Source organism: Scomber japonicus, chromosome 14, assembly GCF_027409825.1.
Source record: "Scomber japonicus isolate fScoJap1 chromosome 14, fScoJap1.pri, whole genome shotgun sequence".
In the NCBI taxonomy this organism is placed as follows: domain Eukaryota; kingdom Metazoa; phylum Chordata; class Actinopteri; order Scombriformes; family Scombridae; genus Scomber; species Scomber japonicus.
Genome location: NC_070591.1, coordinates 2,179,500 through 2,251,588, shown reverse-complemented (window position 1 = coordinate 2,251,588; position 72,089 = coordinate 2,179,500). Strand labels below are relative to the sequence as shown.

The following is a 72,089-nucleotide window of genomic DNA, read 5'->3' as shown; positions in this document are numbered from 1 at the left end:
ATAATAATAATAATAACTATATTTTTACGGTGCTTTTTATAACAACTTACAAAGTTCTTTACAGATAATTTAAAAAGATAATAAAACAAACTACAAGTCAAACCTCAGGCTTCAACCTGCTCACAGCTTTATTTCTACCTTACTGATGAGCTGATATTAGCTAACAGACAGACGTCCATTCTGTAGCCTCTGTTGCTACGGTGACTGTGATCAAGAACAAATATAAATATATAATATTAGAGATAAATAAAAACAAATCAAAACTTGTGTGAAGTTTTTCTTGTGCTGCAGTGTTTCAGATCAACTCTTTTCTTAAACATAAAGACTTTTACACTATTTTGCTTAAAAAATTACTTAAAATATTAACTTTATACTTTATATTATTGAAATATCTACTAATTACTGTTATAATCACTTTGTATTTGGATTCATGTTAGATTTAATAAAATGTATTCCTTTGTTTATTTCAGAACACACACACACACACACACACACACACACACACACACACACACACACACACACACACACACACACACTGCTGCAACAGCTGTATGATCCATTGCTTGGCAATAAAACTCTCCTAATGATTCTCTGACCAGAATCATTTCCATATTGCACCAAAACAGTTTAACAAGGCTTCACTTCCTCTCAGCACTGCTGCTGATGCTGGACTGTCACATTAACTTGTTCATGTCTACAAAGAAAACTAAACTATCTGACCTCTGCAACTTAACCTGTATTAAATATTGGTTCAAGCTACTAATAAATATTTCAGAACAGCATCAAACACTCTTTCCACTAAATGAAAGGTATAAAGAAATAATGCAGTCAATCAAATGATATTAAACTGAATCATCTTCAGGTCAGTTTACAGTAGAAACAGTCTCTTACTTTGTGTCTGAGGGTCCAGGTTCATTACTGAAGTTTGGAGGATCATCTTTAGACCAGTCACTCTTCATAGACACACAGCTGGATATTACAGACTCTGCTCCGTCCTCCTCTTCCTCCTCTTCCTCCTCTTTCTTCATCTTCTGGAGTCTGAGAGGTAAACCAGTAACACTGGAGACACACACACATACACAGTATAATAAACCCAGTCCTGCCTCTCAACTTAGTAGCTTCTTATTAGTTGACATGACTTTAACTACAACCATGTGTGTTTTCTAGTCATCACAAAGAGAAACTTTGACTCTGGTTTAAATCCAACAAACAGACTTCAGATAAACATGTGTGTGCTTCTTAACTGTGACTTCTCTCTATTTAGAGCTCAGCAGTGAGTCACGTGACATCGCTGTGAGGACGCACAAACCAGGAAAACAACAACAGGAAACAACGTTTAACACCTCAAACTCTGTCATTTCACATTATTCTGACAAACTTTAATCAACTAAACAATTAATGTGATAAATAATCATCAGATTGATCAATAATGACAGTAATCATTATTTACAGTCCTGATATTAACACTCACCTGCCTCAGGCTTGCTGTTTCCCTCCTTCTGCTCTACTGACTGTGAAATGGCGTCTGACTGAATACTGAAAACTTTAACTTCCTGTCTGTTTCTTCCTCTTTCTTCACTGTAAGTCACGTGTGTGTGTGTGTGTGTGTGTGTGTGTGTGTGTGTGTGTGTGTGTGTGTGCGGTGTGGACCTGCCTCTCTATTATAATGTTAATTATAATAATGATAATACTTTATTTATAAAACACTTTTTTTAAGTGACAAAGTTCTTTACATAGTTAATAAAGATATTAGTTAGTGTTTTTCCTCCTGGTTCTTTTCATCTGTCTGCTGCTTTTAAAGGTGATGAGAGGAGATCACATGATTGATCATCACTGAACTTCATCCCAACTCTATCTGATGATTTTGAATTTCTAATATTAATAATGTATTCAGTGACCACCTGTAATCACCAAAATTACAATATTATGGTTTTACACATCAGGTGTTCTCAGGACAGGAAGTATGGACCCTGAATGTGATCATAAAGACGAGAGGAAGAAACTAAACTAAACTAAGATAAGACCTGACCTGAGGTGACCTCTGACCTCTCTGTGTGTCTCTGTCCTCTCAGGGATTTTGAAGCAGGTGATCCTGGAGGACAGCAGCTCTTCAGTGGACGTTTGGACTGATGTGGCCTCTCTTTGCTCTGAGCTGAACCGTTCTTATTGCACCTTTAAAACAGGCAAAACAGTGAGATAAGAAGGATGATAACACAGGACACTGCTCTCCACTTCACTAGTGTGTATTAAGTATTAAATGACATGCAGTTCAACCACATCTCTGTGAGTCTCAAATACAAATACAGGGATAACAACAGCCAAGACAACAGTAGTTTACACAGTGACCAAGTTACCATAAACCATAAACATATAAAACTCTTTCTCTCATAATGACAACCAATGACAAAAGAACAGTTATCTACAACATGTCACTACGTTTATATTGTTTTCTGTATGATAATTACCTTAAAATGGGCAAAATAGTGAGATAAGAAGGATGAAAACACAGGACACTGCTCTCCACTTCACTGGTGTATTAAATGAGAGAAGCGCTCCCCCTACTGGAGCTCTAAGGAATTACTCACTAATCTACACACAATCAACTTTGAATCTGTCAACAATCTGTCACTTATTTATAATACCTGAAATCATAACTGTCACTATAACCAAGATGAAAATGAATTGTGCTACTGTAACCCCCGCAGACTGAAGAGACCACTCAACAACCTTTCTCTCTGTTGAATAATAAAAAACTGTGACGGCCTGCTCCTGTCTGTTCATTGGCTGTGTGACTTCCCTGGGTGGAGGTGGGGACAGGTCTTCGGGCCAATTTGCCTCACCTGTGGGTGTTTGGGGGGAACTGGGGATTTAAGGACTGTCTAAACTTTTGTTCAGTCTCTCTTGCTGCCTCCAGACTGAGACTTGGGTTCAGGCTTCCACCTGCCATGTGGACCTAAGTATTACTACCTCCTGCATTCAACACTTCACACAACACCTTTCACTCATCCATACACTGCACACATGACTGACTCTTAACATAACATTTCATACATACTTTTGCTTTATTTTTATATAAGTTTATCTTATATTTGTTTGGTATAATCTGATTTCCATTTGACTAATTTACCTATAATTTAATTTCAAGTTAAAATGATTAAATAATAAATTAATTTGGATTTGGTATCTCTTGTGTGGACTCCCTTTTTGCCACTAACTGGCCCGGTTTGTGACAAAATGGGGGCTCGTCCGTTTGTTTAAATGTATTTGGGTAGACAAGTTGAAGTTTAGTTAGTTTAGTTAGGGGTCATTTGTTGAAGTTTAGCTTGATTGGTTTGGTTGATTGGTTTATTAAAAACAAAATAACATGGCCGGTGGTGACTAGCTGCTGAACAGCTCCTTGCTCACATCTGCGGTCGCCAAGGGCAACAGCGACCAACTGACACCGTTAATAAGCACTTAAAAATGTAAATTACAGTACATTAAAACACTTCTACACATTATTTACACACTATTTACAAATTGCCATAAACCCATTTTCTAGTTTTATATAAAATTACAATTAAATAACAATAATAATTCAACAATATTGCGCAAAGGCCCCTTTTGAAATTACTACCTATATTACACATTAGAAAAAATAAACTAAAACAAAGACAGAAAATAAAAACATACCTGTTGAATATTACAGAAAAACACATCAACGTGGCTGGTGGTTTTCTGCTGTACAGCTCTTTGCCCTACACATTAAAAATTAATAAAATAAACACACTGAAGGAGTCCGCATATTAGCGTTTAACATGTCAAACTGTACTGTAACGACAATAACGGTTAATAACGGTTACCGGCTAACGGACTCAGCAAGCTAGCGCAGCTTCACTCAAAGAAAAGACAGAAATAATAAACAATAAACAATAAAACGGAGACACAGAGATAGTCAAACAAACATGACAGCACAACTCAAATACTCATTTTGACCTTTGAGCGTTGGGTGTTGTCAGTGAAATGACTCAGAGGCAGAAATGTGAAACAGTGACAGCTGACGGCCAGCAGGTGGCGCCCAGATACAAAAACTGAAGCTGTGACCAAAATGGCCTTTAAAAAAAAAAGCTCTTCCAGTTATTCCTAGAAACAGAAGCATTATTGTGTCTTCTCTCACATTGCTGGACTGTGCTGTGTAGTAGTTTTGTGTATTTTATGAAGGTTGTGTGCTATGTGTGTCTCTGTCTCTGTTTTTCTCATGTATTTATTTCCCCTTGTGTGTGTTCAGGCTTTCTGGATTGTAGTTTCCTTGTATTGTCACTTGGTGGTGCTGTTTTCTTGTCTGTATTTTGCACTTGATTTCAGAAATAGAAAGTGAAAGAATAGGCCTAGAGAAAACACAGACAATCTAAAGTTAGTAAATGTCCTTGAAAGAACCAAACACTTTATCACATTTATAACTTATAGGTCAAATAAAGACACCTCTAATGAATTACTTCCAGTTGCTGAGCGAGCATAAGCTAAAGTCTTTCAGTCAGTTCACAGCAGCTCAAACATGCAAACAATTCAACATATGTGAGAATAAAGTTTCCAATAATAAATATCAGTGGAAATGGAAATCTATAAATATTAACAAATTACACAGACAATTCTTTCCTGGAAAATCTGAAGAAATTAATAATAAATTATAAGAATAATGGAGATTCACAAAGACAGAAAAACAACTACAATAAAAATAGATGTTATACATGAAGCTGAAGCTCCAATCAGGATAAAAACGCTGACTCTTCATTTATTTCCACATTTATTAGAATTTGGTCTTTGTTTATTATCAGCATGGTCCCACCAGCCTCCCTTCAGACCAGTAGAAACCTTCTCAAACCAACGTTACACAACGCTTTACACAAAACTAACATAAGATAACAGAACAGATAGCTAACAAGATGACTAACAAAAGATTCAAATGTAAGATGTACAGCATATAAAACTAATAACTGGTAGATCAGTGGATAAAAATGAGTTGAAGAAGTGATTTAAAGGAAGATAAAGACTTATCAAACATTTTGATCCAGAGCCCTGACAGCAGAGACCAGGCTCCATATTTATCTGTGCTGATAATCATGCAAGGCAAGGCAGTTTTATTTATTCTGTGTTAGTTTTATAGATATTATTTTAATATGTTTTAATGGTGAAAACAGGACTGGACCAGCTGCTGATATGATTAGGGTTGCAAAGGGGTGGAAAATTTCCAGTAAATTTCCGAAAAGTTTCTGGTAAATTTCCATGGGAAGTTAAGCTCGGGAATTTTGAAAATATTCCAAATTGGAAACTTTCCATGGGAATTATGGGAATTTATGGGAATTAAATGGGAATTTGTGGCAATTGAGGGTAATTTAGTGGAGAGAAATAATACAATTAAAACAGACTTATTTATAAGTTGAACAATCAAACAGAACAAAAACATGAACGTGGAGTTAAATATTACCCAAAAATGAACTTTGTGCAGTCCACAGGCTCAAAAGTCTGGTTTTAGTCAGGATTATGCTCAAATATTATTTTACACAACTATATTTAAGCTCCCTAATAAGAACGTACCTTCGGTTTAGTAAATTCCCGGTTTATTCCCGTTAATTCCCATGGAAAGTTTCCAAGTTTGAACATTCCCGGAATTTTACCCCAGATATGATCATCAAAACTTAGACTGGAATCAAAAAATACAAAGTTTTTCAGCACAGGCTTGATGTTGTTATGAACAGAAGCAGGATATGATTTGACCTGCATGTTCCATAACCTTGGTAAGTTACCTGCCTGGTTACCTGTCTATACACATAATATACCAAATGACCACTGTTTAATATTTCCAGCTGAGACTGTGAGAAAACTACAACACATCATCATTATTTCTACTCTGCTGCTCTGACTGTGGTAAAACAGCCACGTCTCACTCTCTCTCAGCAGTAATCCTTCTCCTGCTGAAAGTCACAGTCAATTCTCTTCTGCTTCATTCATTAGTTTTAGTCCTCGTTAACTCTCAGTGTGATTCTGAGACGCTTGATTAATATGAGCCCAGGCTCACAGTCTGACTTATAACACCTGTTTTTATCTTTTCTGCATCAAACAGCTCATGTAGAACTAATCTGTAAAGTGCTGACTTCAGCTAAATCCAGAGATAACTGTTCAGTTTGGAGTCAGTTAAGAGACTGAAGTGAAGACGACAAAATCCAGATCCAGACTCCAGATGGATCATCAGGATCCAGCTGATCCTCTCTCAACACTCCTGGATGTTCACTCTCACTCTGACAGAGATCAATCATCCCACCTCCATCTGATGAGAGAAGAAGAAAGAACAGAGGAGATAAATGAGTGTTTAGTGAGACTCACTTGATCAGCTGTCAGTCAGTGATGCAGCACATCCAGTATAAAGAGCAGCAGGGACTTCAGTCCTGTTCAGACCAGAAGTGGAACAGCTGTGCAGCGTAGCTTGCTTCCTTTCAGCTCTCATGTTAACGTGTTGGAGTGAACACACTGAGCTCCAAGCTCACACACCTGCACACACTTTTACTATCAAGTGTGTTTCCTCTGCAGATTTCACTCAAGTACACAGAGGAAATAAAGTGGTGAGAGTCATGAACACATCATTACTGCAGAAACAGAGACATTCACTCATCAGTTTACTGATGGATTTACTGCTGATACATGTCAACTCTTATCAAAGTTTAAAGCTACAGAGTCTCTGTGGGATTTGAAGATGTTTCCTGCTGTTAAATCATCACATGACAATCAGTCAGAGCTCTCAGCTAAACAGCTGCTGTGATTCCTGGACTTCAGCAGAGGTTCTGGTCTGTATAAAGACCACATGGTTACTAAACGTAATGATGCTTGTGTGAAATCAGAGCCAGTGATTTGCAGGCTGCAGTCAGACTGATCTTAGAGCTCTGACAAAGATGAACTGATCAATAGTTTAGTGTTGAAATGAGAGAACAAACACTTTGAGATCAGATTTGATGATGAGGATCACTGTCTCTATACATCTTGTAAGGCTGTCAGCTGTAATCCAGCTTTATTTCCTGCAGACATCAACACAACAACAACAGTCGTCTTCACATCAACTCAAACACATGATCACAACAAGCTTCTGGCTCATCTGATTGGCTGACTGTTCTCTCTCTCTCTCTGTCTTTCTGTCCAATCCTGAAGCCTGTCACCATTCTCCTCTCACAGCTTCACTGAGGAAAGCAGCACTGAGAAGGTTGGAGCTTCACCAGGAAATACTGGATCTTTGCTTTGATACTGACTGTGTTTAATACTAAACTGCTGAAACCAGCACAGACTGACTCCAACTCTATACTGACCTCAGAGTCACCAGTCTGCAGGCCAGACTCCGCTCAAAATCCGCCAGCTGCACCATGTCTGAACACGGTATGTTGTTTCTTCTCAGATCCAGTTCTCTCAGATGAGAGGAGTTACTATCTGACCTCAGAGCTGAGGCCAGATAATCCCATCTGATCTTTGACAAACTGCAGTTCTCCAATCTGAATAAAGAATAAATGAAGTCAGTTTAGAAACAAAGTTCATGTTTGAAATTATTAAATGTTTCACAATCTGTTCAGAGCTGAAGAAGATTTAAATGTAGAAGCTTAGAATGATTTAGAATGATGTTAAGAATAGTGTGTGTGTGTGTGTGTGTGTGTGTGTGTGTGTGTGTGTGTGTGTGTGTGTGTGTGTGTGTGTGTGTGTAATAAGTCCAGTTGAAGCTAACATGAGGCTTTGACAGTCTGGTAGACTCACACTTGATTAGTGTGACTCAAAGTTTCAGAATATTTAGAAGTAAATTCCCTCTTTGAGTTTGGATCCCTCCACTGCAGCTTAGCAAGGAAACACTGAAGAAACACAAACATACTTACTTGATATGTGGAACTCAGACTGCTGAAGCCTCATATTAGTTTACACTCTGGAAGTCATTTTTACTCACAACAAGACTGTGGATTTTGAATTCCTGAAAACATTTACATTCTACACATTTGTGTTCAGCAAATCCTGAAAATTATGAACCAAACATTTGAAACTTCACTGAAGAATTTAAATTTAATAAATACAAATAAATCTACCAAAGCTACAGTCAGTGAACTCACGTCAGAGTCTTCAGTCTACAGTTTGGACTCTCCAGTCCAGCAGACAGACGCTTCACTGATGAATCAGACAATTTGTTGTCACTCAGGTCCAGATGTGTCAGATGGGAGGAGTTGCACTTCAGAGTTGAGGCCAAAACTTCACAGTGAGTCTCTGAGAGTCCACAGTTACAAAGTCTATATTGACACAAATATTACAACATATGTTATCATGAAAGAGGACACTTTATATTTACTTCATGCATTTGATGATCAAACAGTTTGACATTCACTATTTTGATGAACATTTGATCTTCACATCAGTGGTTCAGATCATCTTTTTAATATTTGAAATCTTTGTTTTGTGAGGCATTTTATTCCTTTAATGGACAGTTGAGAGATAAACAGGAAACAAGAGGAGAGAGAGACAGAGAATGACATGCAACAAAGGTCCAGCACCAGAATCAAAGCACAGACCAGTAAGCTACCAGAACACTCCCAGTTCAGCTGATGCTGTCTCACTGTGCTGTGTGTGTGTGTGTGTGTGTGTGTGTGTGTGTGTGTGTGTGTGTGTGTGTGTGTGTGTGTGTGTGTGTGTGTGTGTGTGTGTGTGTGTGTGTGTGTGTGTGTGTGTATGTGTGTGTGTATGTGTGCATGTGTGTCAAAAAATAAAAATGTACAGACAAAAAGAAATAAAATAAATACAGTTAAATTCAGAAACAGATTAAAAATGATTCAGATCTCATTTTAAAGCCTGCTGAGTAAAATCAGGTATCTATGGAAGCCCATTTCTGCCCCCCCAAAAAAGATAAAACTAAAACTTAGCTTTGACAATAAAAAGTCGAAATGATGAGATAACAAGTCATAATTATGAGATATTTTCACACAGCAGTTCAAGTAGTAGTACTATTGTTTGTTTTTTTAGGTAAAGTAAAACCTATAGTTACCTCATTTGCATATTGTGAGCGTGGTTAGGCCAGTCTTTGTCTTGGCGGCAATGGGCTTCCATAGTTATTACCTATATGTCTGATTATATATCATGTAATAATAACTTTACTGCTTTCACTGATAACTGTAAAATACTACACTAAATAAACAACCAACTGAAACATCAACATTATTTAAACTCACAACATTTAAACAGCTCAAGAACATCTGAGACTAAATATAACTGACAAGTTATTTCATCTATAAAAAAGTAGAGCACTATTATAACTATAACAAGAATTTGAATTTAATAAATAGAAATAAATCTACCAAAGCTACAGTCTGTGAACTCACATCAGAGTCTTCAGTCTACAGTTTGGACTCTCCAGTCCAGCAGACAGACGCTTCACTGATGAATCAGATAGTTTGTTCTTATTCAGGTCCAGATGTGTCAGATGGGAGGGGTTGCACTTCAGAGCTGAGGCCAAAACTTCACAGTGAGTCTCTGAGAGTCCACATTCAGAAAGTCTGTAATGACACAAATATTACAACATATGTCATCATGAAAGAGACACTTTATATTTACTTCATGCATTTGATGATCAAACAGTTTGACATTCACTATTTTGATGAACATTTGATCTTCACATCAGTGGTTCAGATCATCTTTTTAATATTTGAAATCTTTGTTTTGTGAGGCATTTTATTCCTTTAATGGACAGTTGAGAGATAAACAGGAAACAAGAGGAGAGAGAGACAGAGAATGACATGCAACAAAGGTCCAGCACCAGAATCAAAGCACAGAACAGTAAGCTACCAGAACACTCCCAGTTCAGCTGATGCTGTCTCACTGTGCTGTGTGTGTGTGTGTGTGTGTGTGTGTGTGTGTGTGTGTGTGTGTGTGTGTGTGTGTGTGTGTGTGTGTGTGTGCATGTATGTCAAAAAATAAAAATGTACAGACAAAAAGAAATAAAATAAATACAGTTAAATTCAGAAACAGATTAAAAATGATTCAGATCTCATTTTAAAGCCTGCTGAGTAAAATCAGGTATTTATTGAAGCCCATTTCTGCCCAAAATAAAAAAGATAAAACTAAAACTTAGCTTTGACAATAAAAAGTCGAAATGATGAGATAAAAGTCATAATTATGAGATATTTTCACACAGCAGTTCAAGTAGTAGTATTATTATTTGTTTTTTAGGTAAAGTAAAACCTATAGTTACCTCATTTGCATATTGTGAGCGTGGTTAGGCCAGATGAAACACTGCCATTGAGGCGCATGCACACTTTTTATTTCAAAATTTCAACTTACTTGGAGGATATTTTTATTATCAAAGCTAAGTTTTATCTTCTTTTGTCTTGGCGGCAATGGGCTTCCATAGTTATTACCTATAAGTCTGATTATATATCATGTAATAATAACTTTACTGCTTTCACTGATAACTGTAAAATACTACACTAAATAAACAACCAACTGAAACATCAACATTATTTAAACTCACAACATTTAAACAGCTCAAGAACATCTGAGACTAAATATAACTGACAAGTTATTTCATCTATAAAAAAGTAGAGCACTATTATAACTATAACAAGAATTTGAATTTAATAAATAGAAATAAATCTACCAAAGCTCTGACCAAAGTCTGTGAACTCACATCAGAGTCTTCAGTCTACAGTTTGGACTCTCCAGTCCAGCAGACAGACGCTTCACTGATGAATCAGATAGTTTGTTCTTATTCAGGTCCAGATGTGTCAGATGAGGGTTGGACTTCAGAGCTGAGGCCAAAACTTCACAGTGAGTCTCTGAGAGTTCACAGTCCCAAAGTCTGTAATGACACAAATATTACAACATATGTTATCATGAAAGAGACACTTTATATTTACTTCATGCATTTGATGATCAAACAGTTTGACATTCACTATTTTGATAATAATAATAATAATAATAATAATAATAATAATAATAATGCATTTTATTTAAAGGCACCTTTCAAAGCACTCAAGGTCACCTTACAAGGCACATATAACACAGAAACAGTACATCAAACAATACAAATCAGGTGACATTTAGTGCAAAGATAAAGAATAAAGAAAAATAAATATGAACGTGACTTCAAAGTGCATTAATATAATAAATAAACAAGAATGAAGATTGCATAGTTAATGGGAGACAGAGTAGGCCACTCTGAATAGGTGTGTTTTCAGGCGGGATTTAAAGGTAGAGACAGAGTCTGAAGTGCGAATGTCAGGTGGGAGAGAGTTCCATAGGCGGGGGGCAGATCGGCTGAAAACTCTTGACCCCATGGTGGTTAAGTTGGCAGATGGAGCGAAGAGCTGGTTGGCAGAGGAGGACCGGAGAGTTCGAGAAGGTGTGTAGATGTGAATAAGTTCAGAGAGATATGATGGTGCCAGGTTGTGAAGGATCTTGAATGTGAGGAGTAGAATCTTAAAGTCAATGCAGGATTTGATAGGGAGCCAGTGAAGTTGCTGCAGGGCAGGAGTGATGTGTTCAATAGAGGGAGTTCTGGTTATGATACAAGCGGCTGCGTTCTGTACAAGTTGGAGTTTGTGGAGAGATTTCCGCGGAAGGCCAAAGAGGAGAGAGTTACAGTAGTCCAGACGTGATGTGATCAGGGTGTTTACCAGGATAGCGGTGCAGGTTGGTGAAAGTGAGGGACGGAGACGACTGATGTTACGTAGATGGAAGTATGCAGAACGACTAACACTATTGATGTGGGCTTCAAAAGATAGTGTGCTGTCCAGGATGACACCCAGGCTCTTTACTTGGGGGGATGGAGGAACAGTGGAATTGTCGATGGACATGGAGAATGTGTTGAGTGTTGCTAAGGTTGATCTGGTACCAATGAGGAGGACCTCAGTTTTTTCACCGTTGAGTTTAAGAAAATTTAGTGAGAGCCATGATTTAATTTCCAGTAAGCAGTCAGATAGAGCTGTGGGTGGCAGAGTGGAAGTAGGCTTAGTGGAAAGATAGAGTTGGGTATCATCAGCGTAACAGTGGAATTGTATGTCAAATTTCCTGAGAATGTGTCCAAGAGGCAGAAGGTAAATAATGAACAGGAGGGGGCCAAGGACAGAGCCCTGGGGAACACCACTAGAGACTGGAGAGGAGCCGGATCTCAGGTTTTTGATTTGAACAAACTGAGAGCCAGAGAGATATGATGTGAACCAAGCCAGAGGGATGTCAGTGATTCCAATGGAGGCTAATCTGTCCAGGAGGATGTCATGAGAGACGGTGTCAAAGGCTGCACTCAGGTCGAGGAGAACCAGAATGGATAGAAGTCTAGAGTCAGATGCCATCAGGAGGTCATTTGTGATTTTCACTAGGGCTGTCTCGGGGCTGTGGAGGGGGTGGAAGCCTGACTGAAATTGTTCATAGAGGTTGTTGTCAGACAGATGGATGTGGATCTGAGTTGCAACTGTTCTTTCAAGTATTTTGGAGAGAAATGGCAAGTTAGAGATGGGACGGAAGTTGTTCAAGTCATTTGAATCGGCGCCAGGTTTCTTGAGTGTTGGTGTTATTGCAGCAGTCTTTAGTGATGGTGGAACAACACCAGAAGTCAGTGAGGAATGAATGATGTCAGTTATTAACGTGGACAGGGCAGGTAGGCAGCTTTTGACCAGGTGGGTAGGTAGTGGGTCTAACTGGCAGGTAGATGACTTGGCTTTATGAATGAGAACACTTATTTCAGAGACAGTTGGCAGTATGAAGCTGGTGAGCGGAGAGCTGACGGAAGATGTAGGCCAAGAGTAGCAGTCAGTGTCTGGTGGATATTTTCAATTTTGGCATTGAAGAAGGTCATGAAGGTATCACACTGTGTAACTGTGAGTAGATGAGGTGGTAGAGCATCAGGTGGTTTCAGAATGTTGTTGAGAGTTGAGAATAGGGCTCTAGTGTTCCCATCAGCTGTCCTGATTAAGGTTGCGTAGTATGTGGTCTTGGTTGAGGAAAGAGCATCCTTGTATTGGAGTATGTGGTTGATGAACATTTGATCTTCACATCAGTGGTTCAGATCATCTTTTTGAATATTTTAAATCTTTGTTTTGTGAGGCATTTTATTCCTTTAATGGACAGTTGAGAGATAAACAGGAAACAAGAGGAGAGAGAGACAGAGAATGACATGCAACAAAGGTCCAGCACCAGAATCAAAGCACAGACCAGTAAGCTACCAGAACACTTCCAGTTCACCTGATGCTGTCTCACTGTGCTGTGCTGTGCTGTGCTGTGCTGTGTGTGTGTGTGTGTGCATTTATATTTTCTTTTTTTTGTCAAGCCGCTATGTTAGCAGGCACTTCCGGTGCCGCTGTCAAGCGAAAATGGCTAGCCAAAAAAAACAGAGACCAATTTCCAAATCAGCCAAATATAAAATTCCCGGGAAGGAGATTTGGAAACGAGAACGTTTGAACGATCATTACAATATAGCTGGTTTGGGAGATGGAGATGGTTACATTATGTTACCGACAAAGACTGTGTCCTTTGTTTTACCTGTAACCAAGCGGTGGCAAAGGGGTTGGTGCACCTTAACACAGACAACCACACTACATTTTCAAAGGAGGGATTTTCCAATTGGAAAAAAGCCAGGGAGAAGTTCACACAACATGAACTGTCAGACATGCACTCATCTCCATTCAAGATTGATGCCAAATTTGTAGACTGTCTTTTCCAATTTTCCATTTCAGTTTTATTTTTCTGGCTACGTTCATTGCTGTTATTATTGTTGTTTATATAAATGTTATTATTGTTATTGTTATTGACTATTGTAGGCCATACATTCAAGGTGTGGATGACGGTGGAATTTAGCGTGTTTACTTTTAAGTCTCTGAATAGGCCTACTGTTGATTTACAGGACTTATGTTTATGTTATTTTTAGTGTACCTATATAGTTTCGTAAGTTCATACAATTTTCAGGGGATCCATACGCTAAAACTCCACTGTCCATGGTGCTGGCATTTTCAGCACCATGGACAGTCCTAGAGGGACAGCGCTAACTAAAGTTATTTAACGCGGTAGGTCTGTTGCATCGAATAGATAATTTATCAAATCAATCACATGTTATAAAGTTCATATTCACTTAAACTAATTGTTAATTGTGTACATTGTGTTTCAAATGTGAGAAAGCCTATGCGTTGCGCTAAAAATACCAATTTATATGTATCGTTTTATTTAAATAAATGTAATAACGTTTGAATTTACAAGAACTGTTTCAGGTTGTGTTTGGATGTTTCAAATGGCAAGTCATGCATTTGGCATACTATAGTTTTGTGTGCGTGTGTGTGTGTGTGTGTGTGTGTGTGTGTGTGTGTGTGTGTGTGTGTGTGTGTGTGAGAGAGAGAGAGAGAGGGAGAGAGAGAGAGAACGTGTTCAAAGTGTCGCTAGTGTGTGTCCTGCTAAAATGATATTGGGTGCTGTAGTTCATCTGATTACATGAAATAATATAAATTGTAACACACTTATTTCTGCCCCCAACCCCTAAAACATATTAATAGGCTAATTAACAACAACCATCACAATGATGTGACATCATGCATTTTGATCGCAGCCCCCCCTACTGAAAATACCTTCCAGCGCGCCTGTGTGTGTGTCTGTGTTTGTGTGCGTTTATGTCAAAAAATAAAAATGTACAGACAAAAAGAAATAAAATAAATACAGTTAAATTCAGAAACGGATCAAAAATGATTCAGATCTCATTTTAAAGTCTGCTGAGTAAAATCAGGTATTTATGGAAGCCCATTTCTGCCCCCCCAAAAAAAGATATAACTTAGCTTTGATAATAAAAATATCCTCCAAGTAAGTCGAAATGATGAGATAAAAAGTCATAATTATGAGATATTTTCACACAGCAGTTTATTATTATTTGTTTTTTAGGTAAAGTAAAACCTATAGTTACCTCATTTGCATATTGTGAGCGTGGTTAGGCCAGACGAAACACTGCCATTGAGGCGCATGCACACTTTTTATCTCATAATTTCAACTTACTTGGAGGATATTTTTATTATCTAAGTTTTAGCGAAGTTTTATCTCCCTTTTTTTAGCGGAAATGGGCTACCATAGTTATTACCTATATGTCTGATTATATATCATGTAATAATAACTTTACTGCTTTCACTGATAACTGTAAAATACTGATATATGTTACGATAAAATGCTGCTGTAATAAAACCTCAACCACAACCTCTAAAGTCCTTCATATGTTTCACCAGGTTTGAATGAATCGTCCAACACACAAAGGAAGAGAAATAGAAGAAAAAACTGTCAAATCTAATAATTACTAGAAATAAATAGAATAACTGTTCATTAACTTAACAGCTATAAACAACCAACTGAAACATCAACATTATTTAAACTCACAACATTTAAACAGCTCAAGAACATCTGAGACTAAATATAACTGACGAGTTATTTCATGTATAAACAAGTAGAGCACTATTATAAGAATCATTTTACATGCTTTATATTTGAAGAACTAAACTACTAATCTACACTGATTTATAATGTTAATCACATCTGGACTTACTGAGCATTTCTGCAGTTCCTCACAGCTGGGATCAGTCTCAGTCGTCCGTCCGCTGATGTGTTGTACTTCTCCAGGTCAAACCAATCCAGAGGCTTTTCTGACATCTGCAGCATGTAGGCCAGAGCTGAGCAGTCAAACACAGACAGTTTCTTCTCTGATCTGTTCTCTGACTTCAGGAACTCTTGGATCTCCTGATGTACTGAGCGGTCGTTCGTCTCCATCAGACAGTGGAAGATGTTGATGCTTCTGTCAGGAGAGATATCACCACTGTTCATCTTCTTCAGGTTGTTGATGACTCTCTGGATGGTTTCTGGACTGTTGTCTGTCTGACCCAGCAGGCCTCCTAAGAGACTCTGGTTGGACTCCAGAGAGAGGCCATGAAGGAAGCGGACAAACAGGTCCAGGTGGCTGTTTTTACTTCTGAGAGATTTCTCCATGGCTCTCTTTAGGAAGTCATCCAGAGATGTTAAACCATGATCACTGTCAGGTGGGTTGTTTCTGAAATAAGCTGAAACTTTCTTGAGGGCAGACTTTAGTTTTGGTTCTCTCAGGAAGTCCTTCAGTACCTCTGTCTTCCTGCTGGTGTAACAGTGGTACTGGTAGACTGCAGCCAGAAACTCCTGAACGCTCAGATGAACAAAGCTGTAGACTGTTTTCTGGAAGATCACATTCTCTCTTTTGAAGATCTGTGTACAAACTCCTGATAACACCGAGGCCTCTGTGACATCAAGACCACACTGCTCCAGGTCTTCTTGGTAGAATATGATGTTTCCTTTCTCCAGTTGTTCAAACGCCAGCCTCCCCAGCTTCAGAAGAAGGTTCCTGTCAGCCTCCGTCAGCTCCTGTGGACTCGTCTCATGTCCCTCATCATACTTGTTCTTCTTCCTCTTTGTCTGAACCAGCAGGAAGTGTGAGTACATGTCAGTCAGGGTCTTGGGCAGCTCTCCTCTCTGGTCTGTAGTCAACATGTGGTCCAGAACTGTAGCAGTGATCCAGCAGAAGACTGGGATGTGACACATGATGTGGAGGCTCCTGGATGTCTTGATGTGTGAGATGATTGTGCTGGACTGCTCTTCATCACTGAATCTCCTCCTGAAGTACTCCTCCTTCTGGTCGTCAGTGAAGCCTCGTACTTCTGTTACCCTGCTAACACATGAAGGAGGGATCTGATTGGCTGCTGCAGGTCGGGAAGTTATCCAGATGAGAGCCGAGGGAAGCAGTTTCCCCTGGATGAGATTTGTCAACAGCACGCTGACTGATGACTTCTGTGTGACATCAGACACAACCTCACTGTTGTTGAAATCCAGTGAAAGTCTGCTTTCATCCAGGCCGTCAAAGATGAACAGAACTTTACAGCCAGCGAGCTTCTCTGCTGTGAGCTTCTGTAATGTTGGATAGAAAACATGGATCAGCATGAGCAGACTGTACTGCTCATCTTTGATCAAGTTCAGCGCCCTGAACGAGAACAGAATCAGCAGACTGATATCTTGGTTGTTGGAGCGCTGTGCCCAGTCCAGAGTGAACTTCAGCACTGAGAAGGTTTTTCCAACGCCAGCGACGCCGTTCATCAGAACCACTCTGATGTGTTTCTGTTGGTCAGGTAAGACTTTAAAGATGTCCTGACACTTGATTGGAGCGTCATGGAGGGTCTTCATCTTGGAAGCTGTTTCAAGCTGCCTCACCTCATGTTGGGTATTAACCTCTTCACTCTGTCCCTCTGTGATGTGGACCTCAGTGTAAATGCTGTTGAGGAGGATTACACTTCCTGCTTCATCAGTTCCTTGAGTCACACATTCATATGTGCTGCTCAGACTGATCTGATGTTCATCTAAAACCTCCTGCAGACCACTTTCTGCTGAAAAAGAAGAAAAAAGGTAGAATGAAACAGAAATCAGTGTGACTGTTAATGTTCAGTAGGATAGAGGAGGTAGATTCATGTCCTGTTTTCAGAGATGATGACATCAGCAGACAGGTCTTCAGTCTTACTTTGTACAGTGCTGGTCTGACTGTCTGTCTGCAGTCCAGGTCTGGTTCTGGATCTTTCTGCACACTGGGGACAGGAGGAGTCTCCTGATGAAGCAGACTGGTCCCAGACTGGATCCTTCAGGACGTCCTGACACAAAGAACAGCAGGACAGCTGCTCCTCCACAGAAACAGCCCTCCTCTTCCTCTCTCTGTGGACATGAACACATTCTTTATGTCACATGACATTAGTGGAGGCCAACCAACAGCTCACAAGCTGCATGCAGCTCTTTCCCCACATAAACAGTCCAGACTGTCAGTATTTACACACTCACACAGTTTCTGTTCTTCAGACTCTGAGATTCAACACATTCAATTTGAAATTAAATAATATAAAGTAAGATTACAAGAGTTCAACAGTAATTAAACAAAGAAGAAGAAGAAGACTGCAAGCTAGTAAACATGGATGTAAAGAATGCAGGATTTAAAATAGATGTTTGATGAGGAGGGAAGTGGATTCAACACATTAGTTAGACCACAAGGAGACACACAATGTGTTTTAGTGAGTAAGTCAATGTGAACATGACTTTAGTCCGTTAACAAGAAAACTCCACAGTTTCCCTGTCACATTAACTTGTTCATGTCTACAAAGAAAACTAAACTATCTGACCTCTGCAACTTAACCTGTATTAAATATTGGTTCAAGCTACTAATAAATATTTCAGAACAGCATCAAACACTCTTTCCACTAAATGAAAGATATAAAGAAATAATGCAGTCAATCAAATGATATTAAACTGAATCATCTTCAGGTCAGTTTACAGTAGAAACAGTCTCTTTTACTTTGTGTCTGAGGGTCCAGGTTCATTACTGAAGTCTGGAGTACCACCTTTAGACCAGTCACTCTTCATAGACGGACAGCTGGATATTACAGACTCTGCTCCGTCCTCCTCTTCCTCCTCTTTCTTCATCTTCTGGAGTCTGAGAGGTAAACCAGTAACACTGGAGACACACACACATACACAGTATAATAAACCCAGTCCTGCCTCTCAACTTAGTAGCTTCTTATTAGTTGACATGACTTTAACTACAACCATGTGTGTTTTCCAGTCATCACAAAGAGAAACTACATTTTCCTGTAAAACCAGTTGTAGCACAAATGCAACCCCTATAATAAATTCTTATGATAAAAATAAAGATTATGAACAGTGCTAAATCCGTACTATGATCATTTAGCACTCTTCAAACGTCTCTAAATGCTTCAACAGGCAATAAAACCACAACAGATTACATAAAAGTAAAGACAGTAAAGTTACTATTAAGGCAGAGCAGTGCTGAGGTCGATCAAGAACAAATAATATATTATTATATTACAGAGATAAATACGTGTGCAGTTGTTCTTGTGCTGTAGTGTTTCATTTAACCTTATATCTCAAACATAAACTTTTCCACAATTGTATACTTTTTTTTTTTTATGTGAGGACGCAGGAACCAGGAAAAGAAAAACAGGACACTACTTTTAAAGATCTCAAACTCTGTCATTTCAGATTATTCTGACACACTTTATTCAACTAAACAATGAATGTGATAAATAATCATCAGATTGATCAATACTGACAGTAATCATTATTTACAGCACTGATATTAACACTCACCTGCCTCCCTCAGACTTGCTGTTTTCCTCCTTCTGCTCTACTGACTGTGAAATGGCGTCTGACTGAATACTTTCACAAGTTTGTTCCTGCCTGTTTGTTCCCTTTTCTTTACTGGAAGTCATGTGAGTGTGTGTGTGTGTGTGTGTCTGTGTGTGTGTGTGTGCGTGTGTGTTGTGGAGACTCGCTTCTCTATTGGGAATAGAAAGGTTTTACATAGTTAATAAAGATATTAGTTAGTGTTTTTCCTCCTGGTTCTTTTCATCTGTCTGCTGCTTTTAAAGGTGATGAGAGGAGATCACATGATTGATCATCACTGAACTTCATCCCAACTCTATCTGATGATTTTGAATTTATAATATTAATAATGTATTCAGTGATCACCTGTAATCACCAAAATAACAATATTATGGTTTTACACATCAGTTCTTCTCAGGACAGGAACTATGGATCCTGAATGTGATCATAAAGATGAGAGGAAGAAACTAAACTAAACTAAGATAAGACCTGACCTGAGGTGACCTCTGACCTCTCTGTGTGTCTCTGACCTCTCAGGGGTTTTGAAGCAGGTGATCCTGGAGGACAGCAGCTCTTCAGTGGACGTTTGGACTGATGTGGCCTCTCTTTGCTCTGAGCTGAACCGTTCTTATTGCACCTTTAAAACAGGTAAAACAGTGAGATACACAGGACACTGCTCTCCACTTCACTAGTGTGTATTAAGTATTAAATGACATACAGTTCAACCACATCTCTGTGAGTCTCAAATACAAACACAGGGATAACAACAGTCAAGACAACAGTAGTTTACACAGTGACCAAGTTAGCTTGAAACTCTTCAGCAACATAAACATATAAAAGTCTTTCTCTCATAATGACAACCAATGACAAAAGAACACTTATCTACAACATGTCACTACGTTTATATTGTTTTCTGTATGATAATTACCTTAAAATGGGCAAAATAGTGAGATAAGAAAGATGAAAACACAGGTCACAGCTCTCCACTTCACTGGTGTATTAAATGAGAGAAGCGCCCCCCCTACTGGAGCTCTAAGGAATTACTAACTAATCTACACACAATCAACTTTGAATCTGTCAACAATCTGTCACTTATTTATAATACCTGAAATAATAACTGTCACTGTCATAACAGCACAACTCTAATAACATAACATGTTCTTAGCTTATATAAAGGCAGTTTCATAGATTAATATCTGATTAAATCACGGAGACGGAGCAGTTACAGTACATACCACAGCTGCGGTCGCCGGTCGTCAAGGCAACAGGGTCAAACGTACTTCCGGTTACCGCCACTGGCCACAGCAGGATACTGAATTTCAACAAATATAAGGAGCCTTGCATAGATTAACACAAAATATTAACTTTTTTCACAAGAAAATTTGAATGGGAAAAAAACTAAATATTGCCTGTAAATAAAATAAATAATAAAGGAATATAAAAATACATTTTGACGAACTTCACTAATCTAGCTATATAACAACCAACTGTTACACTATGAAAATGAATCACAACACATATAACTTAAGTCTGAAATGTATTAATAGTTTCCTGTAAACAACTGAACCTGAAAGTTCCTCCTACAGAAACAAAGATCAGCTGGTAAAACCTGGTTCTTCTTCTGTTTGTGTAAGAAAGACAGTTAAAAACACAGGTTCTGTTAGTTGTTGTAGAAAAGCTAAAATTGCTTTAAAGAAGTTAACAATTGTTCAAGTGGGTGTTAAACCAGCAGTCAGGTGTCCATATGAACAATAAAAGAGATTTTCCTCTCTATAATCATTCCTCCTACTGTGGATGGACAGTGTTTCCTGTTTCTCTGTGGTGGAAGTATAGTAACAAAAAGACTTTGGTACTAAAAACAGTGTAACGTTGAAACATAGAAGATGAAGATTTGACTCATTCAGACTCTGAAGCTTCAGATCAACTTTTAAATCCATGTAGAAGGAGGACTGTGGGTTTAGTCCTCCATCACTTCCTGTAACCATTATGAAGGATCTAATGGTCAGTATGAACAGGAGGAATCATTACAGCAAGATAAACACACTTAAATGTTCAGTTGGGCTCCTGACTGTTGGTTTCAGTAATAGTGAACCTGTCCTCTGAACACTATCTGTCCAGATTTAGGGCAGAAATGGTTCCCTAAAACACCCAGAGATCCTTCAATCAACCTTTTTAGATGTGAAGGTGATCCAGCAGCATCCACAGCAGGAACCTTAATATAGACGCTTCATGTTGGGATTTACCTTTAACTTGGTTCATTATGTAGAGTTAGAAGTTGTGTCCTTTCAGTCAGTAGGTTTGTGTTAAGTTCCTATGTGAGTAGATCAGTGAGTAATCTCAGTGTTTCTACATCAGTGTGTGAAGTTGACAGAGACGAGGAGGCGGGACATTTCTTCGTCTAGAAGCTTTATTGATAATTGTTTACATCTCACAATGCATTCCACAAACACGGCTCCCGGCTGGAAGCTTTTTATCGTCACAATTGAAGTATGAAGTTTTATCATTCACAATTATACTTGCATAACAAACAAATGCTTGAAGGTTTCCCAAAAGTCACATCAAGTTGCAACTTTATTAAGATATCAGCTCCACAGACAGTATGGTTATTTTTTTCTTTAAATCCCATTTCATTTTTTTTCTTTTTTTACTTTTTTTTTTAATGTTTTATCTGATGTGGATGAATGTAAACGTGTTTTCCTTCCAGAGTTTTTCATCACTAGACAGCTGCAATGACATGGAAATAACGACTTTTTATGTAATTAATGTTTTATTTGTCTGGCAAAGGTTTTCTAGATGTTTCTAGCTAGAGTTACTCAGAAGCGATGAAGTTTTTAAATGGTAGAACAACCCCCACCCCCCTTTCCCTTCCCTCCCGCACCCTCCCGCCACCGCCGCCTCATCAGGAGTCATAGACGTCATTCTCAAATCCGTCATTCGTTGCATCGAGGCGAAACCACGCAGCAGGTTACCGAGGAAACGAGCTCGAAGCTTGAGGGACATGACGGTATTTCAGTAAAACAGTAAAATCACAAAATACTTCTAAACTCAGTAATCATACCGAAAAAAAGGAAAAGAAAGATACAAATGAGGTGCTGTTTGCGGCTCGCTCGTCTTTCTCAGAAACAGCAGCGACAAGACGAAGAAACACAAAAAATGTCTCCGCTCGGCTCGACGGCGGGAAAATAAACTCGAAATGACAAAAACACCCTGAAGGCGGGCGTGGAGAGGGAGCGCTCGTTCGAAATGTGTTTCTGTGAGTTTAACAGAAACTAACATTTCAAATCTTTATTTAAAAAAAAAAAAAAAAAAGAAAAAAAAAGTTGGGGAGACGTAAATCATCGGCTCTGTGTCGTGAAGCTCGGTGCTGAACTCCGACCTGCTTCCAACTTTTCCAGAAAACATCAAAAAAAAAAAAAAAAAAAAAAAAAAGGAATTCTGAACTGGAAAAAAAGTGTTTTTATGATTTTGACAAATAAAGTTAGAAGGGCTGCGTCCACGCCAGACCCCTCCTCTCCTCCTCCTCATCCAACCCTCCCCTGCCCCTCCCCCACCCATGCACACCCCTTCCTCTCATCCAACCATCTTCCTCTCAGGACTTCCTGAATCCAAACTCTGACACGTCGTCACTTCACTCCGTCTTGCGTTTCATCCCTGGCACCTTCGCCTGGATCCTACGAGAAAGAAAAAAATGACAAGATTCATTAAAGAAAGACATTAAAGATGCAGCTCACTGTAAACTAACTCATTTTTTATATTTGACATATTTGATCTGCTTCAGTTTTCATTTACTCAACAAACATAAATCTGAAACTTATTACATGTCATATTGTTTTTTGCATCATTTTGCATGTGAGTAGATGTTAGGGATGAGTCATTAAAACAAAAATATTAAATATCAAAATAGTTGAATTGCAGGTATAAGCTTCACCTTTGTGCTGTTGAGCCGTGTTGTCTAGTATGAACGGTTCATTAACAACTACTGGAGTAATTCTCACTTTCAGCCACTAGGAGGAGCTCTAAGCTTCTTGTGTTGAGGTAAAACCTGACAGGAGTGAGTTTTCCTGCTGCTCTTGGCTACTTTGACTCGGTAGTAAGTTATCCTGCTAGCTAGTAAGTTATCCTGCTAGCTAGCTGGCTGGTAGTAAGTTAGCCTGCTAGCTAGCTGGCTGGTAGTAAGTTAGCCTGCTAGCTAGCTGACTGGAGGGAACATGATGCAGATGAAGACACACTAAAGTCCAGCGTGGTTTAAAAGCTTCCAGAAAGTAAAGGATAATGTTGTCAGGTGTGAAATATGTGGAGCAGAGTTGAGCTACGGTGGTTTCACATAGTTGTGGTTTATGACGGGGAGAAAAAAAACCTATATTTTTAGGGGTCTGTACAAATAATATACATGATCTTGGACAGTGTAGCACACATTTAATATCTTTCCCCCATGTTTTATAAATCTATAAAATGATCTACTTACTTTCCAACAACGTCTTTGACCTGGTTGTTGACCAGAGCCACGTAATGGTCGATCTGAGCCTGTACACACACACACACACACACACACACACACACACACACACACACACACACACACACACACACACACACACACACACACACACACACACACACACACACACACACACACACACAGATTAATGTCTGCAGGTGGGATAGACGCTCAACACTCAGCTTCCCTAAATACTGTAATTCTACATATGAGAAGGTGTCATCTCTCACTACAAATGTTCACATAGAATGAATCCTGATGGAAAGAAGCTGTTAAACTACATCAGTCAGAATTACACGTTATAACACTAATTATGAAAGTAAGACTCAGGATTATTTACTATTATATAGGGCTGTCAGTGTTAACGTGTTAATCGCGATTAGATTAATGCAATCCATAACGCGTACATTTTTTTTTTTATCGCATTTTAATGTTGCAAGCCTTTTTGTCCCTTCTACTCCCCCGTAGACGGCTCCTCTAGCTGTAGCGCTATGCTTTGAAGTGGCCTCCTGCAGTAAACCTACCGCGCTGATGGAAAGTAAGAGAGCTACTGGACTTTTGAACGGCTTGTTTAACTTTAAAACACTTCCAGACACTTCAGTTGACAAGTCAAAAGTAAAATGCAACCTGTGTCAAACGGAGTTTAACTACCACCGGAGTACGTGGAGTTTGAGTTAGCACCTCCACGCTAAACACCCAGGTGCAGCCAAGCCAGCCTCAGCTCCACCAAAGGACCATTTTGGAGTGTGGGAGTCGCAGCAGAGCCGTGATTGATTCCCAGTTAAGACACTCTGGTAAGAAATGCTTTACATTATGGGCTTAAAACTGCCTTCAAATGGAAAATAACAGGATTTTAAACATGCAATTCAAAACGCCATTAATCGCGATTAACTATGGAAATTCTGCGATTAATCTCGATTAAAAAAATTAATCGTTTGACAGCCCTACTATTATATTAGCTTATCTCCACAGCGTCCAAACAGTATATAAATAACTCTTTGTGATATAATTGATTACAATAAAACAAAACCTGAAACCAAGAGAAGCTGCAGAAAATACAAAAATGGATTAAACAGTTTCAGAATAATTAAATTAAAGTTTGATATTGTGATTTTATGAAGACATCTAAACTCTAACACAGAGCATGGTGCATCATGGGTACTCACCTGGTGTTTCTCATAGACGATCGGGCAGCTGAACACTCCAACCACGGCTGATGGAGAAGAGAGAAGAAGAACAATTTTACCTCCAAACGTCCACGAAAACTCAGATTACAGTTGAACTCACTTAATAATGATGCAACTGTCTCCTCTCATATTATTCTTATTATGACATCAGTTTAAATCAGGGATGTCAAACATGCGGCCCGTGGGCCAGATCCGGCCCGCCGAGGTGTCTAATCCGGCCCACTTTCCTTATTCCTCCCTTCCTTACATCTTCCCTTCCTTCCTTCCTTCCTTCTTTTTCTTCCGTCTTTCATTCCTGTCTACTCTTCCTTCTCCTCCTTCTTTTCCTCCCTTTCTTCCTTCCTTTCTTCCTTCCTGTCTACTCTTCCTTCTCCTCCTCCCTTTCTTCCTTCCATCTTTCCTTCCTTCCTTCCTTCCTTCCTTCCTACCTTTATTCCTTCCGTCTTTCATTCCTGTCTACTCTTCCTTCTATCTGTCCTTCCTCCCTTTCTTCCTTGCATCTTTCCTTCCTTCCTTCCGTCTTTCATTCCTGTCTACTCTTCCTTTTCCTCCTTTTCCTTCCATCTTTCCTTCCTTCCTGCCTGCCTGCCTGCCTGCCTTCCTTCCTTCCGTCTTTCATTTCTGTCTACTCTTCCTTTTCCTTCCATCTTTCCTTCCTTCCTTCCGTCTTTCATTCCTGTCTACTCTTCCTTCTCCTCCTTCTTTTCCTTCCTCCCTTCCTTCCTTCCTCCCTTTCTTCCTTCCTTCCTTCCTTCCATCTTTTTAATGATCCGACCCATGTGAGATTAAATTGGGAAGTATGTGGCCCTTAAATGAAAATGAATTTGACACCCCTGGTTTAAATGGTTTTATTTGAGTCGTGTCATTTCTTCATTCGACCACTAGATGGAGCCACAGCAGAATATATTAACACAGGCTTTTTACATTAACTGTTTTTTTATAATGTGAAACTATACTTTAATGCAGAGGACTTCAAAGCCATTAAAGCTCAGAGCATTACAGGAAATGAAAAACGTGTGACTCACTCAGAATAACGATGGTGAGCCCGTTGAACAAGGCACCAACGTAGGTCAGGATCCACATCAACACAGCAAACTGCAAACACACACAAAAAGAAACATTAAAAAAACATTAAAAACTGAGTATATGTTGTCAGATTTAAGGTATAAAAAGATGACAGAGGTGTTTGGCAGGAAGATATGAACTGTTATGAGATTAGAAGTTATTAAGAGGCGGTACCCAAGCAGCTCTGGATCAATACAGTGAAGAGTGAAACCCCTCTGCAGGCATGAGAGCAGCTCATTGCTTTATTCAGTCATGAATCTGTTGCAGCAGCTCGTCTCCTGCAGAGCTTCGGCTAAAAATAAACCGACGTCTCAAAGAGGAAATCTAAAAGCGAATCAGACTGTCTGTTTCTCTCTTTACGAACCATAAACACCGACATAAATATCTCAACACATCCACAGATCAGCCGGACGTAAATAAAACATCCTCAGGGCTTCGATTACACACACACACACACACACACACACACACACATTCATCTCCTCATGAGGGTTAGTTTCTCCATTAATCACTAAAATAATGCTTCTACTGTTAATCTGAGCCCACAGTGAATGATTAAACTGCTTCTTTATGTCTGATTAACAAAGAAAACATTCATTTACTGTCACATATAACACAGAAAAGCAGCTAAATATCATCTTTTATGAACTAAAAGTGGAGAAAAAACTTTTAATTAAATCAATAATCAAAATCCTCACAGACTAAATTTCCTTTAACCTTTTATTTAACCCAAATATTTTCAATTTATCGACAAATATTTTGCATTTTTGTTTTAAAAAATAAGCTAAAAGATCAATAGATTATCAAAATAGTTGCCAATTGATTTTCTGTCGGCTGACTAATTAATTAATTAATTAATTAACTCATTATTGCCTCAAACTCAAAGTTATTCAGTTTACAATGATATAAAAACCCAAAACAATTAATTATCGAAATAGTTGCTGATTAATTTTCTGTCAATTAACTCATTGATAGTTTTTGAGTCTTACTTGATTTTGATCATTTAATCTGCCTGTATGTATAAATATAAAGTTATATAAATCATTATTATTATAATATATGATCAGAACAATGGATGAAGGTTTATTATAAGCCTTCAAACTGCCCCTTTATCTAAGTTTATAAGTTTAAACCCATAAATGGGCCTTTTAAATGTTGCTACTGTTTGTTTCAGAGATAAAATAACTGACATAAAATCATAAAGTAAATGATGTAAATCAGCTCGCAGGTTATAAATCAATAAATGAGGTTATAAAAAATGTGTTCAGTGACGAGTGAACAAATGATGTGCAGCTATAACTCATTTTATTCATTTATTAAAGTATCTGTGAAACATCAGATTAATAAAGATATTCAGTTTAAATGATAGAAACTGTTTAAGCAGCTGGAACTAGAGGAATGATTCATGGGTTAAAAACATCAATCAATTATTAAAATGGTCAATAATTCATTTTCTAGTGGTTGAATAATGAATTAATCTGAAATGTGTGATTGATGATGATGATGCTCCTTCATCCTCATCATTATAATTAATATTCAGAATATAAATGAGGATAAAAATGATGATTATAATGTTCAAACTGTATCAATTATTCTCTTTAAAAGGTGATTAAAGTTCATAAATGGTAAAAAAATACTTTGATTTGTTATTTAGTGTTTTGATATGAACCTGACACTTTAATGACCTGCTGCTTGTAAATTATCTCACACACACACACACACACACACACACACACACACACACACACACACACACACACACACAGAGAGAGACACATACCAGAACACACACAGACACAGAAAGAGAGACAGACACAGACACAGACACACACACACACACACACAGAGAGAGAGAGAGAGAGACACACACAGAGAGACACACACACACACACACACACACACACACAGAGAGACACACACACACACACACACAGAGACACACACAGAGAGAGACACACACACAGAGAGAGACACACACACACACACACAGAGAGAGAGAGAGACAAACACACACACACACAGAGAGACACACACACACACACACACACACACACACACACACACACACACAGAGACAGAGACACACACACACACACTCCTGTTATCGTCTGATTTTAACATTCCTGAGGCTCAGACTTGGTCCTGATTGGATTAAATGAATCCGACTGTTTTGCCCGTCTAAGGGAGTCAGGGGTGCCGGGGGTGTCGGGGGTGTGGGGGGTGTCGGGGGTGTGGGGGGAGTCGGAGGAGTCGGGTCAGCTGGGTGCTACTCTGTATTTGGTCTGCTGGACGGAGGCGAGCGCTGCAGCGAGGTGTCGACAGCCCTCCGACAGCTGCAGCGCTCTGAATGTCTGTCATCTGCTACCAACACTGATCTACTCACACATGAACGACTGCAGGAGGGAGGGAGGGAGGGAGGGAGGAGAGAAAGGAGGGAGGGAAGGAGGGAGGGAGGAAAGGAGGGAGGGAGGGAGGGAGGAAGGAAGGAAGGAAAGGAACGAAGGAAGAAGGAAGGAAAAAAGGAAGGAAGGAAGGAAGGAAACACGGGAGGGAGGGAGGGAGGAAGGGAGGGAGTAAAGGGAATGAGGGAAGAAGGAAGGGAGGAAAGAAAGAAATAAGGGAAGGAGGAAGAAGGAAGGAAAAGAAGGAAGGGAGGAAGAAAAGGAACGAAGGAAGAAGGAAGGAAGAAGGAAGGAAGGAAGGAAGGAAGGAAGGAAGGAAGGAAGGAGGGAGGGAGGAAGGGAGGAAAGAAAGAAAGAAATGAGGGAAGAAGGAAGGACGGGAGGAAAGGAAAAAAGGAAGGAAGGAAGAAAGGAAGGAAGGAAGGAAGGAAGGAAGGAAGGAAGGAGCCGGAGTGGTTCTCACCTTGATGGAGTCGACCAGGTCCTCGACCAGGAACAGGCGCCTCAGCTCACCGATGGTCTTGTTGAGTCTGGCCAGAACGATGTCGCTGTACTTGTGGACCATGTCCTCAGAGAGCGCCACCTCGTGGTCCAGGTACTGCCTGAGAGGGTTCAAGACCAGAGGATACAAGAGTCAGGCTTCATGTTCAAAGTAACCAGAAGGAAGGAAGGAAGGAAGGAAAGAAGGAAAGAAGAGCGCCACCTCCTGGTCCAGGTACTGCCTGAGAGGGTTCAACACCAGAGCACACCAGGGTCACACTTCATGTTTAAGGGTCACTTTCTTTCCTTCCTCTTTTTGTCCTTCCTCCTTTCCTTCCTCCCTCCCTCCTTTCCTTACTCCTTTCCTTACTCCTTTCCTCCCTCCCTCCTTTCCTTACTCCTTTCCTCCCTCCCTCCTTTCCTCGCTCCCTTCCTTCCTCCCTCCCTTGACCTGAGGACAACAGGAGGGTTAATATATTAATTATATTGAAGTGGGCGTAACCTCCATGATGTCTTGCTGCGGAGATGCTGAGTTCAGTCTGAATTTATCTGCTGCTGTTTTAACCTGATGCTGCTTTTAAAACTAGTTTAACTGATTTCTGAATTCATCATCTTATTTATTACTAGTTACTCCTTTCCTCCCTCCCTCCCTCCTTTCCTCCCTCCCTTGACCTGAGGACAACAGGAGGGTTAATATATTAATTATATTGAAGTGGGTGTAACCTCCATGATGTCTTGCTGCGGAGATGCTGAGTTCAGTCTGAATTTATCTGCTGCTGTTTTAACAAACTTGATGCTGCTTTTAAAACTAGTTTAACTGATTTATGAATTCATCATCTTATTTATTACTAGTTACTCCTTTCCTCCCTCCCTCCTTTCCTCGCTCCCTTCCTTCCTCCCTCCCTTGACCTGAGGACAACAGGAGGGTTAATATATTAAATTATATTGAAGTGGGTGTAACCTCCATGATGTCTTGCTGCGGAGACGCTGAGTTCAGTCTGAATTTACCTGCTGCTGTTTTAACCTGATGCTGCTTTTAAAACTAGTTTAACTGATTTATTAATTCATCACCTTATTTATTACTAGTTACTCCTTTCCTCCCTCCCTCCCTCCCTCCTTTCCTTCCTTCCTCCTTTCCTCCCTCCCTTGACCTGAGGACAACAGGAGGGTTAATATATTAATTATATTGAAGTGGGTGTAACCTCCATGATGTCTTGCTGCGGAGATGCTGAGTTCAGTCTGAATTTATCTGCTGCTGTTTTAACCTGATGCTGCTTTTAAAAACTAGTTTAACTGATTTATGAATTCATCATCTTATTTATTACTAGTTACTCCTTTCCTCCCTCCCTCCTTCCTTTCCTTCCTTCCTCCTTTCCTCCCTCCCTTGACCTGAGGACAACAGGAGGGTTAATATATTAATTATATTGAAGTGGGTGTAACCTCCATGATGTCTTGCTGCGGAGATGCTGAGTTCAGTCTGAATTTATCTGCTGCTGTTTTAACCTGATGCTGCTTTTAAAACTAGTTTAACTGATTTATGAATTCATCATCTTATTTATTACTAGTTACTCCTTTCCTCCCTCCCTCCCTCCTTTCCTTCCTTCCTCCCTTCCTCCTTTCCTCCCTCCCTTGACCTGAGGACAACAGGAGGGTTAATATATTAATTATATTGAAGTGGGTGTAACCTCCATGATGTCTTGCTGCAGAGATGCTGAGTTCAGTCTGAATTTATCTGCTGCTGTTTTAACCTGATGCTGCTTTTAAAACTAGTTTAACTGATTTATGAATTCATCATCTTATTTATTACTAGTTTCTCCTTTCCTCCCTCCCTCCCTCCTTTCCTTCCTTCCTCCTTTCCTCCCTCCCTTGACCTGAGGACAACAGGAGGGTTAATATATTAATTATATTGAAGTGGGTGTAACCTCCATGATGTCTTGCTGCAGAGATGCTGAGTTCAGTCTGAATTTATCTGCTGCTGTTTTAACCTGATGCTGCTTTTATAACTAGTTTAACTGATTTATGAATTCATCATCTTATTTATTACTAGTTTCTCCTTTCCTCCCTCCCTCCCTCCTTTCCTTCCTTCCTCCTTTCCTCCCTCCCTTGACCTGAGGACAACAGGAGGGTTAATATATTAATTATATTGAAGTGGGTGTAACCTCCATGATGTCTTGCTGCGGAGATGCTGAGTTCAGTCTGAATTTATCTGCTGCTGTTTTAACCTGATGCTGCTTTTAAAACTAGTTTAACTGATTTATGAATTCATCATCTTACCAACATTTATTATTACTGACCCATGATCAGATACAACTGAGCTGAGGCTAAACATTCATCATATTTGTTCCTCTGCAGTAAACGAGGGAGTCCAGCTTTCTTCTCATTGTTCTTACTGAAGTTAAAAAGCTCGGGAATCTGCAGGAATCAGCTCGTAATGTGACCGAGCGGCTTACAGGAAGTTAATCTGAGCTAATTGGTCTGTAACGAGCCGCGAGGTCGAGCTCGGTAAGAAGGTTTAGTTCGGCGGCCAGGAGGACGGATGAACCATCAAACAAACAAACAAACAAACAAACAGGACGAGGAAACGTTTAAAGGGAACAAACAGCAGCAGGTTTACAAAAATATCAGACAGACACTGATCTATAATAAACCCTCTTTCCTCTCCTTCCTTCCTCTTTTCCTCCTTACTTCCTTCCTTCCTTCACCTGAGCACAACAGGAGGGTTAATGATTGATTTTATATCCTAGACTTCTCCTTTTTTTAACTTATTCTACGTTACTTGTTGAATCTGTTATTTTTTAAGTGCTTTACTCCTAAATATGTTATAATTAATAAACGTTATCACTTAAGAGCTCAAACCTGAACCCTGCAGCCTTCTCAGGAATAACAGCTGATCATTTTCTGACCCTGAAACTTTATTTCCGCTCATCTCGCTGTGACTCACTTGAATGGATGTCCCTCATCTGACTTCTGGATGGCCTGCAGGATGCCTTTGTATATCCTGAAGCAGATGGTGACGGACAGCAGAGCCAGGCCGATGTAGGAGCAGACGCTGACGATGCTGCACACCGTCAGGGAGAGCAGCAGCAGCAGGATGGCGCCGAACACCACGCCTGTGGTCTTCACATCACGCCAGTAGAGGAGATCCACCACTGCAGGAGGAGGAAGAGGAGGAAGAGGAGGGAGAAGAGGAGGAGGAAGAGGAAGAGGAAGAGGAGGAAGAAGAAGAGTTAGTGTCCATCAGACAGAGGGCAGTGAGCTCCTGTTTGGTTTTAAATGACTGTTGATCAGAATGATTTGATATATTTCATGTTTTTTTTCATGAATTGGTTTTATTGGTATTTAAATTGATTAATAGTTTAAATAATTACCTTAATTGGATTGTTACTATTATAAACACCCAATCATTGAATTAACCTGAATTAACTGATAACTACGTCCACTGGTTTCCAACAGATACATGAAGTCAACACAACTCATATCATCACCTTTTAAGTTTGATTTTAAACTTTTTAACTTTGATTTAGCTTATCAATCAGTTTCTTATATTTACATCCAACAACATAAACCTGTTAATAGACTCAATAATTACTGATGGAGTTCCTCAGGGTTTTATCTTTGGGCTCTTATAGTTTCAATCTGGTTCAAACTGCTTATATATATTTTTTTTTTACTCTAAAATATCTAAATGCTCCACTATGTTCAGCAGCTAGTCTCCAGATAACTGTGTGATTGTTTGGTGCTGAGCAGGTAGAGTACTGCGGCTTTATCTACAGCTTAAAATATAGCTTCTTAAAATGACGCTATGAGAGCACACAGCAGCCAGGAAGCTAAACTATTAATGTGAAACTCAACTATAAAGCTCTGTAAAGCCGAGCAGCAGCTTGCAGCGAGTCTCAGCTCATTGATAGAGAAGATAGGTTATAAATATATATATATTATAGATATTTAAAGCTGCAGAGTCTCTGTAGGTTCATCACTAAGAGACACAACCAACATATTACACACTGACTGATCAGATATTCATTAAATATTAAAGATTCATTTCTTATTTTGCATGACTCTAACATGAGCCTAAAATACAAAACCTGCTTATTTTACATCTGTTGTGGTTTAATAAACACAATAAGTTCATTCAGAGTTGAGATCAAATCAGTTTCAGGTCCAAACAGACAGAAAATAAACTGTTCTGTTAAAATGTCCTCAGGAGGAAATTTACTTCAGACGGTTTCTGACGGCTGAAACTAACCAACTAGTGTCAAATGTTCTGTTTCAGTTCTGCAGTGGTCACATGAGCATCTTTAGCTCTGCTGGGGTCAAAGGTCAGACCGTCAGACTCTCTCACAAACCCTGCAGGATGAAACTCACTGCAGCAGATTCTGACTCATCAATCTTCTTCTTTGTTTCTCTTTTTCTTTCCTGACGGCACAAAGACGAGCTGAAGCTTTAAGAGCTGCTCAACACATCTCAAAGTCCTGTCAATGTTAGAAACCAACACTGTATTGGGTGCTGCAGCTCTGTATTAGGGTGCTGCACCTCTGTAATGGGTGCTACAGCTCTGTAATGGTTGCTGCAGCTCTGTAATGGGTGCTGCACCTCTGTATTGGGTGCTGCAGCTCTGTAATGGGTGCTGCACCTCTGTATTAGGGTGCTGCACCTCTGTATTAGGGTGCTGCAGCTCTAAATTGGGTGCTGCACCTCTGTAATTGATGCTGCAGCTCTGTATTGGGTGCTGCAGCTCTAAAACTGGTGCGGCAGCTCTGTATTGGGTGCGGCAGCTCTGTAATGGGTGCTGCACCTCTGTATTGGGTGCTGCAGCTTTGTATTAGGGTGCTGCACCTCTGTATTGGGTGCTGCAGCTTTGTATTAGGGTGCTGCAGCTCTGTAGTGGGTGCTGCAGCTCTAAATTGGGTGCAGCACCTCTGTATTAGGGTGCAGCTCCTCTGTATTAGGGTGCTGCAGCTCTGTAGCTCTGTATTGGTGTGCTGCAGCTCTGTATTAGGGTGCTGCAGGTCTGTATTGGGTGCTACAGGCAGCTCTTCCCTCTCTAAGGAGGCAGATATTCGGGTGGTGGTGGTGAGATGATGGGTGGGGGGGGGTTGGACTCTCCCGGGGGGACAGCTGAGCTCCTGACCTGAGCTGAGCTCCCAGCACACTTATGTTTCAGCGGAGGATTCCTGGCAGGTCAGCGGACAATATTAGCCGTGAAGGAGCCGTGCTGCGCTGACGTCGCTCCCAGCTGATACGTGATGTACCCGACGACAAAGTGCTCGCTGGAATCTGACAGTTTAATGTTTCTGTCTCCGTCATCAAGCATCAAGCAGCTACACACACACGACGCAGCTAACAATTCAAACATCCATCAACTATTTTAATACTGAACCGGAGCTCGTTCACTGTCGGATTCAAACAGAAGAACCAAACTGTGTCGACACAATAAAAGAGTCAAAGGTCTGAAATAAGTCCACAGATAAAGTGTTGATAAGAAAAGCAGCTTTAAAATGCAAAGTGAGGCTGCAGCTGACCGACCAACCGACCGACTGGCTCTCAACGTTTTGGCAGCCGACTCAAATATTCCTGAAAACGGCTTAACGGGTAATAAATCAGCTTATGTGGCTGAAAACCTCAAATCAGATTTCCTGCAACAAGTTGGACAAATCCGACTGACTGCTGGATAACCTGCTCGATCAACTATTCATCATTTATTAAAGTATTCTCTGTCTGCAGCACACATCTCGTCTTTCTACCCAATAAACCAATAAACCTTTTACACATTTACATTTTAAATACCAACTGTTTGCTGGTTTTTTCTAATCAGATGTGAAGATTTACAGCTTTTCTTCTTCACATACGACATCAGAGCTGCAGCTAACTGAGTCCGCCTGTTACCTTTACTTACTGAAGACGTCACTTTATTGGGGATATTATATTACTTCATTTTCTGATATACAAACTTCATTCAGGCTTCACCAAAGACAGTTTAAGACCATTAAAGATGCAGTTTAAAACCTTTCCAACACGTCAATAGAAACCATTAGCAATGATAAAGCCTGGAAACATTTACCAAGAGCAATTTGAAACGATGTCAATTCCTTTAAATTCATTTCACATTAAACTAATTGCTGGTTAATCAGCAGCAGAGACATGAAAGCATTGAACACATGATGATATACAACAATAAAACCAACTGTGTTTAAACATTGCACTGTGTAATCATCTCCTCTGTTGCTTGGTAACCGCTCTGCACAGTGAACGTCCATATAAGGATATTTATATTTAAACTTTTCAGAGGGAGTTTCTCTTTTAACCCTGAAGCCTCCCAGTCTGACCAGTCTGACCAGCTCCACTGGTGCAGACGCAGTTTAAAGCCTTGCTCAAAGGCACCTCAGAGCAGGTGATGAGGAAGAGACCCAGATTCATCCTGCAGGTCTGGACAAAATGGACAAAATCAAATATCACTAAATACCCCGATATCAATATCAGAGATGACTGTCGATGCTTTCACAAAATATTTACGTGGATTTAATGACAAAATGAGTAAAAGGTAAATAACAGAACAGCTAGAACAGTCTGGTAAGTTCAGAAAATTATATATTTAACTGTAATACAGCATTTAAAACCAGGAAAATATACTCTGATGACATATTGCAATATTAAGATATCTAGCCTCATATCAAGATTTCGATATAATATCTATATATCACCCAGCCATAATTAATCCTGCAGGTCTGGAGGTTGAACTAGCAACTCTTTACTAACCTTTAAGTCACCACAATAATTAACTACAAACTACTATTATATTAAAGATATTTTAATCATTATCCTCCTTAAACAGGCAGGAGATACATGCATGCATACAATTTTTATACGTTTCTGGTGGAGATACAACACAAAAAACCCAAAATATACAAAATATAGTTCAAATTATTTGTGGATATGTTTACTTATAGATGCAAACGAGATAACTAGAAACACCAGCGTAAATATAAAGTACTGCAGTTTTTACATTTTACTAAACTATAAATCAGATGACTGTTTTAAAACACACCTGTAGGATATTTAGACTCTTAATTAATAATCACAAAGATAATTTTCTGGAAGCTTCGTGTTATTTTTTTATTTTTTTTAGGGGAACATGTGGGCGTTAGCATGTTAGCTGACAGCTAGCCGCTCCCATGTTATCAGACGGCTCGGCATGCTAACAGGAGGAGGAGGAGGTCCAAATGTGGCCGTCGGGCTACTTATGGTAGCAGCAGGCTAAAAATAGACCGTATCAAAGCGAGCTAAACCCGGGTTACTAATGTCGGTGCCCTCGGTGTGTTTTAACCTCCAGCCTCCTCCGGTTGTCTAACACCGACTCTAGCTGTTTAAGTATCCGCCTGACAAGCTCCCTTCCCCGGCGTGACCTCCGCCGGCGGCCCGGTCCTCCCTGCAGCTTCCCCGGTCGTCCCTGCACCTTCCCCGGCCTGAACCTGGCCGAGCTCCCGGTGCTCATGCAAATATACAACCGGTTATAAACGCGACATAACGTGTTGTTGTGTTTGCGGAAGGTTGTTTAAAGAAGAGACGGTCGGTAAATAAAAGATTATAAACCAGACTAACCCTGTTTGGCGTCCATCTTGAACCTCCACTAAAAGCAGCAGCTCAGAGGCGGAGCGCCTGACGACGTGAGAGAGAAAGAGAGGGAGGAGGGAGGGAGGGAGACAGAGAGAAAGAGAGGGAGGAGGGGGGGAGAGAGAGAGGGAGGAGGGCGAGAAAAAGAGAGAGAGGAGGGAGAGAGAGAAAGAGAGGGAGGGAGAAAGAAAGAGGAGGGAGAGAGAGAAAGAGAGGGAGGAGGGGGAGAGAGAGAGGGGGAGGAGGGCGAGAAAAAGAGAGAGAGAAAGAGAGGGAGGAGGGGGAGAGAGAAAGAAAAGGAGAGAGATAAAAAGAGAGAGGAGGGAGAGAGGCGCAAATCTGTCTCAGTGAGGACGTTGATCATCACACAGGAGTCTGATAAGTTCAGAGTTGGAAGAAATACAGCAACGTAGAAGTACTGCATGAAAATACTACTGTAATAAAAGTACTGCAGTATTATAGTGATGTAGTATGCAGTATTACAGTAAAAGTAGTGATATATTATTATAGATGACATCATTAGCTGCTGGAGGTGGAGCTAGTTTACACTACTTTATATACAGTTAGCTAGTTTATACTACTTTATATACAGTTAGCTAGTTTATACTACTTTATATACAGTTAGCTAGTTTACACTACTTTATATACAGTTAGCTAGTTTATACTACTTTATATACAGTTAGCTAGTTTACACTACTTTATATACAGTTAGCTAGTTTACACTACTTTATATACGGTTAGCTAGTTTACACTACTTTATATACAGTTAGCTAGTTTATACTACTTTATATACAGTTAGCTAGTTTACACTACTTTATATACAGTTAGCTAGTTTATACTACTTTATATACAGTTAGCTAGTTTATACTACTTTATATACAGTTAGCTAGTTTAGTCCAGTTGTTCCCAACCTAGGGGTGGGGCCCCAATACTACATAAAGTACAAGTACTGTACTGCAGTAAAGTACTTGAGTAAATGTACTTTGTAATTTTGCAGTACTGAACAGATTTCAGTTTTGAAAGCTAACAAAAAGACTTTGATACTAAAAACACTGTAACGTTGAAACATAGATGAAGATTTGACTCATTCAGACGCTGAAGCTTCATATTAGCTTCACATCAACTTTATAATCCATGTTTCCACAGAAGGAGGACTGTGGGTTTAGTCCTCCATCACTTCCTGTAAACATGATGAAAGATCTAATGCTCAGTATGAACAGGAGGAATCATTACAGTAAACTCCAGTTTGATCTTCTCCACATTAAGTGATGATGTTTGTTTTAACTTCTGATCTCAGTCTAGACTCTAATGATGCTGCACAGTGTTCAAAGTTCAGCCAAGTCACGCACAGACATGTATGTGTGTGAAAGGCTGTCGATTATCATGAAGAAATGGATTTTCTAACAAGGATTATGACAGGAGCAGGAGGAGGAGGAGGAAGGTTGCATAACCAGGCTGTAAAAGGACAGCTGGCTCTACAAACGTCAGGATTCAAACCGTCGACCTACTGAACCAAAGAAATAGATCAGACGATGTGGAAGTTTGTTGGGGGTTTTTTTTTAAGGGACTACGAACTGCCCAAAAACCATCAGGACTAATTAATTAGTTGCAGCCTTAACATCATAATTAATATCTGTTATAAATCAGCTGTAATCAGGCCTGATGGTTCTTTATATGCATTTATATTTACAGACGTCACCACATCTAAATCTATTTAATCCGTTCAGTAGGTTGAGTAAAGTTATAATTAGAGCTGGGTGATACGGACCAAATACCTCGATATCGATGTTGCAACACTAACGTAGAGATGACTGTCGATGCTTGTAGATATAATGACAAAGTGAGTAAAAAGTAAATAACCAGGCGGGGAGTTCTGGTCCTCTGAAATGAGGCCGACCAGGAAGTAACTTAGAGCTGCATTCTATCAAAAGGCCACCAGGGGGCGACCATCTCTATACAAGTCAATGGAGAATTCACCAACTTCTCACTTGATTTCTAACCTCAGTAAACGTTTTCAAAATGTGTTTATGGTCTCAATCGCTAGTTTAAAGCCTTCTTCAATGCAGTATGATGTTCATTTGGGACATTTTGGCCTCCCTGATTTTATATGTGACGATAAAGCAGGGTATGCATTAGGGCGTGGCTACGTCCTGATTGACAGGTTGATTGACCAATGTCCTCCAGATCCAGCCCTCGTAACCATAGCAACCTCCCCGCTCCGCCCATGGCTCCGCCTCATGCCCATATAAGTAGAATCCCCGTTTTTATTTTTACCAGCATGCACCTGAAATTTTCAAGATGGCGCTGCCTAGATTAAAAAACAATTGGCTTCCGAGCAGCAGTCCACAAACCAATGGGTGACGTCCATTTCTTTTATACAGTCTATGTAAATAACAGAACAGCTAGAACAGTCTGGTAAGTTCAGAAAATTACATATTTTACTGTAATGCAGTATTTAAAACCAGGAAAAGAAACTGATGACATATCACGATATTACGATATCCAAAATCTAAGACGATATCTAGCCTCATATCACGATATCAATATAATAGATATATTGCCCGGCCCTAGATATAATTATATATTATTTGTTGGGTTATTATATATTGATTTTACTGGTTCGGCCCAGTCGAGATGAAATGTGGAACTAAAATGAGTTTAAAGTGACTTTTATCATCAGTTCATCCTCCGTCTAAAATCAAAGTGAGAAAATACTGGACGCTCAAAGGTGACGAGGTCAGTATCTAATCATCACTGCAGCAGCGTGATAATGATGATGATGATGAGTCATTCTGCTGGAGAACAATAAGGTCAAAAAAGACGATGATGCTCCTCATAGATTACACCCTGAGCAACTATAAAGTTTAGTTATTTCACTACTGCTGCAAACCACAGTCTGTAACACACACACACACACACACACACACACACACAGAGAAGAGAGCTGAGTCACGTTGCGTCACACAAAGACGCAGGCATCGAGATGTGTGAAGCAGCTTCGTTCAAGTCGGTCAGCGGCTCACTCGTTAGTGGAAACCCTCGTTATGAACACACACACACACACACACACACACACACACACACACACACACACACACAGCACAAAGGCCTCAGTGTGGAGATGTGAGGCGACACATGACCATCAGCAGACAGATAACATACGTGGACACACACCACACACACACAGACACACCACAGACACACACACACGATCCCTGAACTCTAACAACTTCTATTTACTTTGATAATCAATTAATTTATTATCAGCATCAATTAGTTGAACTATTTTAATGATCTATTAAGTTATTCGTGTGTTTGAGATGTTTTAAGAAGAAAAATGTCCAAATTCTGATTCCAGCTTCTAAAATGTGAATATTTGCTGGTTTATTTATTCTTCATTTAAACAGTTAATTAATTGATTGTCTCCACAGTTACATCAAGAGCTTAAATAAAAAGTAAAATCCAGGATTATTGGTAGATGTAAACATTATTAAACTGAATATGTACGCTGTTATAAAGTTATTCATCAAGTAATTAAAGTGTGATGATTTCTCTCAATCAGTCGATATGAACTGAAATATCTCTGAGCTTTTTGAACAAGACTCACTTCAAATTCATTGTTCTGACCAAAAAATAGAGTTTACTTGAATTTATGAGAATGAAAAGAAACAATATGAGCAAAACTTGAGAATCTGCAGCCATGAAATGTTTAAAAAAGATTCAACAAAGACGTGAGAACAGGACACATATTAAACCTCATCTATCACAGCTCTGCTTCCTGACTCTCCGCCAGCTCATTAGCATATCCACCGGTTCACTGACCAATCATTACACTGCCAGCTGATGTCACCGGTGCTCACACAGTCCCTCCTCCTCTTCCTCCTCCTCCTCTTCCTCTCTACTGTCTACCTTTGGTCACACTGAGCTGACTGGCTGTCTGTCCAAAGGTCTTCACTCTGCCACAAAATGTCCTCAAGACGCCTGCAGTGGCAAGAGGACAAGAAAAACCTGCAATCTGCCCCCCACATGCCCCCACATAGCCCCCCATGCCCTCCCCCAGTGTCTCCATGCATGAATACAACACAAACTTCACCTCTGAATTCTGCAGTTTCTCCTTTACATTCCTGTTTTTATGTAAAGCACATTACGTTTCCATTGGCTCTGAAACACTCTGTATATGATAGAATAAAGATACATGATGCTTAAACTGAGTCAAATATTCTGCATGTCTTTTGTCTCAAAGTTTCCAATCACATCGATGGATCCTGCAGAGCTGCTGCAACGTCTCCACTGTTTTAACGATCAATCGACATCTGACAGGAAGACAGAGACACCTAACAAACCCTAACCCTGACAACATGCATCAAGACTAACACATAGACAGAAGAGAAGGATCATCTCAATAAAGGGTCTTTGCAGCAGCTTGCAGCAGTGTCAGTGTCAGAGTCTTGCCTCTCCCTCCTCCACCCCCCCACTGCCCCCCACCCACCCACCCACCCTCTCACACACACACACACACACACACACACAGACAGACAGGTAGAAAGGTGTACCATGCTCTCTCCAGTGCTTGGCAGCAGCCTTGCTCTCCGTTGAGTCCACAGAGTTGTTCTCCATGCCGTCCGATCAGCAAACACACATTCCAGGCAGAGAGGGACCAGCAGTGTATGTAAGCGTGTGCGTGTGTGTGTGTTTAAGTGTGTGTGTGGGGCTGCAGGAGGAAGGAGGAGGAAGAGGAGGAGGAAGAGGAGGAGGAGGGAGGGAAGAACCTGAGCGAGGCTTCCTCTGGAGGAGACGACTGCAGCGAGCGAGTGAAGCGTCAGCTGACTGTCTGCTGCCAGCGCTCTGACGCAGCAACTATAAACGTCTCCTCCCCTCCCTACCCCCCCCCCCCCCTTCCTCCCCCTCTTCCTCCTCCTCCCCCACTCCTCTCTGCTCAGGTTTTTTGGCTCCCTCTCTTCCTCCTCCCTCCTCTTCCACTTTCCCCTCCTTTTCCTTTCCCTCCCTCTTTCAGCTTTCTGTGAATCTGCTGACGAAGCGTGAACAGGGAGCAGATGAATGATTTCTGCTCGTCTGAATCAAACTCATTAACAACAATAACTGCAGATCTCTCTGGAAACCAAACGTGGAGCTGATGATTTGGAACACAAAGAAACTAACCGGCTCCAAAAACTCACCACCAAACCCAGACAGCCGGCTCACAGAGGCAGTTAAAGGTCATAACTCATATCGACTCAAACTGTCTCATATTTTTAGACTCTAAATGTGACTTTCACTTCCTGAGGTTTATTATATATCATTGCTTTGTCAAAGCTTCATTCAGCATCACAGTCCTCTCTGATATTGGTCTGTGCATCATGTTACAGCTGAGTCAGCATATTTTTAATTTCTACTCTTTAAAAGTTGCTTCAGACAGCAGACGTTGAGGTTTGAGTGTATTATTAAGCTGTAAGTGTTGTTTTACTCAGACACAGATGCACTGCAGCAGGTTTCAGTCTCTCTGCAGGTGCAACGACAAATTCAGTCAGAATAAAGAAGAAAACACCAGAAACGCTACGAACATCGTCATCCTCTCATCACCTGATCAGCATTCAACATGTTGCAGCAATAAACTTGAATTATTATTATTAATTTTTAATTTTTCTCTCTTTTATTACATTTTGTTCTCTTATTCTTTTTAAAGATTGCTTTCTGCTCCTTTTATGTCCTTTTTAATGTTTAGCACTTTAAGCTGCATTTACTGTATGAAAGAAAGTTTTTATTATTTTTATCATTTACTTTATAAACTGCCATGAAATAGACGATGAGTCCTAACAGAAGCAGAGAGTCAGATTAGATTAGATTTATATATTTGGGTTATTCTACTGAATCGGTGCAAACTGCTGTCCAACAAGAACAAAACCCACAAATTTAAAAAGCATTTAAGTTTATAAATATTAGATGTTTACAAAGATCCTGATGATATCTAATGAAACCCAAAGTAATATTTGAGATATCAGTAAGTGTAATATAATCTATATATACTGTACAGTGATACGTCACGACTGAAACATGAGTTATGACCTAAGATGTGTTTGGTTTAATGTTTATTAAAACTAATACATCCTGAAGTTTGAAATCAGTTTATGATCTTTACAAAGAAAAAAAACAATGAATTAAAAAAAATTACATTCAAAATATTGTTATTGTTTCTACGTCTGAAAACCTTTTAATAAAATTGCATAAAATGACATTATAAGATAAAAATTAACAAGTTAATAAACCCTTATTATACTATATGTTGTGTGAAGATTAAATGTTAATCTTCTAATGTTAATCTGTTAATTACTAGAAATGTAAACTTTAGATATTACATCATGTTTGAACAGCATTTAACATTTGAGACCTTTTCTATAAAAAGAAAAACTGATTTTTGTGGATAAATGTTTTATATCTTTAGGAAATCTTTTGTTTTATGAAAGATTTAAAATCAATTGTTGTTCAGTAAATCTGTTAAAGATGTTTAAACCTTCCAGAGTCACCGTTTAAAAACAACTAACAACAAACAAATAAGCAGATTATATTCAGCTGCTGCTCAGATGTTTGGGGATTTATGATCATGATGAATAGTAGCAGCGCTGCATCACCCAGCTGCTCCACTAGAGGGCGCCATCCTGCTGCTATAAACCTCTCTGCAACACTTTACAGGTAACAACTTGTTTAATTTCACACATCTGAACTAAAGCAGCTTTCACATGTTTGAGAAGCTGAACTTAAACTGAGAACATGAAGAGAACTGTTTGTCTTGTTCAACTATTGATTGATTATCTTTGACACTGTTGGCAGCTGTTCTCTCTCTCTGCTCCATTATTAGCAAACATGTGACTAGCTGTGAATCAGCTGTTAGCAGCTCCTGTCTGCAGTAACACCATGTACAACTGGCTTTATATTAGACTGATTAATGACTGTGACACTTAACTTTATAAACGTCTTGTTTTCTAAGTGGATTTCTGGACATCAGAGGTAATGATGACATCATAAAGTATAACTCACACATTCAGAGTGCAGACAGCCGACATTAAGGCTTTAAGGCTGTAACTGATTTGTATGTTTAACTTTATTTCATCAGATAATTTCATTGACTTTATAAACTGTCAGAAGATAATGAAACTTCTCTTTCAGCTGCATTATGAGCCAACATGTGATCACCTCAGTCCTGTGAATCAGCAGCTGTCATTCATTACTGTGATGCTACAGTTTATAAATCTGCTTTCTAAGTGGATTTATAGACATAATAATGTCCTCAGGAAGCATAACCCACACATAATGACATCAATGTGCTTCTGTGTGTGTTCACGTTTGAGTTATGACCCTGATGTTTGACTCTGAGGTTACAACCAGCAGCTCGTCCTTTCAGCTCTTATCATGAAGCAAACTCTCAGCCTTCAGGTTTTACGAAACCATAAAAAATGACATGATCTGTGTCGAAAGAGGCAATTACATACAAAAAGGGAAGAGCAAAGTTTGCCACAGTGACCCTTCACCTCCACTCCTCCCTGCAGTCTCACAGCTGATGTAATCCAGTGTGAGTCATTATCGAGATCAACCAACAGATCACAGTTACGGCTTCAAAGTCTGAATCTGTCAGAGTTTAAATATATACAGGATGATTTCACTGACTGGTTTCCCCCTCTCTAAAGTAAATAATGAAGTCACCTCATCATAACAGTCATTATTCTCCAGCTACTCATCATATGAAATTATCAAACTGCAGGTATATTAAATAAAATCTCTAAAAAATCTAATCAAATCTACTTGCTGCTCTGCTTCAGTCAAACAGCTGATTCTCTAAAACACGACAGAATGAAAAGAAGAAGTCACGCGGCATTATGAGGACGAACAGCAAGTAGATCATTGTTGGTTTGATTCTAAAACAAATCCTTTAAAAAGATATGAAAACAGAGACGCAGGCCGAGCTCGGTCTCAGACTGAAGCTACAATCATCACTGTGTGTTCACATCGCAGCTGCACCTCAAGTTGTATAACGAAGAGACGTTTGCTGACTGGTTTCTGGGTCGGAGAACCCTTTGTGGACTTGCCAGTGTCGCAATGCAGGAAGGAGGAGGAGGCTTTAATTAACAGGAGATCCCTCCGACACACACAGTCTCACACACACACACACACACACACAATATCACACACACAGTCAAAGCCTCGGCAGCTTGTCCCAAAGAGCAAAGTCCTGCTCTAGTTACACAGTGGCTGTCTGCTCTGAATGCATGCAAACCTGTGTGTGTGTGTGTGTGTGTGTGTGTGTGTGTGTGTGTGTGTGCGTGCATGTGTGTGTGTGTGTGTGTGTTAAGGGATCGATATGAGTTTAAATAAAACTGAGTCATCCATTAAAGTGAAGACTAAGCCTCGTTGTCTTCAGCGGAGCCTCGGGAGCGACTCATCACTTTCGAAAAGCCCCAAAGGAGGCGGCTCTGCGTCTGCCTGATAAATGATCTAACAGATGCTTATCGTCTCACTGAAACATTACAGTACAGTCGCAGTTTCATCCTCAGATAATTAACCTCAGGGTTTGATAAAGACACAGCTCTGGAAAGGTTTTAGATGTTTTTCGCCCGTGTGATTTAGTGCCAGAGCAGAAAGATGACCGGATGTTAGAGGAGCTGACAGCAGTCTCGTTAAGGTTATCAAAAGGATTATTTCTGTCCCTTTTTAATGGTCGTAACTCATGTCCACAACAGAGGGAACCCCCGCCACAAAGTCCAAGACACACTGCTGTTCTCAATTTCATTTAATCTGGACATTTAATCTGTTTACTAAGGGTGTAACGCTACCTGTGACCCAAATAATTACTGTTAAAGCTGTTAACAAGCTGACAATTGAAAGAGTCGAGCTGGATGATCCTCCATGACACCGACTGACTGCAACACCAACATTATAATACGTGCTTTTAGAAACACATTGGATTTCTGTCGTGGTCGAACTGCCTGTCATAAGAACCGGCTCTTAGTGACCATGAATCATCATAAAACTCATAAAACTGTCAGCAAGTAGAAGCTTGTTTCCCTTTTTCCACTGCTGCAAAACTAAACTGTTTCAGCTGTTGTTTGAAGTTTGAATTTTCCAAAATGAAGATATTCTTTTCTGCTGTTCAGATAATGCTACCCCTAAACTGAGGCACATACCAAACATGCATTTTGTACACCGCTAGACTGTAAAGTAATAATACCTCAGGAGATGTAAAGGAGCTGGGTGTGGCTGGTAGCTCTGTGTGTATAGATAGATATATATGGGCGTTGGGGTCTATAAGGTGGGCTCAGGTTTCAGATTGGCATCTCAAGTTATTTCCAGACAAGAGAGAGAAGCTAAACTGACCTCGAGGTAATCGAATTTCACAGAGTAAAAATGCTCCGTGGACACAAATGACAGTTACACAGGTTTAAATTAGACAATTAACTATTCAGCGACTAAAATGCAAGTCTGTATCTCGTGATTTCTCCTTCCAGCTGATTGTGTGTCAAAGATCTTGGACAGTATTTGTACCCTTTATAAAATGGACAATTAAAGTGTCAACACTACTGACATTAAAATGAAACTTATTAATACATTTTACTTACCGGATCTTAAGAATAGAAATGATATACACAAGGCTTATAAACACAGAAGGGATGTGTTATTCTAATGAGACAGAAATGCACAAAATGCAGCAAAAAGCAAAAGTTGAACCACACAAATGAAAAACAAGACATCACAAAATGCAAGGGGTTAATTGTCAAAGAAAATGCAAAAAAAGGGTTTGATGCAATAAAGGAAAGGTGACACACCAAAGGAGGAAGTGATGGGTGGGATCTAAAGTAAATACTGGCAGCTGGTTGGTTGGTTGGTTGGTTGGTTGGGGGAAAAATAACTGAGAACGAAAGAGTGATGATGAAAATTAATGCCGATGAACATGGAAGTGCCTGTGAAAACTGAGGAGGATGTGGGGGGATGGTTTTCCATGCCGGAACTGGTTTATTTTACCTGCTTTTATGTTCACGTTTGGCATCTTAAACACTTTGCCGCCCTCCACACTCTTCTTAGCGACCGTCTCCTCTGGTTTGCGGACAGGGGAATGGACGAGTGGGGATACTTGGGGTGGGGGCTGCTGAATGTCGAGCTTCTCTAGCTCTGCCTTGCTCTTCTGGGGGGAGGCCTGGGTGAGGAGGCGGTAGGAGCTCTGACTTGCAGCTTCTTCTTCGACTTCAGGGGGTGAGGGTGAGACTTTTGCAGGAGAAACTGGAGCCAGGTCTTTCGGCTCAAAGCTTAGGTCATCATCCATGGCGAGCTCTGGGACCTTGGAGGAGGCAAACTTGGAGGTATCAAGAGCCTCAAGAAACTCATCAATAACACCCCTGGGAGGTCTCTCAATGAACTCAAACTCCTCAGATGAGACTTCATGTTCGGAGACTTCCTCAGCCACCTCTGGCTCGTCATCCTCCATCTTCAGGTCGGTCTTCTCGGTTTCCACCTGGAAGATGGCAGGGTTCTTGGCCATAGCTTCCAGGACTGGAGACAGAGAGTCTGCTGTTGGTGACTCAGAATCTGAATCCTCAGCAGGGCTCTTTTTGCTCTGGAAGTCAAGTGGCTCAAACTTTTCGGTCATTTTCAGGGAATCGTGGCTTGAAAACCAATCTTTCTGCTCGATCTTGACAGGTTCCTCCTCTTTAACCTTAGTTGGAGTGGTTTCTTCGGCCTCTTTGACAAGATCGAATGCACCAAAGCTTTTGTCGTCTTCGACCTTTACTTTGTCGGACGCCTTCACCTCCATCTGCTCTGCCATCTCCTTCAGCAGGGACACTTTAGCATCAAAAGCAAACGGGTTGTTAGCCGACAGATTAATTGGAGGGTTGGGCGACTCCATCATCCTCCTCTCAAGAATAGGGCTCTGCTCCTCCGGGCTTCCCTCTGAGGAGCCGGAGTCGATTTTCTCAGGGTTGAGTGGGGAAGACTTCAGGATGTCTGGAAGTGATGGTGGCAGAGCAGAATCTTCCTCTTCCTCTTCATCATCATCATCATCATCATCTTTCAGACCAGAAGAGAACTGACTCACTGACTGCATGAGTGAGTCAGCGCCCATCTTGCCTGTCTCAAATGTTTTCTCGTCGTCTAAGAAAGATGGAGGGCTGTCCTGGGTTTCTCCAGATTGCCCGTACTGGGTTTCTCCAGATTGCCCGTACTGGACCAGATCTGGAGTGGGACTCTCGGACATTTTAGTGGCACTGCTGTCAGCCTTGGAGTCTCCAAACTGGGAGTAGCCGCTGTCTGCCAGTGGGGAATAACCCTCAAATGGGTTACTAGTCTTCTTCACCTCGTACATCAAGTCATCATCCTCATCGGACTGGTTGCCGTGCAGGTCTGCCTCGTACCTGGAGGAACTAATGGGAGCTGTATCCTTGGAGAAGGAATCCATGGAGACCTTGGAGTTGTCTTGAGATGATAGGTATGTTGAATCCCAGTGCTCTGTTGGGTTAGAGGAGGCAAGGTGAGACTCAGGGACCATCATCTGGGGGGTCACAGGGGAGGGGCCAGTGGAGGACCTGTCTGAGCTAACCAGCTTCTCCTCAGGTGAAAAGGAAACTCCACTGTCTTCACACGGATTATGAGGCCCTGGGTCTTTCCCTAAACTCAGGTAAGGACCACCTAACGGATCAGGGAGGTCTTCCTTATTCTTACTACGACCCGGTCCAGAGTCAACCTCTTCATCCTCCCAAGGCATGTCCTTGGAGTGAATAGTGGGGGGTTCAGTAGAGAAGGAGCCCAGGGGTCCAGCAGATCCTGAAGAAAGGGGCTGATTGGGACTCTCGGTCAGAGAGAGCTCCTCCAAAGAGTCGGGGGAGTGAAGTGGGGAGAGAGGAGAGATGGGAGCAGGGGAATCACCCTTCTGCCCAAATGCTTGAGTAGAAAGGGAGGAGGAAAATGCAATACAGCACATATCAAAGACATACTCCATTCCTTACAGTGCCCACCATACCTGGGTAGAACTATTACTGAAAACATTTTTATGAAAGATGAGAGGCAAAGACCAGATAAGCGCTGCTAAAAGGTTGATTGTGGCTGATAGACAGTTCAGTTTGGACTGACCAGTTCTGTATGAAAAACCAGCAAGCTGGCAGAATAATGAAGTACCTATCCACCTCTCAAAGGGGCCAAACATTCAAAAGTCAGTTCCTTACCATTTCTCACATAAAAAAAACATAATTGAATTGTCTAATAAAAACACTGAAGTAGTGGTGACAACATACCCAGTGCAGTATGCAGGTCAATAATCACTACAGCAGTCCTGCTCCTGGGGACCCCAAACAGCTAAATTGCATGTGTTCAACCAATCAACAGTGGGTGAACACACCTAATTTAGTTAATTAGATGTAAAGGTAGAGCATGAAGAGATATGCAGTAAGCAAAGCTGGGAGTCGTCAGAAGAAGACGTCAAAAGGTGCTTACAGGTAATATCTCACCTACTTACAAGGCACATGGAGAAGCAAAGGCAGTCTTAAACAGTCAAAACTCCAGTAGCATTTGTAGTATCAAGTACAACTTTATTGTCAAAATGATGCGTTTTGGCTTGTGGCCTTCATCAGAGTCAACCATTAATCCTGATGAAGGCCAAAACCAAAACACTGCAGTCTGGCAATATATTGGTTCTCAATGGAACAGATGTTGCTGGAGTTTTCACCTTTTTTTAAAAAAAAAAGGTCCCCAAGAGCAGCACTGAGAACAGCTCCAGGTACTCCATATCTAGAGTGGAGCTACTCTTTAAAAGGCCTTTGTAGTTCTGGCTTTCATTTCTGTCAGTTATGACACAAAGTTGATTGCTGAGATGTAGAAATGTGTGAATATTACGACACTGGTGAAACTCAGTAGAGTAGTAACATTAACATTAACATTAACATTAACTTCACCACATTATCTAAACTACATGATTGGAAAACCAGAATGCTTAACCAAGCTGGTCCAAACTCTACATGGAAAACCCTGAAGTAGTTCTGCAGAACCTAATGGACGTTTATGATGAAGAGTTTGGTAAATATTTTCTCTTCCAAATATGTCTGATGGAACTGGGACTTCTGATCACCACTGATGTCCAGGTGTTACTTCCCTTACTTGTTGCCCCATCTTCAATTCTCAGCAGTTGCATTTCTACAAAAGTATAACGAAATAATTGACTGCAATAATGGCCAAAATTACAAAATATCACTCAGGCCATTAAAAGTATGGAAATGTATATCAAGCACATCTTAAGAAAGGAAGGAAACTAATTGGCTTTCCTTTCACTGTTGTGTTTCAGTCCACTATGGTTGTGGAAACATCCAGAACTACCATGAATGGTTGGTTACCTGCAGAGGTGTTTGGGGAAGCTACTACCTGCCACAGTCAAGATTTGCCAGCATTTGTTTTTGATGGTCTGTATTACCATCCTGATCAGATGCATGGTGGGATTAGAATTTATTTTTCCCCAGGTCTGGCGCCAATAAACCATGCCCAGTGTGAATAGCAAACACAAACTGTTAGGTGATGGTAGATAATGATTCCTCTCGAAATGTTTCACAAATATTGTCAATTACAATAAATAGTGGTTGGTCAACCACTGAGGAGAATCATTATTCCTCCACAAACTATTTGTTTTAGGTCAGTCTAGGCTACAACAACATTCTCATGTGAGTCACAATGCAACACAAACACAAGCAATGTCAAACATCAAATCTAGATACTCAAAGGGTACAAATTCGCAAGCATATTATGTACAGTAAATGCTACAGGAAGGCACATCTACTTCTTACATGCAAGGGGTTGTTTTTTTCTGCCACTTAAACTAAGTGAAAACTAACGACAAACAAGGGAGGGAAGTAAAAAAAAGTGGAGAGAGAAAATAAAGGAAGGAGGCAGGGGAACGCAGCGAGCAGAGAGAACTTGCCTGTAGGGAATTGCATCAGAGGATGAGGCTGAGCTTTAGAAGGAGAAGGTACATCTGTGGAGGAAACAAGAGAAAGCAGCAGAGAGTGAAATCAGTCAGTGTGTAAGAAGAAAAGAAAGACCAGGGAAGTGGCAGGCATCATTCTCCATCAGCAAATTAGTAGGGTTTGTCATTTGCAAAGTATAATGTGGTGACAGTTTCCAAAGCATACGGTGGAGACTAGAGTTGCTTATTTCCATTATCGTAATCTGCTGAGTATTCGTCTACAAATGAAAAACACCTTCCTCAGATGTCTTAGTTTGTCCAACCAACAATCCAAAACCCATAGACATTCAGTTTACTACCATATATGACAAACAATTAACTCATCACATCTCATTCATTGCTTGAAAGAATGAGTAAGACAATTAATCCATAAAGAAAATACTTGGCAATTAATTTTCTGTTGGTCAGCTCATTACTTAATCTTTGGCGTCTTTGTCATGACACCAGCCTTTATCCGCTCTGTCAAACTGTTCCTGCTGGCTTAAAATCCTCAAAAGGATTGATCAAGGTGTCCCTCAGGGATCAATATCAGGGCCCCCTATCAATAATATTTACTTATTTTCCACCTCAGCATAGTATAGTTCATTTACATGCAGATGACACCATCTTTCATACTGCAAACCAACCAGGGCTTCACCAGACTACACTCTGCTTTTAACCGCCAGACTTTTCTCATTTAAAGCTTGTTACAAACTCCAAAGACTAAATGTTTGTATTTCACAAGAGCACAACAACCTACAGACAGATTGTCACATAAAACTCATGTTGAATATCTAAAGATTCAAATTGGATTCTTTAAGCTGTAACATACAATCTTAATGTCCACAGTGGATGATGGAGATGTCATGTATGCATAAACACATGGATACCTTCTACCACTGTACCATTTGATTCAGAAGAGATTGGCTTTAAAACTTCCTCATACCAACAAACTCAGACTGGTTTCCATTAACATTTCACAACTGGAATGAATGAAGTTTTACTAAGTGATTTTTAATGGTTGTTTGGTGTGAATGAACGGTCATAATGTGATCTTAGATATAATCTGCAACAGAAAATCTATATTGAACTACTTTGATAATTGATGAATCATCTTTTTTAAGCAAAAACACAGAACAGTTGCTGGTTTCTGCTTCACGAATGTCTTACTTAATTTTTTTTTTTGGTTGAACGTGAGAGTGAAGTGAATATTTTTGGGTTCTGGACTAAATCCTGACTGATGTGATAACTGTGGCGACCTGAAGTTATGTTTTATTTAATGGTACATCTCTCAGCTGGGATCTCTTTAATTACAGCTTCTGTGTCTTACATCATTCTATTTGAAGTAAACTAAAGGGAGACACGAGTCCCTGCAGTTTTCTTTACCCAGTTTATAAAACAGCCGCTAGCAGCTTAGCGCAGCGCTAAGGCAGAACATCAAACCTCAGCAGTCTTTGAAGGGCATGACATTTTCATGATGACTGAATTACTCAACATGTTCTCTCAGGTATGTCAAACCTGTTTAAAAAGCTCAAGGCTGCATTTGCTGAAGAGGGGAGGACAGAACCGGTCAGATAAGAAGCGAGTCATGGCATGAAACAACAGACTGTGTGCTGTGGAGAGAGATAAAGAGGACTGAAAGCAGCTGGGTATGTTAGAAAAATCTGTTTCAGAAACGTGTTGTACCAGAAAATATTTATCAAAGCATCGCCGTTACATAGATGATAAAACTACAGCAGATTCTGTCACGTCAACATGACTCCAGTCATTTAAGCAGAGATGTTACCCAAGAGAGGAAGCTTGATTCTAAGCTATTGTGAAAGTCACACACACACAAAAAAAGACAAATTAAACTGAATGCAACAGGAATGCTTGTTATTTCTGGTTCTTTTACCAAATCAACTTAATTCCATTACACTAACAGAGAACTGCAGGTCACAAAAAAACAACTTAAACTAAGTTATAGTTAAAAACTGAAGCATGATTCTCTGTGTGGCACAAATCTTCCCCCAAACCTCAGAAAAACTGATTTTGGTGGATTATGGTGCATTTTTTGAAAATCATAACCAACTAGTAATGTAACAGTAAGGACAGTGAGTCATTGACATTTTCCCCAACGCTGATTCATCCATGACTCAGTCACTGAGGATAAATGATCGACTGGCTTTGCAGCAAGTTAATAAATGATCTCCTGTTCCTCAAGAAGTCCCAATGAAGTCAACCTGAAGCCTAAACACTTATGGAGCTTTTCCACTACACAGTTCCAGCACGACTCGACTTGGTTTATTTTGTGTTTCCACTAGGGATAGTACCTGGTACCTGGTACGTTTTTAGTACCGATACTAAAAATGTGATGTCAGACTGCCGGCCACTGATTGGTCAGAGAGTCAGTGGAAGAGTCATGAGCCGTCCCACACAAGAATCAAACCAGCCATTTTTAAACACCGGCAACAGTGTTACAGCCATACGACTCAATGCTGTTGCTTTGTGTGAGACAGAAAGCTACATACAGCAGCAAGTACACCATCGCCTCCATGTCCTCCATTGGTTATGTGTTTGTGTCGCGTAGAAAACGAAGTCACAGCAGTTTTGTGGAGCCGTGCTAAGACAACCCCGCCCACGTTGAGTAGGTACTTCTTTGTAATGGAAAAGGTCGTTCCTGGAACCGAACCGAGTAGTGCTGGAACCGTGTAGTGGAAAAGCGCCATTAATCTCTAAAGTCATGAGGAAAATATAGACAAGGAGAAGAAACGAGAAACAAAAAGTTCAACTTAGCAAGACGACAGATTCCTGAAAGCTGACTGAAGGCTGCAGACGTAGATGTTAAGTATTCAGATGATAACAGACATCAAGACGGAGAGTTTTCAATAGAAACGATGAAAACTGACACAGCAGAAACAGAAATATCGTCTGTAGCCGACACTTCTGTCACAGTTTGGTTTATCTGGTGATTGTTTCCTCCATGAATTGGTTGATAAATGGTGAAAAATGTCAATGAAACATCTTCAGGCTCAATGCCGACTCAAGTCACATCATCAGCTCCCATTGGAGACACAAAAAGCTTTTATTCCACCTAAAAACACTGGAGGTGGGAAAGAAGCGTTCACCTTTCATTATAATCAAGAGTCTAAGTTACAACATGCACTCAGATTCTGGCTCTTCAGCTTAAATCAGATCATTTAATAATAATAATAATACTAATTAAGGTTTCAGGCAGATTTCATCGTGTCGTAGAAATCAAGCTTTGACAATCACGGTCAAGCTGAGTGAAATAAATCTACAATAATCACAAGTAGAAGGTGATTTTATTTGATCAGAGTGATGCTCATATTTAAAGCTGGATTAATTATCTGTAACATGTGATCGTAATGATTGATGGGCTCCGGTCGGTTTGGTTTTTACCTCTGCTGTCTACGTTAACGTTCCAGCGCTGAAGAAGAAGACCTGGGATCAAACCAACGAGACACAAGCTCAGACAACACCATCATAAAACCCTTTAATGTGAACAGCTGATGTCTCTCTGAGTGGTTATGACTCATATTCAGGCTTTTAGACACCAACACTCTGGAGAGACTCTGGCTGTTAATTAACCGACTGATTTTTTATTAAGTTAAATAATAAATATCTGCAGCTTCTCAAATGTGTAGATTTAATATTCTGCTGTACTTCACAAGACTGTAGAACTACAACTCATTATTATTATTATCAATTAATTAACCCTCATGTTGTCCTCGAGTCAAGGAAGGAAGGAAGGAAGGGAGGGAGGAAGAAGGAAGGAAAGGAGGGAGGGAGGGAGAAGGAAGGAAAGGAGGGAGGAAGGGAGAAAGGAAAAGAGGAAGGAAAGAAGGGAAGAAGGAGGGAAGGAAAGAAGGAAGGAGGGAGGAATGACATAAGGAAGCAAGGAAGGAAGGAAGGAAAGAAAGAGAGAGGAAGAAAAGAAGGACAGACGGAAGGAAGAAGGGAGGAAGGACATAAGGAAGGAAGGAAGGAAAGAAGGAAAGAGATAGGAAGAAAAGAAGGACAGACGGAAGGACAGACGGAAGGAGGAAGGACATAAGGAAGGAAGAAAGGAAGGAAGGAAAGAGAGGAAGAAAAGAAGGACAGACGGAAGGACAGACGGAAGGAGGAAGGACATAAGGAAGGAAGAAAGGAAAGAGAGGAAGAAAAGAAGGACAGACAGGAGGACAGACGGAAGGAAGGAAGGAAGGAAGGAAGGAAGGAAGGAAGGGAGGAAGGAAGGAACAGTCGAAACAGACGGGGTCAGTTTGACCCAGGAGGACTAACCCTAACCCAGACCTGTTGGATCCTCTGAGTCTTATTCTAAACCAGTTGAGTGTCAGCAGGTCGTATGTTCTCGTCTCTTCAGCTGCTGAACAGAAGAGACGAGAACATACAACCTGCTGACACTCAACCCTATAAATCATCTACAGGAAGTTCACGGCTGCTCATCACCTGCTGCCTTCCTGTAACACACAGAACTCAATGTACTGAATGAGGGTTAGGGCTCTCTTTACTCTAGCTTCTTCTTGTTAACAGAATAAAACTCTTTATATTTCTCCTCAACAGTATCAAAACATTAAAACTACAACTTACGTAATGACAACAGAACATTTCCACACTAGTTTATTTCATTTAAAATTGTATTTATATTTTCTTTATTACTGTTATTTAATCTGTAGTATTGTCAATATCTATTTAATATTTTGTAAAGGTTTATTTTATTTATTTTATTTTTGCTTTATTACTGTTATTTAATATTTACTTTTTTTAGTTTATTTGTATTTATTGATATTTTATTTATTGATGTATTTATTTTATTTTATTTTATTTATATATATTTTCTTCCTCTCTTCCTTCTGTTGGTTGTATTTATATGCTGTTCTGTTTGTATAAAATCTAAAAAAAAGACATTTGACCATTTTAAAACCACAACCTCTCTTTAAATAACATGGAAGCAACAGAAAAGATTTCTACCCACTGAAAGACGATCTGACTATAAGACATGTAGCTGTTAAAATGACTCATTATTTAAACATAACACTCAATTAAAAGCCTAAAAATCTGCATGAATGAGATGAATCAGCACTTCTTCATCATCATCATCATCATCATCTTCCTCTTCCTCTTCACACCTCGAGAGAATCTCAACGTTTACGGCAGCAATAAGACGAGAGATTTATCACAGATTAATGTGAGATTCTACTCATGTTCAGGATGAAGAGAGGAAGAGGAAGGAGAGGAGGAGGAGGAAGAGGAGAGAGAGGAAGGAGAGGAGGAAGAAGAGGAAGAGGAGGAGGAGGGGGGAAGAGGGAGAGGTGGAAGAGGAGAGGAAGAGAAGGAGGAGGAAGAGGACGGAGATGAGGGAGAGAGAGGAGGAGGAGGAAGAGGGGGAGAGGAGGAAGAGGAGGGATAGGAGGAAGAGGGGGAGGAGGAGGAGAAGGAAGATGAGAGGAAGGGAGGAAGGGGGGGGGAGGAGGAGGAGGGAGAGGAAGGAGAGGCGGAAGGGGAGGAAGAAGGAGGAGGAGGAGGAGGAGGAGTGAGAGGAGGAAGAGTAGGAAGAGGGAGAGGAGGAGGAGGAGGAGGAGGAGAAAGAGGAAGAGGAGGAAGAGGAGGAGGAAGAGGAGGGAAACCAAAACAACGCTGCTCATCTTTAAGCCTCTCTCTCTCTCTGTGTGTGTCTCTGTGTGTGTGTGTGTGTGTGTGTGTGTGTGTGTGTGTGTGTGTGTGTGACGGAGCGTCTGATCAGCTGACGGATGTAGGTGACCTGGAAACCGCCGAGCGATTAACCGGCCGTCACCATGACGACGGCAAACTCCTTCAGACAGGAAGCTTTAATCCTTCCCTCTGTTAGAGCTTTAATTAAAGACTCACTGATTCACCTGTTTACTGAGCTTTACTTCATGTTTCTACTAATAAAAACTATTATTATTATTATTTCATCACATTTTACTCTTTAGTTTTTATATTATTTTATTTTATTTTATTTTATTTTTCTTCTTATATATATTTTTTTCCTTTTAATATTTCACATTTCTGGTTTATTTTATTCTATTTTATTTTATTTTATTTTATTCTTTTCTATTATATTTTATTGTATTATATTTTATTCTATTCTATTCTATTCTATTTTATTTTATTTTATTTTATTCTATTTTATTTTATTTTATTCTATTTTATTTTATTCTATTTTATTCTATTTTATTTTTTTTCTATTTTATTTTATTCTATTTTATTTTATTCTTTTCTATTATATTTTATTTTATTATATTTTATTCTATTTTATTTTATTCTATTCTATTTTATTTTTATATTTTATTATATTTTATTTTATTTCTATTTTATTTTATTTTATTTTATTTTATATTTTATTCTATTATATTTTATTTTATTCTATTTTATATTTTATTCTATTATATTTTATTTTATTATATTTTATTTGGGTATTCTTAATTTTTACATTTTAATTCTACCTCTGTTGTTTCCTCACATCCTGTTTTTATTCATTTATTTATTATTTATTTACTATATAAAGAACTTTTTATGTTACATTATTAAACACATAAAGTCTGATAGTTATGTTAGTGGTTTTATGTTTTTATAGTTTTATGTTTTATAGTTTTATTGATATTAAATCATTAATTAAGTGAAAGTGATCAGAAACCTGCTGCTGTGGATCAATAACTCATTAACTATTTTAATAATTCATCATTCTGAGTCTTTAGAGCTGGAGCTATGAGTCCATTCATTAATTCATCAGCTGATATTTACAGTCTATTAATGACTTAAGCTTCTGAAATATAAACATTTTGAACTTCATGAAACATTTTCTGACTTTATATGAACTAAAAAACTAAATCTAGTAAATGATTCATCTTTAATAAAAAAAACTGTTCCTGGCTGTTTTATATATTTATAGATTTCCAGACCTGAGACCAAAGAAGATGCAAAACTAGATTTAAAAATACAGTTTGTGATCTTTTATGAAGCTTCACTACTTTGATGGATCTCTTAAAGCTCAAATATGAAACCTTTAACTTTCTGTTCTGTTTAAACCTGAAACTGAACTGAAGGTGAGACGCTAACATTAATTAATAATCAGAGCAGCTGGTTAATGAAATCCAGCTCAGACTTCCTGTGTGTGTGTGTGTGTTACTGTGTGTGTGTTAGTGTGTGTGTGTGTTACTGTGTGTATCTCTGGACTGCGTGCGTGTGTGTGTCTGGACTATGTGTGTGTGTGTGTGTGTCTGGACTATGTGTGTGTGTGTGTGTGTGTGTGTGTGTGTGTGTGTGTCTGGACTATGTGTGTGTGTGTCTGTGAGACTATGCGTGTGTGTGTGTGCGTGCGTGTATCTCTGGACTGTGTGTGTGTGTTGCTGTGTGTGTGTGTGTGTGTGTGTGTGTGTGTGTGTGTGTGTGTGTGTGTGTATCTGTGTGTGTGTGTGTGTGTGTGTGTGTGTGTGTGTGTGTGTGTGTGTGTGTGTGTGTGTGTGTGTGTGTGTGTGTGTGTGTGTGTGTGTGTGTATCTGTGTGTGTGTGTGTGTGTGTGTGTGTGTGTATCTGTGTGTGTGTGTGTGTGTACAACATCAGAGTCTCTAAATATCCACAGAGTCTATTTACAGACTTTGAATCCTGGAATGTACAAAATCTGTAGAGCGAGCCACGACGCTGCTGCCGGGCGGCCGTCGCCGCGGTAACCACAACAGAGCCGCTGCGTGTTTGACCCCAATAAACAAATAAATAAATAAATAAATAAATAAATAAATAAATAAATAAAGAGTGTAAAACGTCCCTAAACCAGCCGGGTCAAACTCATCTTCATTCAAGGGCGACATACAAGGGAGGAAGGAAGGAAGGAAGGAATGAAGGAAGGAAGGAAGGAAGGAAGTAAAGATCATAGACTGTATATAAGAAAGTAAGAAGTGGGAAGGACAGATCCTGGACCTACCGACCTTCCTTCCTCCCTATATTCTCTTCCTACCTTCCTTCCTTCCTGTATTCTCTTCCTACCTTCCTTCCTTCCTTCCATCTGTCCTTCCTTCCTTCCTGTATTTCCTTCTCTTCCTTCCTTCCTGTATTTCCTTCTCTTCCTTCCTTCCTTCCTTCCTATATTATCTTCCTGCCTTCCTATATTCTCTTCCTTCCTTCCTATATTCTCTTCCTTCCTTCCTGTATTCCCTTCCTTCCTTCCCTCCTTCCTTCCTGTATTCTCTTTCTTTCTTCCTTCCTTCCTTCCTTCCTTCCTTCCTGTATTCTCTTTCTTTCTTCCTTCCTCCCTGTATTCTCTTCTTTCTCTTCCTTCCTTCCTTCCTGTATTCTCTTCCTTCTCCTCCTTCCTTCCTTCCTTCCTTCCTTCCTTCCTGTATTCTCTTCTTTCTCCTCCTTCCTTCCTTCCTTCCTTCCTGTATTCTCTTCCTTCTCCTCCTTCCTGTATTCTCTTCCTTCTCCTCCTTCCTTCCTTCCTTCCTTCCTGTATTCTCTTCCTTCCTTCCTTCCTTCCTTCCTTCCAATGACCCGGCCCCCATGAGATCACATTGGGTTGCATGTGGCCCTTGAATGAAGATGAGTTTGACTCCTCTGATCTAACTTTATTTATTTAACTGTTAAATCACTTTAATCTGTATTAACCTGGACGATGAACAGGTGAGATATTAATATATTAATATGTTAATATATAAATATATAAATACATAAATATATTATATAAATACAGTTTGAGTGATTTTACAGAGAGGAATGTGAAAGTTACCTGAGTAAAAACCTCATGTGTTAATATTTAATGTGACAGTGAAAGCTTGTTCATTTTAGTCAATTCATGAATTATTTAGTCCAATTTATTAAGATTTATGAACCCAAATATGATGAACTTACTCTATATGTATGTATAAATATCCAGTCAGCATTCATTAATAAAGGTTAATATAGTTTAATTTATATATTTAAGAGCTCAACTCTCAGAAAACAGACGAGTTATAAAGCAGACAGACGATAAAAATGAGGAAATAAACCTAATCAGACTGTTATAATGTTTAAAACAAGGGTAAAATATGAATGTTTGTCATTTAATTCATCATTATTTTGTTCATACTGGTGAATCTTGTGCACTTTAGTCAGTTAATGAGAAGATTTATAACTATATATGAACCCAAATATGATGAACTTAACGCCCTTTTTAATGCTTTTTATATCCAGTCAGCATTTATAAATATCGTTCATGTCGTTTAATTTAATCTAATCTAATATTTAACTTGACACAGTGAATTTTAATCCAATTTATTAAGATTTATAACTACATATGAACCCAAATATGATGAACATGACCCTTTTTAATGCTTTTTCTTTACATATAGCATTCGTTAATAAAAGGTAAATGTTGTTTAATTTAAATATTTAAGAGCTCAACTCTCAGAAAACAATGTAAAAGTGACGAGTTATAAAGCAGACAGGTGATGAAAATGAAGAAATAAACATAATCAGACTGTTATTATGTTTAAAACAAGGGTAAAATATGTGAATCTTGTGCATTTTAGTCAGTTAATAAATTACTTAGGTCAATTTATTAAGATTTATAACTATATATGAAGCCAAATATGAAGAACTTAACCCTCTTTAATGCTTTTTCTTTACATATAGCATTCATTAATAAAGGTAAATGTTGTTTAATTTAAATATTTAGGAGCTCAACTCTCAGAAAACAATGTAAAACAATGATGGAAATGAAGAAATAAACCTAATCAGACTGTTATAATGTTTTAAAAAAAAGGGTAAAATCTGAATGTTTGTGTTTTAATTCACCATTATTTTGTTCATACTAGTGAAGCTTGTTCATTGTATTAAGATTTATAACTAGATATGAACCCAAATATAACAAACTCAACCCTCTTTAATGCTTTTTCTTTACATACATGTATATAAAAGATATATATAAATAGGTTAATGTAGTTTAATTTAAATATTTAAGAGCTCAACTCTCAGAAAACAACGTAAAACAATGATGGGGATGGTTATAATGTTTTAAAAAAAAGGTAAAATCTGAATGTTTGTGTTTTAATAGCTGGTTCTTTTGTTCATAGTGACTGCGGCGGCTCTTTAACTGGAGCTGATGGCTGGCCGAGCAAGCAGCAGCAGCAGCAGCCCCACCCCGCCCGTTCCACCAGGCTGCTCTGCCAGTCCGCTCCTCCCGCCTGGAGGAGCTGACTGGCCTGTTTACCTGCTATCTGCTATCTGCTACATCTACACAAACAACAACAGCATCCTCCTCCTCCTCCTCATCTTCATCATCACCACCACCACCACCGCCGCCATCATCATCATCATCATCATCAGCTCTGAATATGCACAACCTTAAATAAAACAATCAGCCTCAACATGGTTTTAAAACGCCGGCTGAGAATCACACGAGAGAGACGGATTAAACGGGAGGAGGCCTGACGGAGCTGGGTGTTGGTTTAGTTTTGGGTGGGGATGAGGAGGCTGAGGATGAGGAGGAGGAGGGGGGAGGGGGGATAAGGGGGGTGAGGGTGCATGAGTGAACGCCAACCCCCCCCATCTTTTGGAAACACAAGAATAAATAAGAGTGATTTCATGTGTTGAAAAGTAAAGTGAGATAATGAGAGTAATGTGGACGGCTGGCAGCAGACATGGGAGTGGACCAGAGCAGATTCCTTTGTTGTGACTAATCTCAGCTTTGGTGGCTGCTGCTGCTGCTAACATGCATGTACTTCCATTATCGGACACCTCCCTCCCTCTCTGTCTGTCTGTCTGTCTCTCTGTGTTAACGCTACATCCATCTATACTCACATCCTTTTAATATGAGCAGCATTTCATCTAATTACACGTTAACGTTTATATACTGATTTGCAAAAGGAGTCCAACCTGTGTGCAGGGAGCAAACCCTTCTTACCATCCATGCTTGGGTTTGAGCTTGAGCTTCGTATTACAAGTTAATGACGCAACAAGCCTTGTTTTAATGTGCTGCTGCTTTTTTATTTGATTTAATTGTCGCGTGCGGTTGAGCTAAAGCAAAAAAAACAAAAACGTGTCCGATAATGGAACTCGGGTAGCGATGTCCGATAATGGAACTCCGGTAGCAGCTACCGTCTGAGCCTCGGAGCAGATGGGCGCTGCTCAGTCTGACAGTAATAATGTCACCAGTAATACCAAAAATAAATCTACTACATGTCTGTGAAATGACTCAGAGATACGTGACTCACACTGAAACAACACAAGCGACTTCCTAACGGATCATTTTAAGTGTTAAAATAGTAGAAAATACTGCAGCTTCCTGTCGTTTGTGTGGGGAAACAGGTGGGCCTCATCCTGACAACACAGCAAATTAAAGGCTAACCCTGCTAGCTAGTGCTTTATCCCCCAAAAATAAAAAGGAGATAAAAAGAGACAGAATATATCCTTTTATATGCAAACTATATAAACACATGCACACACACGTCTGGTTAAAATGTGTAAAAGTGTTTTTTTGTCTCCTTGCAGGAAGCATCTGCAGCCGGCTAACCTGCTAACCTGAGCACGGCCCAAACCTTAAAAAAACACCCCAAAAAAATACATAAAATAATAATAATTTAACATCATTTAACGACATGTGTTCATTAAAGTGGTTTAAATCGATGAGAAACAAAGCAGCATTTGTTCATCTTGCAGGTTTGTTTGGTGTCTAAATGATGCAAAGGAGCACAAAAAAAAAACTGCACAAAAAACCCCATAAAATATATCAAATAATTTAAATTAAACTCAAGCTGGTTGTTTGTAGTTAAGTCATAAAGATGCTTATAATGCTAAAAGATGCATTGGATGTGATTAAAAAGGTGGATGTTGTATATTTTTTAAGGTGGAGGCACTCACATGATGCAGGAGCCGGTGCTTCCTCCGTCACCGCAGGTTGCTGTGCAGCCTCTGCCGGGGATGGCGCTGCTTTCCGGGGCTGCAGCGCGGGGAGGGCTCGGCTCTCTGGCTCCGGCTCCGGTTCTAGTGGAGGTGGGAGGATGGTGCTGCTGCTGCTGGTAGTGATGGTGCTCTCTGGTTCCGCTTTAGGTGCAATGACTTCAGGCTCGATTAAAGGCGTGTCATGCACAATAGACGAGCTGGAGGAGTCAGGGAGTAGTGTCTCCACCTCTGACACCGGCACAGGCTCCGGTTCTGGTTCTGGCTCTGGCTCCAGCACCGTCACCGGCTCTGGCTCCGTGAACTTCACCGACTCTTCTGCGTGAGTAAATGGGACTTCAGTGCTCTCATCCTCCGCTATGTGCCTTTCCAAAGCGTCCTGAGCTCCGCCGACTAGATCCACTATATCATCCATGCTGAAGAGGTCTTTGTCGGGCCGGTGCTGCTCCGGTTCCGGTTCGGCCTGGTAGTGGTGCACTTCATCCGTGAAGAACGGAGAGCTGCTGGAAGAGACGAACTGGTCGCTGTCTGCCATTTTTTTACCCCCCAAAAAAAAACTGAAGAAAAAAAAAGTTTCAGATCTGTTTGTTTGTTTTAAAGACTCACTTTGTTTAAAACTCCACCGCGAGCTGAGATTCTGCACCGGTAAATGTCTCCGGTAAAGCTCGCTGCGTCTTTACACACCGGGGGGAAAAGTTGGACAAGTGCGCAACACGACAGTCACCAGAGTCGGACCTGAGACCCAGATGGACACCACGTTGTTAGGAAGGAGAAGAGAGGAACTGCGCTCAGCCAATCACCTGTGGCTTCACCTTTGAGTGACAGCAGCTGTGACCAATCAGAGAGCGTCTAAGTGCAACTGGACACCTCCTCCTTCAAACACATAAAATTAGGAGGAGCAAAAAGTTCAGCTGCTGGAGCTCAACTTCTGCTCCAGCGAGGCAGTTATTACATAAGTGAGAGTAACTCCTCCTGCTTCTCCTCCACACACACAACCTCAACTTTAAGAAACACCGAAGACAAGAACAAGAAGTACTCACAGCTTGTCCTTCACCAAATATGACGGTGCGAGTTAAAAGTCATACTTCACATTTTCACTTCAGTAAAAGTCATCAAAATATGTTTAAAGTGTGAAAAGTAGCAGCTGCCATTACACAGGATGAAGTTTAGTTAAGATACTCTAGTTTAATATACTACATTACAAGAAAAACTACTATAGACGTTGTATTTTAAAATATATACATAAGTATTATGGGTGTATGTAGTATTACAGTAAAAGTGCAGTGGTTCCCAACCTAGGGCTGGGGGCCCTCCAAAGGGTCGGCAGATAAATGTGAGGGCTGCTGAGATGATTAATGGGAGAGAAGAAAACACAAAGTAAAGTACAAGTACCTCAAACTGTACTACAGTAAAGTATAAGTACCTCTAACTGTACTACAGTAAAGTACTAGTACCTCAAACTGTACTACAGTAAAGTACTAGTACTTCTATCTGTACAACAGTAAAGTACTAGTACCTCTAACTGTACTACAGTAAAGTACAAGTACCTCAAACTGTACTACAGTAAAGTATAAGTACCTCAAACTGTACTACGGTGAAATTCTAGTACCTCAAACTGTACTGCAGTAAAGTACAAGTACCTCAAACTGTACTACAGTAAAGTACTAGTACCTCAAACTGTACTAAGGTAAAGTATAAGTACCTCAAACTGTACTACAGTAAAGTACTAGTACCTCAAACTGTAGTACAGTAAAGTACTAGTACCTCTAACTGTACTACAGTAGAGTACTAGTACCTCTAACTGTACTACAGTAAAGTACTAGTACCTCAAACTGTACTACAGTAAAGTACAAGTACCTCAAACTGTACTACAGTAAAGTACTAGTACCTCAAACTGTACTACAATAAAGTACTAGTACCTCTAACTGTACTACAATAAAGTATAAGTACCTCAAACTGTACTACAGTAAAGTACAAGTACCTCAAACTGTACTACAGTAAAGTACTAGTACCTCAAACTGTACTACAGTAAAGTACTAGTACCTCTAACACGTGTATCTCTCCACTATGACAGTAACCATGTTGCAGTTTCATAAGTCAGATGCAGAGAAATGTAGAAATGTTGCGTTCAGGGAACCTTTGGATCGTAGTTTTAACCGCTTACTAAAGACAGCATCACTGAAACAGACTCACATTTCAACCAACATTGCTTTTACAGTAGTATCTAATATATATATATGTATATATATGTATATATATATATATATATATATATATATATATATATATATATATATATATATATATATATATATATATATATTAGATACTAGTGTTGATTAAGACATGACTCACTTTATGTTAATGATTTCCTGCAGCAGCGAGGAAACTGAAATAACAGATAGTCAGTGTGTGAGGTTGTGATAAAGCTGATTATGGTATTTACTTCAACATTTGTTAAAAAGGAAACAGCTACTCAACTCCAACATATTGATCCAGAGGGTTTCAAGTGTTTCTTAAAAGAGTAAATAAGTGAAAACATTTAAAAGTTGATGTGAAGCTTATTTTGACCTCTATTAACCTTTGCCCCCCTTTGCTCCAGAGTCTGCAGGTTTTAAGTCAGTTAATGGTTATAACTTTATGCACTATTAGTTCTGTTAGTATCACATCTCAGAGCATTTGCATTTTATTTTTAATCCCAACATATCTGTACAAAAGTTCTAAGTATACATCTGAGATATTAAAGTTTTATTTCCTCGTTCACTCTCTGCCATAAGCATTGTAGCTTGAAACAGTTCCAACATTACAATAATAGTAATAATAATGATGTTGATTATAATGATGATTTTATTTATTAGCACTTCTTAAAAACAAGTTATAAAGGGCTTCACATAATGTTAAGACAATAAAAAGCCATCAGTGAATGAAATGCTATAATTAAACCTCTGTTATGTATGTTTTGTTCAGTAACTAGCGTGTTAGCTCCTCTGATCTCCCGTCCCGTCACCTTTTCCAACTTTAGTTTTGACCGAGGAGCGACGGGTTAGGGTTAGGGTTAGGGTTAGGGGTTAGGGTTAGGGGTAAGGGTTAGGGTTAGGGGTAAGGGTTAGGGGTAAGGGTTAGGGTTGCATTCAGGCCTGGAGCAGGTCAGCAGGTCAGCAGGTCAGCTGCACTGTGCTAAAGGTTTGAATGGTTTTTATTTAACAGTTAACTTGATGTAAAGTTCATTAAACAGCAGAAACTTAAAGTAAATCAGTTTTATCAGAGAACAGCTTCGTCTTCGTCGTCTTTGGAGAAGTTCCACAGTTATTCTTCTTCTTCTAGTTCTTCTAGCTCTAGTTCTTTTAGTTCTAGTTCTTCTACTTCTAGTTCTTCTAGTTCTTCTTCTTCTTCTAGAATCTAGTTCTTCTAAATCTAGTTCTCCTAGTTCTTCTTCTTCTAGATCTAGTTCTTCTAGATCTAGTTCTTCTTCTTCTAGATCGAGTTCTTCTAGTTCTTCTCCTTCTAGATCTAGTTCTTCTAGTTCTTCTTCTAGATCTAGTTCTTCTAGTTCTTCTTCTAGATCTAGTTCTTCTAGTTCGTCTCCTTCTAGATCTAGTTCTTCTTCTAAATCTAGTTCTTCTAAATCTAGTTCTTCTAGTTCTTCTTCTTCTAGATCTAGTTCTTCTAGATCTAGTTCTTCTTCTTCTAGATCGAGTTCTTCTAGTTCTTCTCCTTCTAGATCTAGTTCTTCTAGTTCTTCTTCTTCTAGATCTAGTTCTTCTAGTTCTTCTTCTAGATCTAGTTCTTCTAGTTCGTCTCCTTCTAGATCTAGTTCTTCTAGTTCTTCTCCTTCTAGATCTAGTTCTTCTAGTTCTTCTTCTAGATCTAGTTCTTCTAGTTCTTCTTCTAAATCTAGTTCTTCTAGTTCTTTTTCTAGATCTAGTTCTTCTAGTTCTTCTTCTAGTTCTTCTCGTTCTAGTTCTTCTTCTTCTACATCTAGTTCTTCTAGTTATAGTTCTTCTAGTTGTAGTTCTTCTTCTAGATCTAGTTCTTCTAGCTCTAGTTCTAGTTCTTCTTCTTGTTCTTCTAGGTCTAGATCTAGTTCTTCTTCTTCTTCTATTTCTAGTTCTACTTTTAGTTCTTCTGGACCATAAAGTAGTGATTGTGAATGTATTTTAATCAAATGTATTAATGACTGATGGTGAAGTTATGACTATGAATGTGGAGAACAGACTAATTATGAGTCAGATTATGAACAGTGTGTAACGGGTTCAGAGACTGAAGCTGAAGCTGCTGTTGGAGGAATCATGAAGTAGCGATCTGAGCTCGACTTCAGTCTGAGAGATAAAGTTTCACAGCCATACTGACGACAGGCGGCAGGCTATATTTAACACCAGAATATATACGTCTGTAGGTTTATATATGGCTGTTCCACTCTTACAGCACACTACACATTATAACATGAGACGGACTGTTCCAGCTTGTCTCCATCAAGTCAGTCAACTAATGAAGCTTTCATGTTGTAAAAGGTGTTTAGACTAAATTTAGATTTATATGTCACACATTTCATATACAGTCACTTTATTAGGTTCATCTGTGCAATCCAATCTAATACTTCTGCTATAAATCCATCTGCTATTCATGAAGTTAACATAACATAATTTAACATTGTCAAATTAGAGCTGTTGTATTAGAGCAGGGATGTCAAACATGAGGCCTGTGGGCCAGATCCGGTCCGCCAAGGGGTCCAATCCGGCCCACTTTCCTTATTCCTCCCTTCCTTCCATCTTCCCTTCCTTCCTTTCTGTCTTCTTTTTCTTCCTTCCTTCCTTCCTTCCTTCCTTCCTTCCTTCTCTCCTGTCTTTTTTCCCTTCCTACCTTCTTTCCTTCCACCTGTCCGTCCTTCCTTCCTTCCTTCTTTCCTGTCTTCTTTCTCTTCCTTTATTCCTTCCTTCCTTCCTTCCTTCCTTCATTCATTCCTTCCTTCCTTCTCCTTCCATCTCTTTAATGATCCGGCCCACATGAGATTAAATTGGGCTGTATGTGGTCCTTGATTGAAAATGAGTTTGACACCTCTGTATTAGAGTATAATAGTACTAAGCCCAGGTTATGTAATGAAGAGGACAGTGAGTTTATATGTTCACAGATTCAATCACTACAACCACAAATGTGCAGCTCACATAAAGAGAAATGAAACAATCTGAGAGTTTAGAAATACTGAAACTAGCTCTGAAGGTTTAAAGGTCAATGTTTGAGGTTTCACGTGTGTCAGAAACCTTTATAAAGATTGTACCTAAAAACCTGAAACATGTACTTAAATACACTACAGTAAATATACTTATCTACTTACCACCACTGTCAAAAAGGAAATACATTTTTTTTAAAAGACTAAAGGTGAAAATGTCTCACCTGACAGATAATCAAGGTGAACAAGAAAGAGTTCAAATAAATTGATCACAGTATATTTATATTGCAGTATTTCCCATTAATTACAATCAGTTCCATAAATATTTGGACCCGACACAGTTTTCGTAGTTTTGGCTCTGTACATCACCACAATGGATTTGAAATTAATCAAGATCAATCAAGATGTGGTTGAAGTGAAGTGACTTTCAGCTTTAATTCAAGGAGTTGGATAAAAATATAGTTTAAAAATATCAGGGGCTTCCTTAACCCTTTCTCTAATTTTGGATGTGAAAGCTGAGAGTCTGCAGTTTAAACCCATATTCATCATCGAACTGTAAGTTGAATATGTTTAAACAGGTAAAATAACTAAACCTGTGTCAGTGTCCAAATATATATGAACCTAACTGTTGACGGTCTGCTACAGTCTCATAGTGAGTCAAACATGTCTGTACAGTATAAACATTAGGTTGCTTCGGTAAAGCATCTCGCCCTGCAGAGCTTACACCCCCCCCCCCCCCCCCTCCCCCTTATGTGAGTGTGTGTCGCCATAGCAGAAGTACAGCTGAAGAAAAAAACCTTAAGAATGAAGCAATGACTGTTCTTTGTTTGCTGTAACCTAGCGACCACTGACATCACCAACAACACACAACTCACTTTGAACCAAACCTATGAATACCATGAATCTAGGACCTTAAAGACCATCTGAGACTTACAGGGAGATAAAACTGGACTGATGTGTTCTCTTTACTTAGTTCTGGTTAATAGCCAAGCTGAGTTTTGAATAAGCTGAAGGCTCTCAGTGTTGTTTGTTTTCCAGGAGGCCAGTAAAAAGTGCATTACAGTAATCGAGTCGGCTTGAGAGTAAAGCATGAATCAGTTTTTATGCATCTTTTTGATTTATGAATGGTTGTACTTTAGCTGTTTCTAAGAGGAACAAACAATGTTTTCATCACCTTGTTAATGTAAGACCTGAATCTAAAAGAACACACAGTTAAATGAATAAGTTATATGGTATAAATGTGTTAATGGGGATAAATTACTTTGTCACACTATAATAAAACAAAACAAGAATCCTTAAAGCAGAACAGACACCATGCAAGAAAAAGGGGATCAGTGGCAATCACAGTGACACAGAACAAGGATCTACAGGTGTGAACAGGTCACATGTGCAGTGAGTCACCTGCATGCTGGTAGTGACTCAGTCCTCACAGTGACCGTGAAGCTGCAGCGGCATCCAGTCAGCTGACAACACACACTGTACAAACTCAGACTGTCTGCTGCAACATGGAGGCAACGCTGCAGTTTACATCACAGTGACCTCACGAGCCAAGTGACACAGCTGCAGCTAATCACTTCATTCTGCTCCTGTTGGTGATGCTCATGTTGAAGCTGTTTTTCTTTCTTTGCCTTCATGCTTCTGACAGACCTGCTGAGTAATAATCACATGTTCCTTTACAGCAGGCTCACAGGTCACATTTAACCCTCCTGTTTTCTTCCCATCAACCGTTCAACATTTTCCCTCCTCGGTTAAAATTGACCCAGTTTGGTTTGACTGTTTATAAAGTTTGAGGTATAAATCATTCTGTGTTAGACCTTTTTAAGCCAACTTCACTCCAACATGTCACCACAGGTTTTACACAGATTTTTGGAAATTATGGTCAATAGGCCTCATTTAAATGAAACTGTACCTTGTTTTTAAGTTCAAGCCTCTTTGCCTTCCTAAATGAAAACAGACCAGAGGACAACAGAAAGGTTCAAACAATAAAATGTTGTTGTGAATTCAGTTAATTTTAATAATATCAGTGGATTTGTTTGCATAGTTGATGGATATCTGACTCTGACCCACTGATCTGAGCTGTTGGCTGCTGTGATTTGGACTAAACCCCCAGCAGAAATAACCTTAACCACCAAGTTCCAGGTCTATAACACAGTGTGTATATAAAGATGAGCGTAGCAAAGTGTGACAGCCACCATCTGTTGGTTTCATGGTTTGGCTGCTAGCTGCTTCTCTCTAGAAATACTGAGTCAATCGTTGTTTTTAATGAGTCATTCTAGTCTCAACATCCAAATTCAGCTCCTCTAAAACAGTGGACTCCATCCCTGCTCATAGAGAGCTATCACCCTGCATGTTTTAGGTTTCTCCCCACTCTTACACACCTGATTCTAATTATTAACTCGTTATCAAGACCTTTGACGAGCTTCAGCTGCTTGATAACGAGCTAAAAGTTAGAATCAGGTGTGTTAGAGTGGAGAGGAGCAGGGTTGGAGATCACTGCTCTAATAATTATGCTGATGGTCATTTTTAGAAATTATTGCTCTGTTACTAAGATTTGAAGGCTTTTAGTAGTTTTGATATCAGCCACATGAGCTCACACTGAGTCAAAGTGTCGTTCCAATATTTCACTAAGTTTAATGTTACTTGATTACAATACCTGCCGTGTTGGCCCAATTTAGCTAAAGTAGCTACTGTAAATATGGATGTATTATAAGAGCTGATCTGGTGCCGCTCAGCCCATCAGCTGATTTTAACCAGTAGTCACTACTTCAATGAAAAAATTGGCCTAAACAGATCCGGATACAGACGGAGCCTTCTGTCCGTGCTCTGCGTTCATTTCCTCCGTATATCTGCACGTTTCCATAAAGCTTACGGATACGGATCGAACGGCGCAGTACCACCGGAAACCACGCGGGGGCAGTGTTGCTTTCACTACCCGATACGTAGCTCTGGTGAGACACGAAGAAGTAATAACAATGGCGGAACTACTCGAACTTTTTCAGGAAAGGTTTTACGAGTTGGTTTGAAACTTTAAACATATCGTTGTTGTCTTTTATGCAGGAGGAACATTATCAATATCTCCTCCACAGTCGCCATGTTTGTTTTTGAGTTTGTTATTGTCATAAACGATTGACTCTGCGGCTGCGCTGCCCCCTGGTGGATGTATTGGTGAACATCCGTACCAACGTAAAGGACCGGACGCATGGAAGTATGAGAACAGTGACGGTAGGACGTATACATTTTTGTACGTTGAGCATAAATGGGCCTTAAAACACCTCCAACTGCAAATAAAGTCATTTTTTCTTTAATTATGCTATGATACCAAGCTATTATGTTTTTCTTTATCTATGGCTTGTCTGTATTTGTAAAATATACCTATAAATAAACCTCCATGGACAGATAGGGTGCCATATTTGGTCCTTTCTTTGTTCCCCTTGTTCTCCTTGTTGGGAGGCGTCGGTCTCCAAACAAAAAAGATGGCGCCAATGAGAAGTTTTTCAAACCAGCTCCAATGAAACCAGCAGGTGATATCACAGCTCATTATACATCCATCTTCATATACAGTCTGTGGTTAATACAAACACCCAAAATTGACGTGTATGTTGCAGTGACTGTAGTGACTATGACAGAGCAAAGGAGGAAATCTGGTGATGTTGTTATAGAGTGAAAACGTCCACATACAGGAGGTCAGGGCAAGTTTCATTCTAGTAAATGGGTGCCATCTTTAAGTCCAATATCCAGTTATTATAATGTCATGTTTGGACTCTGTGTGTCCCTCCTGTTTCTGCTTTGGTGCTTGTTTGTGTGTCTGGTTGAAGCTCCACCTGCTGCCAATCAACCCAAACACCTGCAGCTCATCCAGTAATCAGGACTCCACAGTAAATCTACCTCATCATTTACTCCCTACTGGTTTTCTACTGGTTTTGATCGCTCTTCTAATCTATATCTTCTTGTGCCAGCTCACCAGTTCCTCATCATCAGCCCCCCTCCAGTCTCATGGTTCAGCCTGGTCTTGCCTGCCAGCTCCACCACAACCTCAGCTGAGACTCCATCTCCAATTACCTTGCTTCAATAAATACTGTTTTACCTCTAGAAAACCTAACATATAATCAGTGTGTGATGAGCCGTTGAGTAACTATACAAGAACAAGCACGTTTACGGTTTTTATTGGTCTATTTATCTGTTTATTTTGTGATTGGAAATCTGTTTAAAGCCCTCCTCCAATCAAAAATGCCTTTTCTTCTTTTGTTCCCACAGTTGGATGTTTGAGTTTCACTTTAAATGTTTTCTGAGATAAATGAAGGATTTTTATTTTGTATACAGTATGAATTAGTTAATGTTCACATTTCTTTTATTGGACATCTTTTAAACAATATCATCTTCAAATGCTTTAACAATCTATTTGCAATCTATTTTATTGTGTTATTATAATAAAAATGGTCAAAGATGCCATCAATGCCGGAGTCCCAGGTCACCTGAGAATATATTTAGTTGTATTTGACATACTGCCTATAATACATCCATAACTGAAAGCCACATTCATCTCTGAGTAGTTATATTCTGATAGCTATAAAACAATTCTCTCTTTGACAGTAAAATTGAACAGATGTGGTCGAAGTGTGTTCCCATTTAAATTGAA

General features: G+C 39.7%; 2 protein-coding genes across 5 annotated transcripts; both read right to left on the bottom strand.

Annotated features, from left to right (window-relative positions):
- Positions 1-10,701: 10,701 nt before the first annotated feature.
- LOC128373186 (protein NLRC3-like) lies at positions 10,702-17,346 on the bottom strand (the record flags this gene model as incomplete). The annotated part of the gene is made up of 3 exons (XM_053333482.1): positions 10,702-10,846; positions 15,554-16,033; positions 16,085-17,346. Coding segments are annotated over 3 exons (1,887 nt in total), but the record flags the coding sequence as incomplete, so codon positions are not given.
- Positions 17,347-21,574: 4,228 nt separating this feature from the next.
- Positions 21,575-63,033, bottom strand: rtn4a (reticulon 4a). Of its 4 annotated transcripts, XM_053333469.1 has the most exons (9): positions 62,248-63,033; positions 50,368-50,421; positions 46,437-48,347; positions 31,759-31,966; positions 28,801-28,939; positions 25,896-25,965; positions 24,850-24,896; positions 23,651-23,709; positions 21,575-22,856 (listed from the first exon to the last, which is right to left on the bottom strand). In XM_053333469.1, exons 1-9 carry the CDS (start codon positions 62,819-62,821, stop codon positions 22,814-22,816), a joined length of 3,105 nt encoding a protein of 1,034 aa, XP_053189444.1. In that variant the 5' UTR covers positions 62,822-63,033; the 3' UTR covers positions 21,575-22,813. The 4 variants fall into 4 exon arrangements, with proteins under 4 accessions (XP_053189444.1, XP_053189445.1, XP_053189446.1 ...); XM_053333470.1 differs by lacking the exons at positions 46,437-48,347; positions 50,368-50,421; XM_053333471.1 differs by lacking the exons at positions 46,437-48,347; positions 50,368-50,421; positions 62,248-63,033 and adding an exon at positions 40,982-41,245.
- Between the last annotated feature and the right edge of the window lie 9,056 nt (positions 63,034-72,089).

Excerpts from the sequence above, each read along its gene's own strand:
- rtn4a (XM_053333469.1), bottom strand. The coding sequence starts at position 62,821 with ATGGCAGACAGCGACCAGTTCGTCTCTTCCAGCAGCTCTCCGTTCTTC. Across the intron at positions 28,940-31,758 it reads GATGAGGGACATCCATTCAA|GCAGTACCTGGACCACGAGG; the intron begins GTGAGTCACAGC and ends GAACCCTCTCAG. Across the intron at positions 24,897-25,895 it reads GCTCACCATCGTTATTCTGA|CCGTGGTTGGAGTGTTCAGC; the intron begins GTGAGTCACACG and ends CTTCTCCATCAG.